The sequence below is a fragment of the Andrographis paniculata genome, unplaced genomic scaffold (genome assembly GCF_009805555.1).
Source record: "Andrographis paniculata isolate CXL003 unplaced genomic scaffold, ASM980555v1 Contig51END, whole genome shotgun sequence".
Lineage (NCBI taxonomy): Eukaryota > Viridiplantae > Streptophyta > Magnoliopsida > Lamiales > Acanthaceae > Andrographis > Andrographis paniculata.
In genome coordinates, this window is record NW_026137586.1 from 894,553 (window position 1) to 966,641 (window position 72,089).

Genomic DNA, 72,089 nt, shown 5'->3' on the forward strand with positions numbered 1-72,089 from the left:
AGCCGCGAACGACGACCTTATCCACCATTCACGGACCCATCGTCCAGCTGTATATTGCGAACGAGAATTCGCGCAAGGGCGCCGACGAACCCGCGTCAACGCGAGAAGTCCAGCAAGACTTATCATTTAGAGAAAAAAGAACACGTAACATGGATTCTATAGGCGAACCTGCGAAAGGATCATTGTCGATGTCTGTCTTGGCAGACAACAGCGAATTCGTGACCCGACGAACGAATGCCGGTCAGGCTGTCCATCGAGACAGACTGGGCGCCCCAAAAAACTCCTGCGCGGATTTTTGTGAATATGTAGGCCGCAAAAATGGATTTCCTGCGATGCACGTCGCGCCCAAGAGTCGCGAACGACGACCTTGTCCGCCGTTCATGGACCCCTCGTCCAGCTGTATATTGCGAACGAGGATTCGGGCACGGGCGCCGACGAACCCGTGTCAACGCGAGAAGTCCAGTAAGACTTATCATTTAGAGAAAAGAGAACACGTAACAAGATTTCTATAGGTGAACCTGCGAAATGATCATTGTCGATGTCTGTCCCGGCAGACAACAACGAATTCGTGACCCGACGTACGAATGCCGGTCAGGCCTTCCATCGAGACAGAGTGCGCGCCCCAAAAAACTCATGCGCAGATTTTCGCGAATATGTAAGCAGAAAAAATGGATTTCCTGCGATGCACGTCGCAACCAAAAGTCGCGAACGACGACTTTGTCCGCGGTTCACGGACCCTTCGTCCAGCCGTATATTGCGAACAAGGATTCGCGCACGGGCGCCGACGAACCCGCGTCAACGCGAGAAGTCCAGTAAGACTTATCGTTTAGAGAAAAGAGAACACGTAACAAGGATTCTATAGGCGAACCTGCGAAAGGATCATTGTCGATGTCTGTCCCGGCAAACAACAACGAATTCGTGGTCCGACGTTCGAATGCCGGTCAGGCCGTCCATCGAGACAAAATGGGCGCCCCAAAAAACTCATGCGGGAATTTTCGTGAATATGTAGGCAACAAAAATGGATTTCCTGCGATGCACATAGCGGCCAAAAGTCGCGAACGACGACCTTGTCCGCCGTTCACAAACCCGAATTTAAAAATAAAAATTTTAAAAAAAGTAATTTATTATTATTGTTGAATTTCTTTATTCAATTTATTTTTATGGTACAATTTTTTTCTTTTATAAATATTATAAAAATATAATATATTATATAAATATTATATTTTATATTATTAATTGGTATGATTATCAATATCTAATATAAAAAATATAAGATTATTTTAATTTTTTTTTACTTTATTTATATTATATTTTAATAAAATATTAATATTTTTAAATTTTTATTTTTATTTTTTTAACTTTATTTATATTTACATTTCGATGTAATAATAATTTTTTTTTTATTTTTTTTAAAAAAAAAACGGATAGATATAATAGAGAACGGAAGAAATTGTTATAAAGAAAAATAGTTTAGCAGAGTCAAACAAACAAATTCAGAATATATACGTAGTCCTCCGCCCACTGTGCGTTTCCCAACGCAATGAAATGAAAGTAACTTCCGTTGGTTCTATCTGATCTGATCTAGCCGCAGACTCTCCAACATTTCTTATTAGGTATCAATATATATAAATAAAATCCACAAAAATATCTGCGCAGGGTCACGGATACGGATTTGGATACGGAAACGGATGCAGATGTGATTGATGCTCCTTCATGTTCATGCCCACGATAGATGGTGAAAGCCTTCTTGACAACGAAACAAAACTGTTTTTTTCTGCCCTAACCCCTCAATTCTCTCCGCCTTCGCATCTAACCCACCCAACCCCCACTCACCCCCCTTTCCTCACCAGAATTTCAATTTCAATTTCAATTTTGCAGATAGATTAATACCCCCAAATCGCTCAACCTCTTCAATCAATCCGTATATATACATATATGTATGTATGTATATAGGCGAGTGTAAGTGTTCGAATTCTCGAGCATTGGAAACCTATTAATTCGGAATTAATTTTGTTGTTCTTCGATTTTTGAAATTGATTCCATCCCAATTCTATATACGCCCTCTTCCTATCCAAGCCTTTGATTTCTCTGCATACACTGGAATTGAATTGAGCCTGAGAAATTCGGGATTGGAATCGACACGCCCAAAATTAATTGTTTTTGTTCTTGCGCACCACCTGTTTGTTGATTTACCTGATGGGTAGATGAGTGTCCGATGGTTTGTTGATTTATGAGACAGGACTTCGATTCTGTTCCCGCACGCAGGTAAAGCTTGGGAAAGTTCTTCCCATTTCTGGTTATGAAGATTGAGTTGCTATCGTTTATAATTTGCTTGAAAGCTTTTTTGGGCTTTGATTATATGATGATGATTTTCTGGACTTAATACTGAGTATTTAATAATTTGTCACTCTGATTTTTCTATAATTTTGTAGGGCACTGTTGTGAGTTAAAAATAGCAGCAACTGAATTGGAGACTTAGCTATGTTAGCTTTGAACAGAAACTGTATCTGTTTGATCAATTGTTTCTTCCATTTTTCCGAATGGCATCCCCTGGAATAGTGTGTTCGATTGGTAGTTCAAAGCCCACTTTGGCAATTCCTTCGAACAAAGGAACAAGGTTTTTAACTTGTGATTGCTTGTTTTAATTAGGAAACATTGAAGTTTATGCTTTAAGGTGATAATTTAAGGTTCTAAAGTTTGATTTTGATTGTTACAGGTTTGCCTGATGCGTGGCTTTGCTTTTTGATCGTTTGCTTTAGGTTTTATGTTCAAGCTTGTTAGTTTTGTCGTGTAGCTTATTGACAGTTGAAGAAGTGTTTTGATTGAGAAAGTGAAGAAATGGGCTGTTGTGAATGTTTTGGTTTCTTGTTTACGAGGAAGCTGAAGAAGGCACCGACTGTTGGTAGGGGCATGTGCACAAGTGCTTCTCAGGAGTGTTTGTTGGATGATGAAGACGACGAGGATATGGAAGAAGGAGATGAGGACGATAGGTTTTCTAATGGTGATATGACAAGTACTGGAAATGGTGAAGAGTCTGATTTTCACACCTCATCGAAAAAATCTGAGGAGATTCTAATGCATCGAATAGACCAAGGATTGATATGCAGGGAATTTCTTGTTAAGGAAACGAGTACTCTTGTACGCTCCGAGGTGAGGTTTTGGGGACGATCCTTTTGATTTTTTTATTTTTTTTCAATTTTTGCTGCATTGAGTATAATTGCTGATTTCCCAGGACGAATATGGAAATAAAACTGTTAATGAATATGTCCGTGAACGAAAGGTTGGTGCAGGCAGCTATGGAAAAGTGGTGAGCATATTGCTGATAATATCGTCTTCTGAATTTTGCCAATGATATTAGCATTTAACCTCAAGTCATTGAAATGTTCAGGTTCTCTATCGAAGTCGCATTGATGGAAAACATTATGCAATAAAAGTATACCTTCTGCGGTGCCTACTCAAGCATTCTTGTGTTATTACTGTACAGAAATGTTATTTTATGTTTGATGCAAAATGCTTATATTATGAAGAGTGGAGGCTTCTTTTATTAAAGTTGTGTTGTGGTCATACTGATCGAGGCATAATGACCGAACATGTGAAATATTTTAAAAAGGGAAATGCTTATTGAAAATGATAACTTGGCATTATAACCTCTTATAGTGTTTGGACAGGCGTTTCACAAGTCTCATTTGTTGAAGTTACGGGTGGCTCCTTCGGAAACTGCAATGACTGATGTTTTGCGTGAGGTAATTTATAATTACTCTTTTATTTTATGCTTTTTGTGCTCATAAAATTTGTCAGGTTGTGGTTGCTTGGAACAAGGCCTAATAATCTGTGTGCGTGTGTGTGAGATACAAAATTATGAGATATGGTGTATTTATGTTTTGTTTTATTACATATCTTCTTGCAAATAAAATAAGATAAAGAACACACAATTTCATGTATATACGATGGTAAACATTAGTACATAATTCTTATGGTGTGTTTGTTTGAGGGTTTGAAGTTTTGAATAGTAAAATTTTAAATTTAAATATTTGCTTGATATGATATAAATATTTGCTGATATAATGTTTTGAATTAATTTTTGATGTAATATAAAAAATAAAAAATAAGTGTTTGATTCGATAATTTTTGAAAAAAATTAATTGAATAGTAAAAAATCTGTAAAAATCCACAGAAGAACATAACCTACGAGAAGTCCATTGCTATTGTCTCCTCCCTAATATGGCTTTATAGATGATAGATAATGATGTCAGCTTATTCGATCATGCTCTAGCCCCAGTGGCAAGTTCGTTTCTGATATAGTTGTTTTAGATCATTTTAGCTCTATATTAATCATCCTGTTTATTCACTCGGAGGCCAATGCTTTGTTTGCGTTATCTGAGCTTCATATATGCCATTGCAGGTTTTAATCATGAAAGTGTTGAGCCATCCCAATATAGTCAACCTAATCGAGGTTATTGATGACCCCTCTACCGATCACTTCTATATGGGTATTATTTGTTATTTCACTCCTGCATTGATTCTTTCTGAAAACATAGGTTGTTTTACTCTCATTCTGATCTCAAAGTTACATGTTCAGTTCTTGAATATGTCGAAGACAAGTGGGTTTGTGATGGCGCCGGTCCTCCAGGCGGTCTAGGAGAAAATACTGCCCGGAAGTATTTACGGGATGTCGTCGCTGGTTTGATGTATCTTCACGCCCATGTATGGTGCTAAGGCCATTTCTTTTCAGTTTCACTAGTCATTTTGGTATCACTTTCCTACCTATATAATCCGTCATTTTCGTCGTGGTCCTTTCTATAATGGAATAAGCTGAACGTATGTTTTATGCTTACGATCTTGAGGAGTATATTAGAACGTACATTAAGAATTAATATAGATTAACTGTAGAAGTTTGTAATTTCAAAAGAACTATTGTGAAAAATATATGTTAAATCACTTTGTGTTCTTTTTAATGCTATTTGCATTTCGATGCACGGCGTATTTGCACATTATTTTTCCCAAGGTTTTATATTTGGCTAATTTTACGGAGCCCTAACTTACTGGTAACCCATACACTAAATTTGAGTTTAACATTCCTCAGGTGGTGTTATTTAGTAGCAATGTCATAATTCGTATGCCGAACTTTTGTGGAGAAATTTATATATTATAAACCTATGTAGTCCTGAAAATTTTTCTCACTTTTTCCCCATTAACCTTAGTTTCATGGTTTCCGTCAAATATAGTGCATGAAGATATTAAATTGTTCTTACCGTTGCTTCTGTAAACCTTATTATCTACTTACAAATCCGTATTTGTTATGCAACTGACAGAATATAGTGCACGGAGATATTAAACCCGACAATTTATTAGTTACTGGTTCCGGCACAGTCAAGATTGCTGATTTCAGTGTCAGTCAAGTTTTCGAGGTATATTACTTTTCTCAGTTAAATTGCGCAGCTCTCAAATTTACATCAGTGTGTGATTTAAGTCTTTGTGGGAGAGGGAAACTCGTTGAAATCGTGATGTTGGACTTTGAAAGATTAAATGAATTTAATATGCATATATTGCCTGTAATATTGTGAAATATAAGTCCCTTCATATCATATCATCGTATACAAATATTCTAATCTTATGTTTATGGTAGTGTATAGGCCATTATGCATTCTATTTTCAGCCTATAATTTTAGTTCCATTCATTCTTTTAAAGATCAATTTATTGAGCTGTTGTTTCCCATGGAAAGAAGTATTCGATCTTTTTGAAGTAATTTAGCATAAAAATTTACTATCTTAGATCTGCTGTATACGAAAAAAAAAAACAAACAAATAAAATCAGATGGACAAACTACTTGCGGATTATTCAGGTAAACTGTACTCAATTCTTATTAATATGATTTGATTTTTCCAAATCTAAGCGAATATAAATTTACATCTCTTGTACTATGTTCTTCCTGTTCCTTGTCACTTCTACTTTCAACACTTGAAAATGAACTCCCCACTCGTCTCAGCAACTTTTTCCGAGCTACCTTTACCTGTACATAAGTCCAACTATGGCTACGAAAAGTTGTTTTTTTTCATTCCTTGATTGTTTCTAAACTTCTAACAACTGTTTGATTATTCTTAAGTTCCACTTTTATGTGTAGGATGATAATGACGTGCTACGCCGTTCTCCCGGCACTCCCGTGTTTACTGCACCCGAATGCTGTTCAGGTCAGTGCTTTTGATTATTTATTGAGAGGCTCTACGCCGCCTACAAGTTATAAATAATCCATCTTCCCCACAGGCATAACATACCGCGGAAAAGCTGCTGACACTTGGGCAGTTGGAGTCACGCTGTACTGTTTGGTTCTAGGAACGTACCCCTTCCTCGGAGAGACGTTACAGGATACCTATGACAAGGTTGATTCTTATTTCTTGGGTTAAAATTCACATATACTGTTGCGGTAAAACTGTTAAACGAGCCGAGCGAGCTCGAGTATTTGTTGTTCGAGCTTGACTTGAACATACTATCAGTACATATTTGGTTGGCTCGTTTTAAGATTGGAGCTAAAATGGTAACTCGAGCTCGGCTCGCTAGTTGGTCTTGAGCTTGAGTTTGGCTGACAAAGCTCGAACTTGGGTTCAACTCAAATTTCATACATATTATATATAATTTTAATATGAAAATTAACTAAATATAATTATATTTGCAATTTATTATAATAAAATATTTAAATTTCATTGATAGATGTAACTTTTGACATACAATATATATATAAAAAATAATATAAATATAGCATTTTTAACGAGTTCAATCGAGTTATCCACGAATAAACCTCGAGCTTGGCTCATTTACGGAAATAATAATTCTCAAGCTCGAATTTGGCTCGATTATCTCTATAAAAGAGGTGAGATGAGCCGAGTCGAGCTTGTCTGGTGAGCTACTCGATTTGTTTAACCGTTCTAGTTGCGGCGTACTTTTGTTGTAATTACTAACAATTCTTTTTGTTTCGTCCCTCAGATAGTCAACAACTCATTGTTGCTCCCAGATGAGATGAACCCTCTCTTGAAGGATCTGCTCGAGGGCCTCCTCTGCAAAGGTGCGTTTGCCCGTCTTTTTTTTTTAGTAAGTTTTGATTTTCTTGGGCAGTTTGATTATCGATTTTCTTGTTCCCAGATCCACTGCAACGAATGACACTGGACAATGTTTCCGAGCATGCCTGGGTCGTCGGTGAAGAAGGGCCGATCCCTCAGTACTCGTGCTGGTGCAAGCGCAACTGGCAACCGATAGTTCTGAACGCTGAGGCGTACTCTGATTAGGTATCTCGATTTTCATATTCGCGGTCGTTTGTGCATTGTTCTGATTAGAAAATGAAGCCGTTACTCGAGGGCGAGGTTATTTGGTTTTTCAGGATGTCAGGCACACATAGATCTCATAGACTTTGCTTTGATATTTTTCGAGTTTTTGTTTTTGTTTTTTTTGTTTTAGCCACTCGAAGTTTAGATTGGAGTAGATTTTCGTTCACGATATCGACAATCTTAACCTTGTCCCGGAGTGAAAATTTATACAATGTTCTCATGTTGTTGTGGATTACTTTGTTAGCCGTTAGAATTTAAATCCGCTTGTTATATTAATACAAATTGTATGTTGTTTGTACTTATAGTTATATAAAAAATATACGATAGTGCTGTCAATATTGTGCTAAATTATAAAATTAGTATTGTCATGTTAGAATGATAGGAGAATTTTGCATCGACTATGGATGCTTATAGTGATAGTAATCATGTGGAATTGCAATATTGAGGCTATGTTTATATAAAAAAATTTAAGTTTTGATAGCATTCATTTATCTAAAGTGGCCTTAAGAATTTGTAGAAGTTTAACATACAATTTTTCAGTCTCTATGAACATTGAATAAAATAAAATAAAATTCTATAGTACAGTACACAAAGTAGATGTTGTGTGCCTGTAAAAAAAAATAAAAATAATAATGATATATTTGTAATTTAGATAAAAGTTAAAAAATATTTTATTATTAATGTATAATTATATATTTTTTTTTAAAAAAAGTACATTGACGTTTTATTATTGATGTATGATTATTTTAAGGAAATACTATATATTTATATTTATAACAATAGGGGTTTAAATAATGGTAATTTTAATTACAAATAAAACCAAACTGATTTATTTTTTTATATATATTTTTTTCATTCTTTATTTACATAGCTACAATTTTTTAAATATGTACTAAATTGGTATAAAAAATAAATGACTTTTAGAATCAGGTCAAAAATATATATTAATATCATATTCATATTGACCGAGAAAAAAAAATATATACTATTTTATAACATTTAATTTAAAATATTATTACATGAAACCAAACAAATTAAACATACAAACCCATATTATTTTGTTATATAAAGTATTTGAGAGTTTAATTTACAGTTAAAAATAATTATTTTATACCATATAAATACATATTAATATTACTATAAATTAATTTCTAATATAATATAATATAAAATAAATATAAATATTTTATTTTTAATATAATTTTATTTGAATACTAAAACTCACATAAATATTTGAATATTTTTAAATATAAGACCAGAGCCTCCCCTGAACACACGTGCGACAGAGTCGAGTATCTGACAATTGCACGTCCATGGAACTCACTCTCACCAAAACCCTAACTCCGCCTGCAATGGAAGAAACCGCCAATTCCTCCGACCAATCATCGATTCCAATGGAAAACACCTCTCCTTCTTCCCCCGCCGATCCCAATCCCAATCCGTCGGAGAAGCGAAAGCGAGAGTCAGAACCAGAACCGGAGCCGGAAACCACCTGCGACCCGCCGCCGCCGCCGCAGCAGCACTATCTGTGGAAAACTACTCTCTGCTCATACTTTAGAAGAACTGGCGGTACGTGCAGCCACGGCGAATCCTGCAGGTACGCCCACGGAGAGGCGGAGCTGCGGCCGCGCCCCGACAACACCTGGGACCCTACTTCCGATAGGGCGAAGAAGATGGCAAGGACCGACGAGAAGGAGCCGGCGGAGGAGAAGCCGGCGGATGTCGGCGTAATGATGACGGATGCATTGGAGGCTGAGGGAGAAGAGTCCTCTTCGGGATTGTCTAAATGCTTCGTAAATTTGCCGATGAAGTGGGGTGCCGATAATCTGAGGAGCTTTCTCGGCCAACAGGTTTGAAATCTATTGGCTCATTTGATTTGTTCGATTCAGTAATTGCAAATTTGGAGCAGTCAAAAGTTCAAAACACATTTTTAGATTTGCATATCTCTGCAAAACAGCATTTTTGGTCTTACAATAGGTCATTTCGGGGTTGTTTGGTTATGATGTAAGTTCGGATATTTTATTTGATTTTTGATATAAATAGTATTTTGATATTAATATTATGTGATAGTAAAAAATGCATTTTTATTTTTAGCGGTACCGGCTGAATGTAAAATTGATTTGAAATTGTAATCAAACACACCTTTCCCGAGGTTTGAAGTTTGCGGGCTAAAAAACTTTGAAGCAAACAACTATTTTTACATTTGAAACATCATATTATATAATTAATTTAAAATTTTAGTATTCAAAACCAAAACTAAGAACCCAAACCCCACAAACAAACACAAAGCTAAACATATGTCTGGAGTTTCTATGGGTAATTCTGGGCAATGAATTTATTTTTATAGGAATAGTGAGGATTGCATTGTAATTAAATGAAAAAAAATCTCAAGAACTTAAAGAACATAGCTATATTTATGGCTAATTTCTTGGTAATGTGGCAATAATAAGAATTGTGGTGGACTGCTGTTGATGATCAATGGATTTTGGGACTTAATTTAAAATGTAACTGACAAGAAATATTTTTATGAATGCGTGTTATGTATTTTGTGTTTAAACAGTGGTTTCACAAGATGTTTTGCGGTAGAAAATAGTGTATTCTTTTTTATAGAAATCGTGGGGACTGAATGTAAACCGAAAAAAATCTCAAAAAGAATGCAGCCTATGAGTTTGTCTTTTTCTTTTTTCTTTTTTGTTTCGATGTTTTTTTAAGTGAAATAATTGTTGGGTATGATGGTTCGAATGAAAAATGGGTGTTGGGTATAATTATTTTTGGAGGGAAATTAGTAGATTCAGTAGTAAAAATTAGGTATATAAAAGATTGAATAGTAAAAATAGGGATAAAATACAGTAGATTCGAGTAGTTGTTGAGTTGGCATAATATATATATATATATATCTATATATATAAATATATTTCTCTAATGTGAAATAAAATTTGTCACTTCAGGGCATTCTGTTTAAATCAGCTAAGAAGAAGAAAGGCATGATTGTTGGATTTGTTACTTTCGAAAATGCAGCACAAGTCAAAAAAGCTGTGGAGGTAAGTGTAGGAATTTTAACACTTTTATGAAGCCTGAAATTTCTTCTAATAGTCGATGTGTTACAGGAGCTTGATGGGAAGACAGTTGGCAACAACAGAACTTTAAAGGTTTCAGATGTAATCCCTCGTGCGTTTGAGCAAAATAACAAAGCTGCATTGTCTAGCCGTTCCACCAGCGAAACTGAAAAGTTATCTGGAGACGGTGAGGTAACCGAGTCTACCAACAATGATGAGGTTGATGATGATGGAAATTTAGTCAGTGGTTCGGTTGCTAAGGGTAGAAGTGCCCGTGATGTAGTGACTCCTCTTGCTCACATGTCCTATTCGGATCAGCTAGAGCACAAGAAGAACTCTCTGGCGCAAATTCTCAAACGATTAGTTAGTAAACTGATTCCTCATTTTCCCTTGTTGTCGAAAAGAATCTTAAATATTTTTATCTGATTTGTTTCGATTATTAGTTTGAGCTTGGGGTCATGAATTTGTGATTGCAGACTCGTAATGCGCGCAAGGCTTGTCCACAAGGTGTTTCGCTTCCTGGATGGATTCTTAAAGCGAGGGAAATAGGTTATGCTCTGCTGTATCTAAGAAGTTGATTGAAATGGTTATTCATTTTGCTGATTAACTATGACGTTGATATGCCATGTTAATTGTATTTATTCATCTACCGGTTGTCGCACCTTTAAGCTCTTACAGTGATGGCTTACTCAAATGTTTGTTTTAACTTTTGACGTTCAGGTGGCCTTCCTTGCAAGTTGGAGGGTATAATCGAATCACCTATTGTTAATGGATATCGGAACAAATGTGAATTCTCTGTTGGGTGTTCCTTGCAGGGAAAACGTACAGTTGGATTTTTACTTGGGAATTTCAGGTGGCCTGAGATTAACAAGCAAAATTATTTCAGTTTCGCTTTTAGTCTTTTACACTTAATAAGAGTTAGAGTATTCATGTAGGGAAGGCATAACTGCTGTTGAGGAACCGGTCGACTGTCCGAATGTTTCCAGAATTGCTTGCAAATATGCTGGTATCTTCCAGGAGTTTTTGCAGCAGTCAAAATTGCCTGTATGGAACAGATTGAACAATACTGGATTCTGGCGTCAACTCACGGTACATGGATTCTATACATGAGACAATTTTACATTTGGATGCATTTTCGAGTGCTTTTGTGTGAAATGATGAGTGTTTGTAGTTTTGAATAGTAATGTTCTTTTTTCTTAATAATATATTTGATTTGAATTAAAATATGATCGAGTACAATGATATGATTGGGTAAGATTGATGGTTAGTTATAAGGTGTGGGGTAAAGGATTTGTGAGTGTAAAAAGTTTACAATTTTAATTTGAAAAAGTGAATAATGATTAATGATTTTTTAAGTATTAATTTTTATGTTTTATTTGTTAATTTGAAGTGAGGGGAATTTGTAATTTTGTGAAAGTTATGTTTGGTGGATTAGTTGTTTTCAATTTCTCTTGTTTGAACAATGTAAATCTAAACATGGAATTCGAATGTTGAGCGAAGTCCTCTTGTAGATAATTAAATGGAAACTGAATATATGTGACCCGATATTAAAGAGGGGGAAAAAGAGTAATCCTTGCATTGCATTCTATTCACTTATGAACTAGAAAATAAACAATACCTCCTTAAGTGACCGTTGACAATGTTTCTAAATAGGTTCGTGAAGGCAGGGGACCTTGTGCAGTGGCTGAGGTCGGCGATCCCGAGTCTGGTATTTCAGAGGTTATGCTGGTTGTTCAGGTTCATATTATATAGCCTCTTTTGAATTTCATACTTTCAACACGATCACTTTGAACGGTATCTTCCAAGTCATCTGTTATTAGCACACAAGTAGGACAAATATTTCAAGAAGTTTATTTCCAGTGTCCTCGATACAAAGTTTGGGGCTGTTGATAATCAGTCAAAAAACATTCATTGTTTTTTTAATTTTATAATGCAGGTTTGTACAGTAAGTTTTGAAGATGGAGAGGTTAATGATGAACTTCAACGATTGGCACAAGCATTTTCTGTGGGATCTAGTTCGGAATCTCCTTCTTTGCCTCTAACAGCACTTGTAATTCAGGTAAGAATCATAAGCAAATGTTACATTTGTTTTGTAGCATCTGCTTATAATTTTGTTTTGTATTGGGGATTTTATGTTTCTCCCTAGAGTTGACTTTTTAAGTTGGATTAGATATAATTGTTGTACCAATTGCTTGCGAAATTTGATAAACATAGCTCGATCAAATCCATTAGTTCCTAGTTTGCGTGAACAAAATGATATATATATATATATATTGTAATATGTTGGGTATGCTTTTTAGCTTCAAGGAGATAATTGGAAGGATGTTAAATGCATCTACCTTGAAACTTTAACTTCGAATAATGTTGTGTAATGTTTTACAATATCAAATATCCCCTCTACAAAAATCGTACCAATATTCCTATGTGCTACATGCAGGATCATACAGGAATATCAAATGCTGCACCATCTGATGTCCCTTTGAAAGCTGTGTATATTCGTAACGAAAGTAACTCCGGGCTTGATGTGGTTGATGAACTTGTAGAACCAAGAGTCCATGATCACCTGAGTAATCTTCGGTTTTCCATTTCTCCATCAGCCTTCTTCCAGGTTTAACCTGATGATTTTCCAATTTGATGTGTATAGTTATATTCAACACCCTTTCTTATTACCAATGAATGAAAAAAAACATAATAATAACAATAATAAAAGTGGCGTGAAAAAATTTGTTATACCATCTAAATCTGTATTTCTTTGATCAGGTTAACACCCTTGCAGCTGATAAATTGTATTCACTTGCTGGGGACTGGGCTGGACTTAATTCCGACACCTTACTCTTTGATATATGCTGTGGGACGGGGACAATTGGCCTGACTTTAGCCCATCGTGTTGGTATGGTAATGGCATAACCCATTCTAAGCATATTTTTCATTCTTTGTGTAGCCTAAATGGACTGGTTGTGTACGAATTAGATTAAATTATTTTAGTATAAAATATTTAGATGATTATTGAAGCCTCGCATTGTATTTGATTGGTATATACTTGTGTCATTTGGAAATTCGAAATTGGAATGTTATTGAACTTGAAGAGAAAATACCAACAAGATTTCTTCTCACGAAATTTAAGAATCCTCTATTGCTTTTAGAGATTTCTGAAGTACACACTTTGAGCCATAGTTTAATAATGTTATTGGTGGTCGGATTGAGCCAAGTTCAACAATATTTGCTCGGTGATCTCAGTCGATATTGGATTTTGTTGTATATAATATATATATATTGAATTTGAAATGGGAGTCTTCAATCTCAGAAATACTCAAAGCTGTGTTTGTATTGATTTCGATGAAAAATTCCATTCCAAGTATGAAGTTTTCAAAATTTGGATTTTATTTTGTAATTGATTGGTAACTCGGGTTCTTTGAAAGGGTCCTGTCAGTTGAATCATGTTAAACATTCTCTCCCTTCATGTATGCTCTGTTACAGAAAATAATTCCAGCTTCCGATTTCTTCAGGTTGTAGGTGTTGAAATGAATGCTTCCGCCGTTGCAGATGCCCAAAGAAATGCAGAAATTAACAGCATAAAAAATTGTCGATTTGTCTGTGGAAAGGTCAGAATTTACTCTTTGGTTAAAACCAAGCAAATAATACCTCACTATGTTACCATTTTCTTGAAAAAGAATTTTCCATTTCATTTTCTTTGGATCGGATAATGATTATTGATAATATATTTGTTGATCAACTCTGTTTCTGTATTATTAGGCTGAAAATGTTATCGGGTCGCTGATGAAAGAATACCTATCTTTACCTCAAAAACAAGACGATATCAGCGATACAACTCAGATTGCAGAAACTGAAGCTGTTTCTGCCGAAGAAAATGTCGACTCTGCTGAAAAAGTGCTCGAAAAAGGATCTGACCCGACTGTTGACTGCAGTACGAAAGATGACAGCCATTTGGACGAGCACAACACTTCCACTACCAGTAATGTTCGCCAATTCAAGAATGTTGTTGCTATTGTGGATCCCCCACGAGTCGGGCTTCATCCCACTGTAAGTCATATAACTGTATATATTTTCACTGAGGCGGTCGTCTCTCTCTTTTCTTTTTGTTTTATATAATGCACTCATTGTGACGGCCATCGGGTTATTCTAAATCTTTTGTGGTTAAATGGACGCATGAAATTAAATCCTGAGTTTTTTTCCTAAACAAATCTTTGCTCATCTAGCTCTAGATTCATATCTTGAATTTATACTGTTGGCTAGAAGGCCCTGGGGTTTATTTATGCTCACTTTTCTTATTTGTCCGTGGTAAAAAAAAAAAAAAAATTCTTTTTTAGTAAAGAATCATACGTTATTAAAATCTATGCCCAACTCAAATGAACATATTTTTAGATGACGAAGTAGTTGTACTTTCGTATGGTGACCGTTATTTTTGTGCTGATGCATGCTTTTTGTATCCATCTATCTTTCTACCTATATATATATATAAATAATTTTGCAGTGATATCTTGTTCGATTCTAGCTAGATTTCTCGATTATTGATTGATTTATTTATTTCTTTATTCGGTGTGAATTCAGGTAATCAAAGTTCTTCGAACTCAAACTCGGCTGAGGAGGCTTGTGTAGGTCACGTTGTACTTTCTCTTGTTCTCAATATTACTATAAGCGCGCCAAATGTAATTTCTCCCTTCTTGCACAGTTACATTTCCTGTAACCCGGAAAGTCTAGTGGCAAATGCCATCGAGCTCTGCACGCCGTCATTGGTGGAGAAAGGTGAGAAGGGGAACAACAAGAACAACCGGGGATGGAAGAGTATGAGCAGCGCGGGGCTGGCTAGACAGAGAGTGAAGTCGATGCCTGTATCTGAGCCGTTTGTTCCCATCAAAGCCATGGCAGTCGACTTGTTTCCCCATACGCTGCACTGCGAATTAGTGATGCTCCTCGAGAGGTAAATATACCATTACTCGATGATACATTTTCGCCTAAATTAATTAGCGATGAATGACTCTGGAGTCGCTCCACATTTTTGTTGTTGCTCGTCGCATCGCATTCGACTTACGATTGTTTTTATTTATGCTACTATGTTCGAGATGTTAAACCTTTTTCTTCAGTGTAATTTTTAAAGGCATTGTTTACATAACAAATTATGGAATTTTGGCGCTATATTATTAAATATCAAATCAAATATATACGTATAGTTTTTAAAATGTCACATCAAAATAGTTCGAATTGAATTCAAAAATATTTATTTTGGTTTTGGTATTTTATTTTATTTTATTTTTTATAATATGAGAATTCGAAGCCGCTACTCGAAAATAATACGTATTAGATAAATCTCTGGTCGAAACTAATAATCATATATTTTGTTTGGATGTGATTCGCAGTAAAGCAGGTGAAATGTATATTTGGATAAATGTATTTTTATGTTTGGTACGAAAAAACAATATGTTTTGTGGTAAATATAATATATGGCCGTAGCTACAATAGTATTATGTTGAACAACACCCAATAAATTTATAAAAAAATACATGACATTATTATTGATAGACATATATTGTGATTATTTTTATACTGTATTAAAAAATAAAACACGGTGACGAAACTAAAAATAGATTTGAGTGAATAAATTGTCTACCATACTATTTTTTATTTTTTTATTTTAGGCTACAGAGAAGGTGTTGATAGAATGCATTTTTTATTACTATTATTATTAAATGTGAGTTTTATATTCAATGGAATTGTAGGTTTTATGTAAAAAGTGTAATTTTTATAAGGGTAAATTATATAATAGGGAAAAAAATCAATTCCAAATTGATAATTTTGGTCATAATATAATTTTTTTTTCAATTTTAGTGTTTATTATAAAAAATTAACGAAAATTACTCGTGTGGACGTAACAGAATTTGCCTTGACAGCTGACTTGGAAAGATTGGAACCGGGAAGATACTGTTGGAATTGGGCAAAATTTCCGCCCGAACCTAATATCCAACAAATTAGATCCGATAAAGCAAATCACACTGGGGGAATCATATGTGACAGATGGACTTGGAGCCACCCCATGCAGCAACACTATTCTATTTTATTGTTTGATCCTTCAAGAAGTAACTATTTTATTATTTGTCAATATCTCAAAATACATATGTCCAACTCAAATGATGAATATTCATTGATACCGCAAAGAATGAAGCAAATCAAAGAAGCAACAATGAATCAACCAAATGTGAGAAACTAATCTCTAGAAATTTCCTAATCCAATCTGCTGTGCGTCAAAATGCTACCGCTCCACAAAATATGAAACTCTATAAGATACATTCACACACACACATATATATATATATATAAAAAGATATTTACTTAGTATGTATGTGAATCATGCGTGCGTACTGCGTGCGATCTACAGATCTTCTCTCCGCGCGGAGTATCCGTACTGCGACCGCCGAATGTTACGCTGCCTCTTCCTGTACACCATCGCTCCGAGCATCAAAACGCCGGCCGCCGCAATGACGCCGATCGCCACGCCGGCCTTCTTTCCACCGTTCATTCCTCCGGATGACTCATCCGCTGTCAGATCTGCAGCACCGGACTCATGACGAACGTCTCCAGCCACAACCGGCGCCGGAGCCGGCGATCTCGAATCCTCCTCCTCTCCGCCTTCCGGAGACGGCGCAGGAGAACTCGAATTAAGCGATGGATCTGACGGAGCCGGCGCCGGCGCAGGCGCAGGCGGAGATTCAATTTGCGGCGACGGCGACGGAGCCTCCGGCGAAAAAAGCGCTGGTGCAGGCGAAGGCGAGGAAGAAGGGGAATATTCCGGCGAATGTAGGGAGAATGCGGAATGCGTGAAGAGGAGAGAAATGGCGGTTACGAGAGCAAAGGAAATATGAATAAGGGAAGAATTAGGTGCGGCCATTTTGTGCAAAGTGCAAACTGAAGTGCCCAAAAAGTAGTGTTTATATACTGACTTCAGAGTCAATACTGGCTCAAATTAATAAATTATTTATTTTATTGCTTGTAAATTAATTAATTAATTAAATTAGTATATATATATATATATATATATATATATACTCGGCCTGATTTGTCACTTTTTTGAATTATAAAGCAAAGGAAAGTATGCGTAAGGTTGAAGATGGAGTAACGAAAGCCTCAAACTTAGCTGACTTTGTTAAAGAAAAATTGTTTAAAAAAAAGTTATTCAAGGGAAAATTAATTATGTAATTTTGTGCCACGTAAACTAAAAAATACTCCCTCATTTCCCCCAAACACTCTGCAATATTTCCAAAATAAAAAATAATTAATTATAGTTAATCTCTACCCCACACTTTATCCGCTCACATCATCCAAATAAAAAAATAAAATATATATTTCTCTCTCCATTATATCACCTCATTTATAAATTATCCTACTTAAAACTACCCACCTAAAAACCCGTGCCAAAACCAAATATTTCACCATATTTGGGATGGAAGGAGTAATATTTTATCTATTTCATATATTTTATACCTGACATAACAAATATTAACACAATATATAGCATAACACATAATATAATTCCATGTGCCACAATATATGGTGTCCACACAACCGATATTTTTATATAACATATAATATGTTATTTGTCTTGTAACAAAATACTAATGGCTTCATATTAATGTGCTAATTTTGCCGTATGTTATTTATCTTGAATGCTAATTGTTTGGAGTGAGTATGCAAATTTGGTCAAAAAAAATACAGTCTTGATTTGACTAATCAGTACCCTAATCGCGATCATTAATCCATATTTTATATGTTATCAATTAAAAAATAAAACATGAATAATAATAATAATAATAACGACGACGACGACGACGATGACGAGGGAGGTGAGATGTTTGAGGGCCATCTTGGTTTGTTCTATTTGTGACTGTCTAACCGAACTACAGCTGATTTTTTACCTAATTCTTTTATATTTATTAGAATGTGTTATACTAATTATTTTTATTTATATCATCATTATAGGGTCTATTTAATTGTTTAATTCTTCTATATTTCTAAAATATCATTACATATGTAATCGACAAAAATTAACTTTCACATGATCGGTGTGTTTTAAGTCAATCGAAAAGTTAATGACAATGATTCTACGACTGACTTAAAAAATCTTTGGACTAGTCTCATAACAAAAGAAAATAACATAAAGAGAAGATTGGAATTCAATAAAATGCTGAATTTAGATATCGAGATGTATAAAATGAAGGTAACGATAGAAAGGCTAAAAAGTAAATATTCTAAAAAAAACTAAAGGTATAATAAAGAGGGGGAGCTACGGAGTTGATTTGAAAAAATCAGCAATGTATTGATTTTTCAAATCAGCACATGTAAAATATAAAAATAGCTTATACCTTTACTACAAACAAAATAACAAATAAATATGTTGTTTGTTTATAATTACAGCGTATATTGTATAAAAGTATGTCATATGCTAAAATCAACTGTTGTATGTGATGCGTGAGACTGTATCATATGTTGTTAGTTCATGTGTTTATTTGTATTAAATTAATATAAATATTGTGCTACCAATAGTAATATTATGTATTGTTTGTTCGCAGCACATTGAGTGTTGGTCAAACACAATACTGAATTTTAAGTTCAACATGGTAACCTAATTATAATAAAGATATAAATACTGAATTTTTGGGGTGTGGGTTGTCTTCTTCCCCATAATTTTATACCTTTTAACTTCATAAGTCTCATAAATATTACATTAAGTTACCCTAAATCGGCATCATCAACACATTTAAACAATTCAGACAACACTTGATAATATATTAAATATATGTTCTTACAATATATAATAGAATTTTACATAACGTAGTATATTATTAATTTCAGCATAATAAATATATTTATACAACACAATATATAAGTTGCATAACACATATTCTTGGGCATGGATCACCTGCTCAACATATGTTATACATGTAATTAACATATATTTATACATATCTCATCATATCTATAACACAACGTATGATATATTATATGTATGACATATATTGATTCGATTAAATAAGTACAATGTTGATTTGGCCGGATCACCGCAGAATCCACAGTCTAAATTTTTATACAACACAATATTATGCTGCAATATCAACAATAAATAGTATTTTTCATAACCTTATTTTTATTTAAATTGTTGATTGAAATTCAATTAGTACCGTAACCATTCCAACAAACCTCGATGAAACAATTCGATTTTCTAGTGACAACAATAAATAGTATTTTCATAACCTTATTTTTATCCAAAAAATTCTATACATATAATGTTCCTTCAAAAGAACATAAACTCTCAAGCTAATATATGTAAATATTTAAAATACGGGATAAGTTTCTCAACCCCAAATTATATTACTAATTTTCGGCATAAGAGCATATTAAAATTCCAAGTTGAGAAAACTAGGACACTCAATCGAGTATGTGAATGCAAACTAATATCGAATTTGGGACAACCTTGGCTATTGTCTTACAACATTAATCTTCGACATAAAACACGGCACATTGACGGCGAATTGTTGTAAGAAGCTGCTACAAGTCAAGAAAGAGATCAATGAAGGAACCAAGCTCATATCTCGATCTTGATCTTGATCTTGGTCGTGGCAATCCTCGACTTCCTCTTCCTTGATCGTCTCGAGTGTAAGAGAAGCCCGCGACGAATACGACGAGGGCTTTCGAGGGATCAAAATTGGGGCAGGAGCTCTCTCTATGTAGCCATAAAAATTACACATTTTCTTGTTCTTGTACATTATAGTAATCTATTGTTAGCTTTTCTTACATAAATTGGAGTTGTTCTTGCAAATATCACTCACTATATATAGAAAGGGGTGGGTGGGAAAATATCTGCCTGAAATCTTATTAGTTTCCTGAAATTAAGGTAAGAAGTTGTGGACGGTGGAGAGAGGTGCCACGTGTCCTGATATGATATTTAGATTCCTACGACAGAGGGACAAAATAGGGGTTTTGGTTTTTGGCTTTTTGTGTGACTAATTTTGTTTAGAAACTTCTATTTGGGGACACGTGTCTTGTTGTGGTAACGTGTGTTGGAATGGATGTTTTGAAAGTATCTTTTATTGGTTGGTGACCTAATAAATTATTGTGAGAATTGATGAGAGTTTATAGGTTTTTTTTTTTTTTTTTTTTTTTTTTTATGTTAGATGTGAAACGTTGCATTAATAATATAAAAATAATATTTTGTATTCGATTTTTTATAAACAAATAAATTATATATTTTTATTTTAATTAAAAGTATATTTTTTGCTATTTTTTATAACGCTAAACCAGTTAAAACTTATGTTGAAAAATATGAGATATAATTGGACGGAAAGGGACTATATGTTGTATGAGCGATGTATTGTCAATTTATTCATTATATGTGTATTGTTTTGAATTTATATTATGGATCCATGGGTTGTATCGAACAAATTTTATAAACAAAAATGCAAATTATTAGCATAAATGAATTAGTTCAAATAAACTCAAATTAATAATACCAAAATCGAAAAAAGAAAATTTAACACTAAGAATAATCAAGGTGTTAAAAATTTTGGGGGAAAATAATGAGATTGTGTTATTGACAATACAAAACAGACTCATAAACTCAAATCTAAGTAATCATCAAATCTAGATATAAATCTACTAAATCTAAAATTGAATATTTAGAATATCCCAACACAAGGCAAAAACTGAAATTCGAAAAATTGAAGAAACCAAAATAAACACACAGCAGGCTAAATTTTAATTAAGCAATTAGGCACTCCCAGTGTCTTCGAATTTGCACGCCCACAAACACATTCCATTTCTTGACACGAGTCTTTTATCATTTTAATTTTTTCATTATTTTTTTTTTTTTTTTACAACATGTGAATCCGTATCCGCTATTTCACGAGTATGTTATGGGTAAACTTTCGATCAAATCTAACGTCTCAATATTTATAAGAGATTAAAATAGAATATTATAAAAAAAATTATAAAAAAAAAAAGTGAAAAATATATATTTCATCGATCTTCTCACATTTTCTATTTCTCTATCTATATTCCACTTTGATCCGTCATACATCTTATATATATCATTGTTTTTTGGAAAAATAATAATTATTATATACTTTAATTATATTTTATATTTTGTCATTTATTTTTCATTTTGTTAAATAATTACCTTAATTTTAATGTATAATTATTTATATTATACTGTAATTAGTTTTGTTGATATATTTTTTAAATTTACAAATAAATATTTGTACACTAGTTTTTTTAAATGAACCGATCCATATAAATATTATTAAAAATAAAATATACATGCACGTCAACAGAATATATATACACTTATTCATTAGCAAAAGATTAATCTTTCAATATAAAATATTATTTTTTATATTATCAACATAATTTTTTATATTTAAACATATAAATTAAATTTATACATTAAAAAAAAAAAAAACACACAAACACAAACAATTGAATCTTTCCTAAATTCAATCATGTCTAAGGTGTACATGACACAAAGCATAGTACCATCAAATTTATATATAATTTATTTATAAGAAAAAAAAATTTATAACTCAAAATTGGAGTACCATCAAATTTATATATTTCCTCTGTCCCAATACAATATTCTTATTTATCATTTTTGTTCGTCTCAAAACAATAGTCTCATTTCTATAAGTAATCATATCACTATAAAACTACCCTTACTTTTTCATTATTATTACACAATTGTCACTACTTTTTACACTAATACACTCATAAGGACAAAAAAGTCTTTTACTCGTACTTTTTACCCACTACCAATATAATATCAATATTCCTTAAATCTCGTGTCAAACACAACCCAAACTATAGTTTTGAGACAGAGGGAGTATAATTTATTCATAATAAAAAAAAAAAAAATATATCAAATCAAAATTTTAGTACTTATTAGGCAACAAATAATAATCAATTTCTATTACTTTTGCTACTACATTTTTATTATTTTTTTAACAACTTTTTTATACTATATACTCTATTTTTTATTTACTTTATTTTTATATTAAAATACTACTCCATTCGTCCCACATAATTTGTTTCTATTTTTTATTTTCGTTCGTCTCACTTTCATTTTATTTTTTGAAAATATAATTATACACTTTAATCTCATTTTAAATTTTAAATTTTAAATTCTATAATTTTTTTAATCTTAATTAAACTATTTAATTATATTAATTTTAATCTACAATTATTTTTACTATATATTTTTTAATTACTTACTAATTATACTTTACCTAAATTCCGATATCTTACAGTAACATGACCATATTTCATAAGAACGAGGGAGTATTATTTTTTAATTTTTTTGTCTCCCATGGGAACGAGGGAGTATTATTTTTTAATTTTGTTGTCTCCCATCAAAATGGGATAAAACATCACAAACCAATAGCTCTAAAATGTCTCGCTTTACAGCATCCAAATCAACTTCTATATTCTCGATCACTTCTTGAAATTTCTTTCAAACTCTCGTCTCGTCGTTGTCGTCGTGGTCGTCTTCTTCTACTTCTTCGCAACATGAGCAATAAAAAACCTTCTTCAAAAACCCCGCGATCAAAACCTTCCAACGATCGCGAAAACATCCCTCCGGCGCCAGAGCCAAACAATCCGTCCAACAATAAGAAGCAAATCTTGTCGCAGTCTCCGAAGGCGGCGCAAAACAAAACTGGCTATAAACGCTATGTATTCGGCGGCCACCTCGATGGCGGTCCAATGCATAGATCCAGTTTGGAATTCAGAAAGATTCCGTACGCTCGGCTCGGGGGTTTCAGATGCAATGCTTGTGATCGAACTTTCAGGTCGTGCCAAGATCTCTACAATCATCACTTCGTATATGGCGGCTGCTGGTAATCAGCCGCCGCCCGTAATGGCTGGGAATGAAATATTAATTGTCGCAACTTTCTTGCAAGATTGAAACGATTTGTTTGTTTCTTTCTTCCTTGATGTCGTCGTCTTTTTTTTTTTTTTTTTGTTTTCTTTAATTTCTTGTTTTTGTTTGGGGAAGACATTTCTTGTTCATAAGGAAGGTTATTCAATTTTTTTTTTTGAGTGCGATATGATACACTTAATTATGATGCAATTTAAAGAAAATTAACATGTTTTGGCTATGTTTGTTTGGAGATATTTTTGAAAACTTTTACTACTTCTATCCGGTTCTAAAGATCTTATTTACTTTTTGCGTATTGATCTTTGAATATTAATTATTATATCAAAACGTAATACAAATTAAAAAAAAATTGCAAAAATACTTTCATTAGTGTCTTATAATACTAATAGAAGGACATTTGTACAAAAACAATTATGCAAATATAAAGATATTTTTAATGTTAACTACAATGACGCAAAAGGTAAATATGACTCTTAGAGACGTACGAAGGGAGTATTATTCTTTTTTTTATTATGTTGAAAATATATACTCCGTCCGTTCCAAAAGATTTGTCTTGTTTTTCCATTTTCATCCGTCCCAAAACAATTGTCTTGTTTCCTTATTTAGTAGCCGTGATCTACACTTTATAACAAAATTATTCCTACTTTTACATACTACCCCTAATTATTACTCTAATATACTTTTTAAAATCCTTCAAAAAGCAAGGACATTTTAGTTATTTACATTCTACTTTATACCCACTTTCAATTCCGTGCCAACTCTCAATAAGACACTTCTTTTGGGATGGAGGGAGTATTAGATTGATTTTATTTTAATTTTTTTATATTATATTAAGAATTAATTTTGAATTTTAAATATTATATTCATACTTATTTATATCATCGCATCAAACAACTATTTTAATTTATACTTTAAAATTAAAATAAGATGTTGATTTACGTTTTTGTTTAAATAATATTTTGATATGGTATTTTAAAAAAAAATACTCCATCCGTCCACACACAAAGTAAACATTTAGTTTTAGCGCGGTGTTTAAAAAATAATAGTATTTTAATTATAATAGTGGGTAGTTAAAAGTAGTAAAAATGACATTTTTGCCCTTGCTTTTTGGCGTAAAAATAATGATGTGATGTAAAGTAAGGGTATTTGTAGAAAAAAATGAGGTATTTAATGAAATGTTTACTTTGTAATTGGACGTCCCAAAATAGAAATATGTAAACTTTCTAACTGGACGGAGAAAGTAGTATTTTTTCCAAATATATTATATTTATATTTATTTATATCATCGCATCGAACAATCATAATTTGGTATCAGTTGAAGTAAATGAACAACGATAACACACAAATATAATCTATCAACACATTAGAATAGTTTACAAACACCTGTAAAATATAAATTAACATTATATATTATAACTAGGGGTGGCAATTCGGATTGGTCCGATTTTTTTGTATCAGCCACGTCCGATCCGATTTTGAACCGTGCTACTGGGTCTGAAAAGCTAGGCCCGATCACAACCCGGTTTTTAATCGTATTGTGCGGGGTCGGCCTATTTTAATTTTTTTAAATTTCAACCCACAACTAAGTGTGAAAAAAAGATCACACTTTTACCGTCAAGTCTCAATTTTTGCTATTACTTTATTAATTAATATACGTTTAAATATATTAATTTTTAAATATTAATTTTACTAAATCGGACCAGGCCAGACACGAGCCAGTTCATTAGCGTATCAAACCTATTTTTGGAGGTCCAAACACGATCTTTTCGTTCGAAATCAAAATAAAATTTTTAGACCGTACCTATTTTTTAGGCCTGTAATTATAACAATTTTTGTAACACATTCTATGTTAATTCAAACCCTATATTGACAAACTATGTTTCATTTGCATGAGTAAAGCACTACTTGAATCATTCCCACCAAAAATCCAACTAAACAATTCGATTTTGCAATAACCACAATAAATATAATTTATTATAACCTTATATATTTTTATTAAAAACTTCTATACATATATATATACATAAAAATTTAAAATACGGGATAAGATCCTCAGCCTTAAATTACATGACTTTCCGCATTGGAGCCGATTAAGATTCTAAGTCGAGAAAACTAGGACACTCGATCAAGTACGCGAATGCAAACTACATCGAATTGGGGACAAACTCGGATCCTGCGGCTATTGTCTTACAAGATTAATCTTCGACATAAAACGCGGCACATTGACGACGAATTGTTGCAAGAAGCTGCTACAAGTCAAGAAAGCGATCAATGAAGAAACCAATCTAATATCTCGATCTCGATTTTGATCTTGATCTTGATCTTGGTCGTGGCAATCCTCGACTTTCTCTTCCTCAATCGTCTCGAGTGTAAGAGAAGCCCGCGACGAATTCGATGACGACGGCTTTCGAGGGATCAAAATTGGGGCAGGAGCTCTCTCTATGAAGCCATAAAAATTACACATTTTCTTGTTCTTGTACATATCACTAATCTATTTTTAGCTCTTGTTACATAAATTGGATTTTTTTCTTGCGAGTATCACAGGCTATTTATAGAAATGGTTGGGTGGGTGGGTGGTGGGTAGGAAAATATCTGTCGAAAATCTTATTAGTTTCCTGAAATTAAGGTAAAAAGTTGTGGACGGTGGAGAGAGGTGCCACGTGTCCTGATATGATATTTAGATTCCTACGACAGAGGGACAAAATAGGGGTTCTTGTTCTCGTTTTTTGCCCCTTTGTGTGACTAATTAATTTTGTCTAGAAGCTTCTGTTTGTGGACACGTGTACTGTTGCGGTAATACGAATTGGAATGGATGTTTTGAAAGTATCGATTATCTATTGGTTGGTGACCTAATAAATTATTATGGGAATTGATGAAACTTGATATGGTTTTCAATTGAGTATTGATTTAAATTAATGACTACTTTATTGATAGCAAATATTTTACTTCCTTCCTCCTCAAATTGTGTGTTTATTTTATCGGACATGAATTTAAAAAAAAAAAAGATAAAAATAAAAATTGTTACGTTTTTTTTTTTAGGTAAAGAAAAGGTAAAAAAAAAATAGTATTTTTTTTACTAAAAAATGAAATAAGAATAAATTTAAATGACAAAAAAAAATGAATAGATTTAAATAACAGAAAGTTAGTTATGTCATATGGTTTGAATACCGGGATAAAAAATAATAATATTTTTATATAAAAAATAAAATAAATAAAAAATTAAATAGATGTATTATAAAAATTTAATAAAAATAAATTACAAAATTAATTAATATTTGCTACTGTATAAATAATAGAATTGTTTATTATAAATAAATTTTACATAATATTAAATTAATATTGTTGTTTTGAATTCATTTACAAAATATATGTTGTATAAATTATTGTTATATATTATCAGTTGATATGTTTCATTTGAATTATATTAATATTTTATAACACGGGAACAACAATATATATATATGTCAAATAAGCACGTTGTTAGCGTGTATTTGTTTATGCACCAAAATTGCACCGTTCATATATATATATATGCATGCATTTTTAAAATAAGTTAAATTCAATATGGTAAATAATTGGAGGTCGCCTACTTTTGTCGTTTTGCAATAACAAATGGCACGTGCTCATCACATGCATGACTCGGTGACACATGTCAAGTTATGATGTTAAATGGTCAAAATAACAAATTTGGTTTCTTTAAGCTTCGGTCATGGTCTAGATTTTTTATTTTTTTTACATATCTAATTAAAAAAAAAAAAAAAAATCGTCTCAACTTAATTTATTATTTACTTTTTTTTAATATATTAAAAATAATATTATTTTACTACGAAATGTGATGAAGATGTTATTTTAAAAGATGATGTAAATTCTAATGAACTATGCTAATTATAGAAATAGTAGAAAATCTACTATTTTTTATACACTCCCTCCCGTCCCGGTGCAAGATTGTCGTTTACTTTTTGCACGTAAATTTTAAATATTAGTATTAGAATAGATTGTAGTGAAAAAGACAAAAATACCCCTATTAGTATTGTGTAATATAAAAGTAATGACATTTGTGTAATATAGTGTAAGTTAGAATGATATTTATTATATTAGGTAGGTAGTACAATTACTAAATTAGGAAATGGTAACCTTGTTTTGGGACAGACAAAAATAGAAAATGACAATATTTCAATTGGACGGAGAGAGTATATACTCTGTGGGGTTCTTGTGTGTTAATTGGAAGTCACAGTTACAATACATTATTGCGTTGTCGACAATCGAATTTGAATATATTATTGTTACAGAGACAATTAAAAAAGTCTTACGGCTTAAGGCTTGCCGAAGAAAATTGAGTATTTGAAATGTGAGGTTCAGATTTTTTAAAATAATCAATAAGGTATTTAGTTGTGTAGAAATCCAGTCTTTCACGATATAACCAAATATATTAATATTAGATTTCATTTCATACGTGACATAGTTGCTAAAAGGCTTTATAAAACTTGAAAAAAAAAAAAAAAATTCTTCTCAATTCAATTCGGATGATATGGATATTAAGTCATTACCTATTTCGAAATTTGAGTCTCTGTTTAAGTATCTTGAATTTTGATACTTTTGATTAGTTCGTCATATATTTTTAAATTTTTTTTTATTCTTTGCATTTACTTACTAGTGTGGTTGAGTGTAGATGTGACTATGATGTTCGTTGTGTCTGTCCGCATGAATCTCGACCAAAAAGGTGGATAAATATTGAGTTTTGGCTCAACATCCGCCTTTATCTATCCAACCCGGTTTGAACCCAACCCATCTAGGTGACCGGTTTCTCCTCCTAGTCAAATCTCATCCGTCGGTTTTAGGGCAAATATCATAGCCGTCGATCTTGATATATATAATGTTGCCCTTCACCCTATCTTAGGTAAGTCGGTGTTGTGTGTTTCTTTCTCTCATAACAAAATTTTCCCCACCACTCGTGATATTTTTCTCCTTCAGTCGTTGTGTGCTCGACATTAAGATTTTTCGGCCGATTTAGCGTAGAATCGATGGGCGAGTCTTCAGTGTGCCTTGGGAAGTATTTGGTGAGGTTTTCTATAGTTTGATTCTCCCTAAATCGAACTGGTTCTAGTGTTGGTATTTTCAATTTGGATTGTAGATTAGGTCATCGGTGGGTGTCTGTGGGCCGTCAAATGTCGTGTTATTGTTTTCGAGTTACTCTTCGTCTGTAGAAGTATATATATTTTTGAATAATTGGAATCACAATAAGCATGTGTTCGTTAGTTCTTGTTTACGATTTTGCATTTTGTTTCAAATTCTAATAAAAATGCATATTTTAGTTATATGCTTGGTTTTTCGATTTCGATCCTTTAAAATCTTACAATATCGTTATTAAATATTAATATAAATACATTATATATATTGTATTATAAATTTTTTTATTTCAATTAAAAATATTATTTTTATTCTATTATAACAAAAATAGTTATATATTAATACTAAAATATTATTAACTTTTACATATATTAAAAATATATAATTACATATACAATTAATTTATACATAAATTATAAAAGATAAAAATATCAAAATCATCTTCCATATTTCTAGTGGTCAATAATGTTCTATTATCTTAATCCAAAGACCAAAGTTTTTTGTTTTGCATTATGTCGACACACCCATATTTACATATTAGCACATAATGTACACCGGTTTTGCACATTAATCCTACGATGTCAGCACGTTCAATTGTAAGGACACATATAGTTGCATATAGCATATTATGTATAAGTAATTAGCAGCCTTTTTTTTTCATAATGTTAGCACAGAAATAGACACGAGTATACTTTAAAATTAAGAGCAAAAAACGGTGAGAAAGAATAAGCAATAAAACATAGCCGGGCGATGTGAGGGCGAATTCGTAATCCGACGCCTCCAGATCTTGTCCGCCACATATGCACTTGAAAAATAACAATAGTAGATTTCCACGTCATTAAAAAAATAAAATAAACGGCAAAAGTAAATATTATATAATTAATATAAATAAATTTATTTAAAATAAATAAAAATAGAAAATTATAAACACATTCATTATTAAGAAATTTTAAAATATTTAATATGAGAAAAAAAAAAAAGTAGTTGAGCTTGATATACAAATAGATCCTAGGTGTGTTTGTCTGTGTGTGCTTGGAATTTTGGATTCTATGAAGAGTAAAAATTTGAAGTTCAATAATGGTTTGATGTAATATAAATAGACGTTGATTTGATATTTTTAATATAAAATATATTTTAATTATAATAAAAAATAATAATTGTTTGATTTGATATTTTTGAAAGAAAAAAAAATTGATTAATAAAATTTTTGTGACGGATTTTGATTAATGATATAATAACAAACAGAAACGTAAAGAAGACACGGATTTACGTGGTTTACCAACAACGTGTTAGCTACGTCCACGGGTAGAAACGGAGAACAGATTTATTCACGGCTGCAATGTTACGTATTACAGATTTGATATCTCTAAGTCTATTAATGAATCAGGCCGACTCAACTCGTGAAAACTCAGCGAAGTGACAAACTAAATTCAAACTATGTAAAAGTATATCGTTAAAATATTTTTGGTAAAATCCACAGAAAAACACACCCTATTGTCACACTTAACATCATCCAAATCAATCTCTATTCTCCATCATTTCTTGATAATTCATACAAACTCTCGTCCGTCGAAGTTGCCGTCTTCTTCCCAAAATGCCCAATCAAGAACCTTCTAATTCCGAATCCAATCCATCAAATCCGCCGTTTGAAACTAATTACGGCGTCGAAGAAACTTCCGGCAATCCTCAAAACATCCCTCCGCCGCCGAAGTTTAACAATCCATCCAACAATCAGAAGCAAATCTCGCAGCGTCGAACGAAGCCAGACTGCGCATTTTCGAGTCGGCGGCCACTACGACAGCCCATTTGCACTACCCAGCCGGGGATTCAAGAAGATAGTACACGGTCGGCCCAGGTTGTTCAAATGCAATGCTTGTGATCGATTGGGCCTTTACAATCATCACTTTGTAGATGGCGGTTGCTGGTAATGCGCCGCCACCGGACGGCCGCCGGAAGTGCCCGCCGGTTGCCGGAATAAAAATGCAAATTGGTGTAACTCTCTCTTAAATGATTGAAATAGTAATGCATATGTATTCCTTGATTTCTTGTTTTTAACTTGTTTGTTGACGATTAAAAAACAAAAAAAAACAGTTATTTCGAAATTCAAATTTGTTTGATGCCCATTCGTCTCAAGTCAATATATCAATTTTTTATTAGTGAGTGAAAGTATGCGAGATAATATTTATAATTTTGTTTTTAAAAGTATAAAAAAAAAATGATTTTTATTTTAAAAAAATAAAATTAAGTGTTTGTTCACATTGTATTTCAACCAACACAATTATTTATAAATATTATAAAAAAAAAAATTATACACATATATATGAATAAAATATAGGAGTATATAATATATATACATTTTATCTGCTCAAAAAAATCAATAATTTAATAAAAATATATTTTTTATATTACCAATACAATTCTTTTTATTTTAACTTGAAAAACAAATTCATCCAAATATATTATGCAAACAAACACATAATTACTTCTATTATAATTGAAAATATATATATTTTTTCTATCCTTTAACAATTTATTTATTTTTTCATTTTAGTATGTTTCGTAACAAAGTATTTATTTCTCTTTTTAAGTAATTGTATTGTATATCTAGCATTACAAATATCCTTACAATTTACAATATATTACACAAATGTCATTATCTTTATATCATCCAATACTAATAAAGTTAATTTAATCTTTTTACTTTTATTTCTACTATATCTCATATAATACTAATATGTCTAAAATTTTGTGCAAAAAACAAATAAATAAATAAATATGGAACGAAGAGAATATTTTTTAGTAACATAGACGAAAATAATAAAAATATAAAAACGATAAATAAACTAACATTCATATAAAATAAAATAAATATTATACGAATATTGTATTAATTTAAATTATATAGTAATATTCTATATTTCATGTGCTAATTAGAATTAATCTTTTTCACCCTTACCGAAATTTTTATTAATTTTTTTTATTTATTTTAAAGGTGCATTTCTTTAACTAAAATTCTTTAAATTTTAATATTTAAATTATATATTTCGTGAATATATATATTATAAAATATTTTATTAAATATTATCTTAATATTAAACTTCAACTAAATTTTTTTGTCAAGCCAAAAAAACACAAAAGTTTTAAATTATTTGCGAGGTTGGCCCACAGGGCTTCCTTATTTATACACTTAATTAATTAATTAATTATTTTAAAAAAAATGAGCATTAATTTAAAAATTTATTTAAAATATGATATCAAAGATTATTTTAATTTAAATTTTTAATTATTTTTAAAATATTAAATTTAAATCAAAATTTAAAAGGAACACAGTTTTTTATTTGAGAGTTTTGAGTAATTAATTCTTATTCTTCTCTATTTTATATAACTAAGGGAATACTCGTGCTACGCACGGTAAAATCAACGAAAAAAATTATAATAATATTTTTTTGTTTAATAATAATTTCTTTATATATTATATATATTTATAATCAATATAAAAAAATAAAATAATATCAATGAATTATATAAATATATATTTTGTATGATTATTACTAAATTTTAGAAAGAAACACTAATTAATTAAAAAATATATTAGTAAAACTAATTATTTTACAATACAAATAATTATTGATTAAAATTAATATAATCAATTATAAATTATAAATTAAAATATAATTAAAGTGAATAATTATTTTTTAAAAAATAAAATAATAAAATATGTTGGACAAACTGAAATAATATTAAAAAATAAAATTAGACAAATGATACAAGGTGGATAGACTATTATTTATTGTATATATTTTCAAAATACATTTTGTTTTAAAAAAAGAAGAACAATAAAGTATGTGATTGATTAGCATTTATTTATTTTGTCCACTAAAGAGAAACCACACCAATAAAGTAAAACAAGATTATATATATATATATATATAAATATATTCATGTAAGGGATGACCAGGTTGATTAATTTGTCTCTATTTTCTATTTTCGTCCGTCCCATATAACTTGTCCTTTTTATTTTTGGAAATATAATTATGCACGTTAATCGCATTTTAAATTTTAAATTTTATAATTTTCTTAATTTTAATTAAACTATTTACTTATCTTAATCTTAATCTATAATTATTTTTACTAATACACTTTTTAATTACTTACTAATTATATTTTATATAAATTTCCGTGTCTACAGTAATACACTCATATTACATGGGAGAGAGGAAGTATATATATTTATTTAAGGGATGACCGGGTAATGTAGAGGTTGGACATGTGACCGTTAGGTTATGGGTTTAAACCTCCGATGCCTCAAATTCGGCCGGGAATTTACCCAGTGCTTTATTCATAATTACAACGTATGTTGTATGAGTATGTTTTGTGCTAAAATAAATTTTTACATATGTTGTGTCGATATCATATAATGTTAATTAATGTGTTATATTTGTATTATATTTGTAAAAATGATGTGTTGTCAATAGTCATATTGTGTATTGTTTGTTAGCACCTCGAATATTGTTCGACACAGTGTTGAATTATAAATGCAGAGAATTTCCAATAGCTACTTTTTTAGTTTACATTATTACATAAAATTCTTAATCGTTCAAGTAATATTAAAGTTGTTCGATTCTACGTAAATATTATTTTAAAAAGAATATAATCCGCATACATATTAAAATAATATAATATATATATTTATTTACTTTGTTAGAGTGGAGAAAGAAAATACTATTCTTTTTTTTCATATAATTTGTTCATATTTTTTATTTTCATCTGTTTTACATAATTTGGTTTTTTTTTAAATATAATTATACATTGTAATCATATTTTTAAAATTTTTTAATTTTAATTAAATTATTTAATTATTTTAAACTTAATCTATAATTATTTTTACTATACAATAATGATTTTTAATAATATAATTTTTAATTATTTACTAATAATATTTTACCTAAATTCTAATATTTACAGTAATACATCCAAATTACATGGATGAGACGGAGGGAATACATCCTTGCTTTGTTTACTTTTGATGTGGCTTTTTAGTGGATATAATTTTTTTACCTTCTTACCCTTCCTTTTTATATAAAATAGTTTTTAAATTTGTATTTAAAAAAAATATATAAATAGATAATAAAATATTATAAGAATTTTTAAATATCCTAAATTAAATATTATTACAAAAATTTTGAGATGGAAATAGTATTTTGCTGTAAATTGGATTTGTTCTTCCAACTATTTTTTTTTTATACGACTCTTAATATATACTTCATCCGTCTTATATCTATATATTCATTTACTTTTTGCACGGAGTTTTAGAAATATTAGTATTATATTAGTATAAAGTAGAAATAAAGATAAAAAGACTAAATTAACCCTATTAGTATTGTATGATATAAAGGCAATGACTTTGTGTAATATATTGTAAATTGGAATGGTATTTATAATGTTAGGTAGATAGTACAATTGCTAAAAAGTGAAATAGATACTTTGTTATGAGACGGACCAAAATGAAAAAATAAATAGATTAGTAAGAGACGGATGAAGTATAATATATTATATTTTATCATTTCAAAAAAATATTATTCAATATAAAAATATATTTTTTTATACTATTTATATAATTTTTTATACTTCAAATATAAAAAATATATAATTCAAACCAAAACGCTAAACAGACAAATTCATAATTTTAATTTGGAAATACAAACAAACAGAAACTAGTCATTGTCCTCACATTAATTATTTAATTTATCAAAGAATAAGAAAAATAATAAATTATCAAAGGAATAAGATGCAATTACTCAAGTTGATAAACTTATTATTGTTTTTGTTAATTGGTTGCATAAGATAATTTAAAGTATTTTATATTAACTTAAATAATAACTAGAGGTGGATTTCGGGCCGAACCGGTTTTTTTTGTGACGGGTTGGCATGGTCCGGTTTTAAATTGGATCCGGAAGCTTAGGTCCGAGCATGATCCAATTTAAATCGTGACGGCCTGTCTGATTGAATTTAAATTTTTTTTTTTTTTTATGACAATTCAAAAATATATATATATATAAATTTGAATGATATATACAAGAACCTATATTGAGTGTGTTCAATTAATGTTTTAAACATATAATACTATAATTTTTTAAAATACCATTAAAAAAATATACTACTTTCGTCCGATTACAAAGTAAACATTTAGTTTTGGCACAAAATTTAAGAAATAATCGTATTTTAATTGCAGTGAGTTGTTAAAAGTAATGTAATAATATTTTTGCCATTATTTTTTAATATAAAAGTAATAATGTGATGTAAAATATAAATATTTGTGAAAAAAATTCAGTATTTAATAAAATAATTACTTTTTAATTAGACGTTCCAAAATATAGATACGTATATTTTTTAACTAGACGAACGGAGTAATATATATAATATATACACATGATAATAAGAAGAAAAAATATATATATATTCATTTTTTATAATTTTTTTATAATTTCTCATACTTCGGTTGAAAAACAACTAGAACGATACTCCCTCCGTCCCCAACACCCTGCAATATTTTCTTTTTTTATGTTTCAAACACTCTGCAACATTTTCAAAATAGGAAATAATTAATTATATTTAATCTCTACCCCATATTTTATCACTTCATATCATCCAAATAAAAAAATAAAATATACATTTAACTCTCCATCACATCACCTAATTTCTAAATTATCATACTTAATATTACCCACCTAAAAAACCGTACAAAAAACAAATGTTGCACCTTATCTGAGACAGAGAGAGTACTTTTTTCGTTCTAAAATATTACATAGAGTTGTTAGGTGCGTAAAATAAAAAATAATTATATTATAAATAAGAAACATAATACTCCCTCCGTCCCATAACAAAGTATCCATTTTTCCATTTTAGTCCGTCCCATAACAAAGTATTCATTTCCTTTTTTTTAGTAACTGTACTATATACCTAACATTATAAATACCCTTACAACTTACAATATATTACTCAAATGTCATTACCTTTATATCACACATACTAATAAGGTTATTTTGGTCATTTCTACTTTATTCCTATTATATCCCAATATAATATTAATATTTCTAAAACTACGTACCAAAAATAAATGAATATTTATTTTTTGGGACGGAAAGAGTAATAATCATGAACATTTTTAATGGATATATATAAATAGTTGTTCTATCTTTAAATTAACTTTTATTAGTTTATAGGGATTTATTAAGTTGAATATATAAACTTTAAAAAAAGTGTAATCATCTTCAATTTAATTAATTATGAACTGAAATGAAAATATCTACATATCAAAATAAATAAATAAAAAGTTCACATTAATAATAATGAAGTATATTTAGCAAGTTGAGCAGCTGGTAACATTAATCATAAAAATTTAATTTTGGTACAAAGTAGTGATTAAAATAAATAAAAGGCTATATAGTGGAATAATCAATCATCCAATTCCAATCTTGCCTGCATTTAATATTTTAATTACATATATTCTGTATTTTTTTTGTTACAACTTCATTTGCCAAATTTTTTAATAATAATAATGCCAACTGGTAATTTGTAATAATACCATACCCTACTGGCTATTTATTTAGTATTCATTCGTAGTTCAAATATATACTCATTTTTTTTTTGGATTGTCATTCAAAAAATATTTTTGTTTCTTTTTTAATTAAAAAATTATTACATTTTTGTACTTTTTTTACTATAAAAGGAAAAATTAACAATTATTACTCAATTTTATTAAAACTCATGTCCGATTAAATGAGCACATATTTGCATGACGGAGGAATATTAAGGTACTTCACAAATAAAAGTATCAACAAAGTACGGTGATTATTAAATAGAATTCTCTATTATTAATTATTATTTTACTTTTTAAATGAATTGTACAAAAATATCACATCAAAATATTAATATTTAAACAAAAATATAATAAATATTTTATTTTAAATTAAATTTAAATTACAATAAAACAAACAAAGAGTGTTTTTGTTTGGTATTTTGATTTAATTTTTTTTTATGTAAAATAGAATTGTGTAGGTAATATAAAAATAATGAAAATATATAATATATTAATTTTTAGGAGAAAAAATGTGTTGGGTAATATACATGATTCTTCATAAATATTACTGAAAAAATACAATATCAAATATATTAACACAATATATATATATATATATATATATTATATCCACTCATGAAAAAACACCAATTCATACAAAATATTCTCTCTGTCTCATATAATATGGATGTATTCCTGTAAATGCGGGAATTTAGATAAAATATAATTAATGGATGTGTTCGTTTGATGGATTTTTCTTTCCAAAAATATCAAATCAAATATTTATTTTTTATTTTTTATATTATACTAAAAATTAATTTTACATTCAAAATATCACATCAATTCTTATTTATATCACATCATATAATTATTCAAATTCAAAATTTTTACTATTCAAATCTCAATCCAAAATCCAATCCCTCGAACAAACACACCTAATAAGTATTTAACAAGTGTATTACTATAAATAATTATTGTACAGTAAAAATAATTATAAATTAAGATTAAGATAACTAAATAATTTAATTAAAATTAAAAAATTTAAAATGTAAAATATAATTAAAGTGTATAATTATATTTGTAAAAAAAAAGAAAAAAAAATATGCAGAACAAATGAAAATAAAAAAATAGAGACAAATTATATTGAATAAAAAAAATTATTTTTTATATTATCAACACAATTTCTCATGTGTAACCGGTTAACCTAGAAAACACATTCATCACAAAGTATAAAAGTAAATAAACTCTCTATTTTTATAACAAAACTGCATATATTGTGCACTTAAATGGCACTTGAAATAAAATGATTCTCATAGTCTTATTACAATTTATTTTTTGTAAATAGTTCACAAGTATGCTCATAAAAATTGTTTTGTTTTCTATAAAATGTAAAAATATTGACCCGATTCTTTATATTTTATATAAAAAAAAATATAAATTAAAACAAAGCAATTAACAAAAATCCTATTTATATTTTTCAATAAAACTAATGAAGTAGCAATTGCAAACAAAAATAATTTTGTGTAGACTTTAATATTATAATAATTTTTTAATATTTATGTCCAACCAAAATTACATAACTTTTCCGAACGGAAAGTATATGTTTTTGTTTAAAACTATAAAAATTGATTAAAAACAAAAAAACAAAAAAACTCAAATGTATTTATCTTTTTCATAAAATAATGGATGCTTTTATTATTATTATTATTATTATTATTATTATTATTATTATTATTATTATTATTATTATTATTATTATATCATATGTCTAAGGTTTTTATTTTTTATATTTTTTTTTATGAAAAAATACGTTAGTAATATAAAATAATAAGGGGTGTCAAAATTAAACTCAATTCGAAAAATCGAACTTGTTCAATTCAAAATTTTTCAAGTTCAAATTTGAGTGTTTCGGATTTGCAAAATCTCGAACTCTTTCCGTTTGAAAGAGTTATGTAATTTTGCTACTTCAGCTAGTCTTATTGAAAAATATAAATTGGGTTTTATATCTTATCACATACAAAAGAAAACAAACTATCTAACTCACTAAGAAAAGAAAAACACAAGGGTTTGTCTATATAGTTAAATTGTTTGAAATTTTTTTTTTTTTTTTTACGTGAAATATAAATAATATAAAAATAATGAATGATTATTATGTTAATCTTTTTAAAAAATGTATTCTGAGGAATTGTAATTTTCACTAGGCTAAAGTGCACAAAACTCATGTGTGCACAAAACTCATGTGTAATTTTATGAAATTGCACAAAAATTTTTTATACTTTAATTTTGTTTTATTTGCATGCACTCAAAATGTAAATAATTTTTAAAATTTTCATTTATAAACCTTTTAACTTACAAATATATACTCATTATTTTGATTATTTAACTTAAAAAATAGTAAATAAAAATAGTTGTTTTTTTCTAGTTTTTTTTTTTTAAATATTAATGTTTTTTAGCTTGAATATAAAAGAATATATTTATAATTTTAGGAGTTTAGAAATTAGTATTATGAAATTCATTCGTAATTTGAGAACGTGTAAATCAAGGATGGTCGAGGGGATTAGACACAAAACTTATAAAATCATAAGAGAGTTTGTCACAGTTTTAAAAATATGAGAGTTTCGTGCAATTTTGTAAAATTACATGTAAATTTTATGCAATTTAGCATTTTTCACTAAAAGAACACGCACAAGTAAATAACAAACACAACTTTAGTAATTGAAATAAATAATTTTTCCTTTTCAATTGAAAATAAGCTTTTATTATTTTTGTTTATTTTACTCAATTTTTAACTTTTTATACCAATACCAAAATACCTATTAATTTTTATATAAATTACAAATATATAACTCTCTCCGTCTCATATCTATGTATCTATTTATTTTTTGCACGGAGTTTTAGAAATATTAGTATTATACTAAAATATAGTAAGAATAAAGTAGACATGACTAAAATAACCTTATCAGTACTGTGTGATATAAAAGGTAGTGACATTTACGTAAGATATTGTACGTTCAAAGGGTATTTGTAATGCTACATATATATAGTAAAATTACTAAAAATAAAAATAATACTTTGTTATGAAACGGATCAAAATAATAATAAAAAAAATTTATCAAGGGACAAATGAAGTATTATATATACAAAAGATATGACAAAAATGATAAAATTATCTATATACTTTAATCAATAAATAAATTATTATAATTTTTAATCTATTATATAAATGCAAAAATATACTCCATCCGTCCAATTACAAAGTATAAAGTAATTATTTTATTAAATATCCTATTTTTTCTACAAAGACCCCTACTTTACATCACATAATTACTTTTATACCAAAAAAGTAAGGGCAAAAATATTATTTTACTATTTTTACCTACCCACTATAATTAAAATACTATTATTTCTTAATTTCTGCGCTACTTTTAGCTTGGAGGGAGGGAGTATTCGTTTGGAAAGGACTGAATATTAAATTATAAAAATAAAAAAATTGTGTACAATGATTGACGTTTTCATATGTGTTACAAGCACAACCAAACACGACTTTCGTGTTTACTTGGTAAACGAAAAGCGTGATTGTCTTCCCAATCTTCACTCACACCAATCACCCAATTACATTTATTCCCATTTTCATACTATTTATTTAATCATTTATTATTGTTATTTTCAGGAAAACGACAAAGTAAGGAAACAAACAATAAATACGATCGATAGATATCTGACCGTTGGATCAGCAGTGACGCCAGCTGGCAGAGATCCGTTCCGCCACCACCCTAGGCGGGGCCACTTCACGTGCTACCATGCTCCCATCCAGGTGGCATCTCCTGATTAGCTATCCGCCACGCGTCGCCTTTCCTTGGGTGGCGCAACTGTGGACCTGTACAGGTGAATTGCATCCCACACCAAAATTTTTAATGCCTCTGGTAAAGAGACAAGCTGTGAATTTACGTAATTACCCCTCCGAGGTCTCTCGCTTGTCGCTAGTCAGTCACTCTTCCTCGTGATATTACGCTCACCACTCGTCCGACACGTGTCGTGACATGATTGGCGGGTCCATTGATCTCGAAGTTTGTGGTTACAGTTACTTTATTGAGATCATTACTGAAATACACGGGGTTGTGTTTGTGTGGGATTAAGGATTCGGACTTTGAATTTAAATAATAAAAATTTTAAATTAGAATAATAATATGATATGATATAAATAAATATTGATATAATATTTTGAATATAAAATTAATTTTTAATATTTTTTTCATCTCACTTAATTTGTTCATTACTTTTATTTTCATGGACTCACAAAATTTGTTATTTTATTTTTAAAAAATATAATTATATACTTTAATCATATTTTATAATTTATAATTTTTTTATTTAAATCATATTATTTATTTATCTTAATTTTAATTTATAATAATTATATTATTAAATTTTAATTATTTTCATTAATATATTTTTTAATTACTTATTAATTTCACGGTACCTAAAATTTTGACACAGAGAGAGTATTATTTTCTACATTCGCGGATCACATTTACATTTTGAGTTGTTATAATTAGCATAAAAAATATTATTATATTTGTATAATTTTTTTTGTATGAATGTTCTTGTATTAGTATTATAAAATATTAATTAAAGTATTTTTTTAATTTTTTTATAATTTATATTTATATTTATATTTTGATATAATAATTAATATTTAAAAATTAATTCAGAGACATTTAAAATCGAATAAAAATAATATTAAAAATAAATTTTTTATTTGATATTTTTAAAATAAAAAATTTGATAAATAATAAAATTTTGGAAGATTCTCTCGAACAAACGCACCCAGAAACGAAATTGGAGTTTTGGGATTTCTTTTGGGATTTCCCGGAAGGGTAAAATGGTAATTTCACAAAGTAAATAAGAGGGGCGGATTACAGCAATACAGCTAACGTTTATGGTGACTCTCGAGGGGTTTTCTTGGATCTTTACGCGTGATAGATCTGTGCCGTTGTAAGAGTGGGGACTGGAAATATGGACGGTTCAGATTGATGTGGAGTTTGAGGTCCTGGGAGCTGTGGAATTCGAAAGAGCCAGACCTTATCCATTGCCTGCAAGTGACTTTATAAAAAGCAGATCCAAAAACCTCTTTATAAGAACAAAAATAAACCAACAAATTCTTCAGCTTTCGCTCATAACTTCTTCGTTTCCCAACAAACCGACAAATAAATTCGCGCAGGAGAACGGCGATCCAGCGGAGCATCTGAGTAGAAATCGCTGCAACGATCGTGGTTATGGCGGCGTCGAAGAGCTACTACGCTCGAACGAGCAACAGATTCCTTCCGACGGAGCAGTCCTTGCTAAACGAGTCGATGATCTTCGAGCTCGACGAATCGGAGGTTTGGAACTCCACCGCCGTCGCGCAGTCGCCGGAAGTGCGCAAATCGAGCTCCAGAGTCTCCAGGAAGGCGTCGGCGAGAGGAGTACGCGCCGCTCCTTCTTCGCTACCGGTGAACGTACCTGACTGGTCGAAAATACTGAAGAACGAGTACCGAGAGAATCGCCACGGCGGTTGGTACGAGGAGGAGGAGGAGGAGGAGGAGGAGGATTTGGCGGTGGTTGGGAATCGGATTCCGCCGCACGAGTTCCTGGCGAGGCAGATGGCGGCGACGCGGATCGCGTCGGCGTCGGTGCACGAAGGAATCGGTAGGACTCTGAAAGGTAGGGATCTGAGTAGAGTTAGAAACGCGATTTGGCAGAAAACTGGATTTGAGGATTGATTGATTGATTGATTTTGGTGAATCGATTTGAGTTTCTCCTTCGGCTTCAGGTTGTGATTTCGAATTTCTGCTGTTTTGACCTAATTAAGCATCTTTTTGGTTATGAATATGAATGGTATGGTGATAATTTGGGGGTACTGTAGTTTAATTAATTAGTGTAGTGCAGGAAGAACAAAAGCCTCAGTTTTTTGAATTTTGTGTGTAGTGTTGTGATCGATCGAATTGGAGCAATAATGAAGAAATCATTTCATGAGATTGGATTGAATTTTTGCAGATGATGTGGAATTTTCTTGACATTTCTGTTGCTACTACTTGAAAATTCTATTGAGTTATATTGATTTTTATATATATATATATATATTTTGTAAGAATAAAGAATGTATTTTTATTTGACAATGGCAATGGTTTTGTGGATTTAGTGTTGTTTTTTTTGGTATTGGTTTCTATGGTAATTAAAGTCTACTTCTATTTTGTTTCCTAATTTTCTTTTTGTCGGCATTTTTAATACTACCTCCGTTGGCATTATTATTTTTAATATTAAAAATATTTTTATATTTGTATAATTTTTTTTACAAATATTATTACAATAATATTATAAGTCATCAATAAAAGTATTTTTAATTTTTTTTTTCTTAATTTGTACTACGATGCTAAAATGGTAAATGGATAGATTGACTATTGACGAAGATAGCAATTTAATTTTGATAGTTTTTTTCTATTTTATCTTTTTTCTTTAAAAAAAGAAAATTTTATAAATTAAATTTGAAACAATAATTAAAAATATAAAATAGAATTAAAATATGTAATTTTTAAAAAAATAGTCTGTCCCACGTCAAATATTCCTTTTTTATTTAAAAAAATAATTATACACAAGTAAAAAAATATATTTAATTTTTATTTAAATTATAAATATATTATTAAACATACAATTATTTTGTACGAAAAAAATATTAAAAACTTTTATATAGTTTCACTAAGTAATAAAAATATTATTTCATTCGTCCCATATCTATATATTTATTTGTTTTTTTCACAAAATTTTAAAAAATATTAGTATTATATTGGGATAATATAAAAATAAAGGTAAAAAATAAATTAATCCTATTAGTATTGTATGATACAAAGGTAATTATATTTGTATAATATATTGTAAATTTGAAGGATATTTATAATGTTAAGTAAATATCACAATTACTAAAAAAAAAAAAAAGTTAATATTTTGTTATGAAATAGACCAAAATAGAAAAAGAAATAGATTGTCAAGAGACGAAAAAAATATTATTTTTTAATCTACTAAAAAAATCAATTTAAATTAATTATTAGTATAAAAATTTTAGAAGTGTCAGTTGCCTAAAACTTAAGTGACACGTTTACTTTAGATTAAGGAGAAATTAATTGGAACCATTCATTTCATTCAACTCACATAAATTTAAATTATCATGTGGTCCCTACACTTGACCTAAATCAAATTTCTATTGATTGATTAACAATATAATTATAATTGGAAAAATGGCCACCACCCGAAAATATGTTTCGGACATTAAAAAAAATAAATAAATAAAAAATTGTTTAATTGTGATTTGAATTTTAAATTATTACTTCTTCCGTCCAGAAATAAGTATCTAATTACTTTTTGTAGGTAGTTTTAGAAATATTAATATTATATTGGGATATAGTAAGAATAAAGTAGAAATTACTAAAATAACCTTATTAGTATGTGTGATATAAAGGTAATGATATTTGTGTAATATATTGTAAGTTGTAAGGATATTTGTAATGTTAGGTAGATAGTACAGTTACAAAAAGAGAAAATGAATACTTTGTTACGAGACAGACTAAAATGGAAAAATAGATACTTTGTTATGGGACGGAGAAAGTATTATTATTTATTTTGTACAATTTTTAGTGTATGTTTCTTTTGATAGGTTTGCAAAAAAAAAAAAAAAAGTTTGAATTTGATATTAAAATAATATATGATGAAATATTTTGTAAGATGAAAAATTGTAATTTTTTTTTTTAAAAATACATAATTCAAATAGTAAAAATCTGCGATTTTGATGCCAAAAAAACATATCCTTAATAAAATATATACTCCATTTTTTTAATAAAATATTACATTAATTTATTATTTAGATAAAAACTCAAATAACACATTGTATATCCTCTATTGTAATTTTTAAAATAAGAAATAGTCATTTTGATGTGCTTTTTTACTCGAAGCAAATCAACACATCTTGCACGTATTTATTATTTTTATATTACTTACATAATTTTTTATATTTTATATAATTTTCTTTTCAAATCAAAACGCAAACAAACATACAAAATATTTTTATATTTATATCAATTTCGGACAAAAAAAAGTATTTTTATACATATTTTATTTTATACAACATGAATAAAATACGAAATATTTTGTATATATATATTAAAGTATAGGAGTTATTATGCAATTTATCATAAAAAAAATTATTTTATTTTTTAAAATAAAAAATACTACTAGTATATTTTTATATATTTAATATAAAATATTATAGAAATATTTAAAAATTAGAAAATTACCAAAGCTCCAATGGATCGGACGCAGATAGGCTGATTGATCCAGGCCTGGGCCTGTCCGGCCCACTAGCCGGCCAGAAAGTGCGTTTACCTTTAATACCAAAATTTAAATAAAAAAAAATAATAAAAATCATATTTTAAATATATTTTAATTGGGATTACAAATTCCGTTTCTATAAATTGGGGAAAATTGATAGAATTGGGGATTTTGATTCTTTCTAGGGTTTGCGCCGTTGCTGTGGAAAATGATCGAGGTAGTGCTGAACGATCGTCTTGGGAAGAAGGTGCGCGTCAAATGCAACGACGACGACACCATCGGAGACCTGAAGAAGCTCGTCGCCGCGCAGACGGGCACTCGTGCTGACAAGATCAGGATCCAGAAGTGGTACAACATCTACAAGGACCACATCACCCTCAAGGACTACGAGATCCACGACGGAATGGGCCTCGAGCTCTATTACAACTAATTCCTCATCGTCGAGGTGAAGCTTCTAACGCCTTTTCGCTCTCTATCCCGTGCTTGTCTTTCACCGTTGTTCGATTTTCTGTTTTATCTGCGCGAACGGTCTTTGATTGTTCCTTTATCTGTTAAATTTAGAGCTACGTTTGTTGAAGACGACTCGATTGAGGTTTTCGTTTCTGCAATTAAATAGTGGTTTTTCTTTTTTCTTTTTTTTTTTTTTTTAATTATTTTTAAAATGAATTTGGACGAATATTCGTTTGGTTTTTGTTCTCAATAGTTACCGATTGGACTTAGTTTTTCTTTTTTTTAGTTGAAGTTTTATTTACAGTATAAATAGATTTAATGTGATTTATGATTATCCATTGTCATCTAGCTATGAACTATATATTAGGGTTATGAGCCGCAGTCTGTGATGGTGATTTAAATATTTGGTTGCAATAGTTATGGAGGAGAAAAGGAATGGTGAAATTTAGGACAGAGTTCGGCTTTGGAATCTCTTGTATTCTACCCTTAGACTATTTCTAAGGCTGTATTATTGTTGATTTAGACCTTTCAATAACTCAACTATACTAGGACCGGTTAGAATCCGCAGCCGATAGTTCTTTTTGTTTCGAATAATACAAAAACTATTATAGGAATAAAAAATCTTTATACAAAAAAATGTAATTACATGGTTGATAATGGCGAATGATGTGGAATGGTGAATTATGGAGAAGGGTTCAGCTTTGGAACCTCTTCTATTTAAAGCCTCAACTATCTCTAAGGCTTTATTATTGCTGATGGAGAGCTTTCAAGAAAAACTAGGATGGGTTAGAATCCACAATTGATAGTTCTTTTTGTCAAGAATAATGCAAAACTATTATAGGAATTAAAAACCTTTATGCAAAAAAATGTAATGGCGAATGATTTGGTGCAATGCGAACGCGTAATGGATCCTTGCACATGTTGTTACACATCGCCATATCAAAGCACAATACTCATAAAAAATTATACGTGTAAATGATAGGGTGACTAGTTTCTTCTATTCCGTATTGCCGTCATGAAACCCTAGATAAGATTCATGGGACCTCCTTAATCGAAGAAACACAAATTTTTGGTTTAGGGTTGGGATCTGCAGTATTACATTGAGAGGCAATATATATGATCACTATTGCATTAGTGAGAAGTAAGTTTGTTTGTTTTGATCAATTTATTACTTCCTCCGTCCACAAAAAGTGTGATAAAAGCTTATGGGCATGGTGATGAGAGAAATATTACTTCAATGCTGTTTTTATATTTCTTAGGGGTAAAATTGGAAGTTTATTGTCGGTAGTAATGTAACTTTTGGATTAAAACAGACTGAGGGTAAGAAATATGTGGGGTCTCTCGGTGGGTAGAAATTTAAAAAAGATTGATTTTTTTTTTTTTACTAAATACTCCTTCTGTTCAATTTCTATGTCCTAAAGTATTTGCACGGTTTTTTAGGTGATTGTCTTTTTGTTATGAATTGACAAATTTGCCCTTAATTGTATATAGTAGAGATAAAAAGTAATAAATGAATGAAGGGTAAAAATGTAAAATTTGTGTTATGATATGAGCACACTTTTTGGTGTACAAACTAAAATGGTGAAACAAGCACAGTTTTTGTTGACCATTATAGTTTTCGGCACTTTCTTAGGTCTTCTCTAATAAACTTGCACTACATGTTCATGTTATAACTTATTCGACATTGTATGTCAATGTGTGCCCACTACTTGGAATCAGCTTGCTCCCTTAAGGACCCTCTCGGTTTTTAAATAAACTTATTTTATTTTTTTCAACTGCTACGTGTAGGTTGATCGAGGATGCACGGGAGGGAATGCTGGAAATACTTATGTGTCAATACCTATATATAAGTCCATTCGTCTCTGTGAAACTATGTGGAGGTTTGTGAACTGAACTGTAAGACAGCTTTTCTTTACTCATCGCACAATCAGTGAAACTATGTCTCGTATGTATGGGTCTTATCTTAATTGTGATGCGGACATTGCACGTTACCTGATGTTTGCATAAGCATGGCGTTTCGATGAAATTTCTTGAGCGTCTTTATAAAGCATAGCTTTATACCTCAAAGCGAATATGTGCTGTCTATGATTAAATTACCGATGGCTTATTATACTCGTGTGTGCGCTATGAGTAAATCTATGATCGAATTTAATAGTTTGCAAATTAATTAAGGCAGTGCATTAGGCGAATTATATGTAACCGACCAAATAGTATTCTTTATGGGACTAATGAATAGTGTTTAAGAAACTTTTGAAATTATCAATGTTCAGCTGGCTAACAAACATTTAGAAATAGAATATACTTTGGAATCTTTTAATTTTATCTCTAATAAATAAATACTATATTTATATATTAAAATTTTTCTATTTTTATTCCTAGTATATATATTTTTATCTTCTACGAATTGAAATCCAAACGTATTCAGTCAAATATAAAATTATTTTAATTAAATATATTTATATATATGTATATATTACAGTAATTAATTAAATAACATCCCAAATTGGATCGAAACTAAAGAAACCCTAAATAAACATTAATTTTAAAATATTTTAAGTTAGGGAGGCACTACCGCGAAAGTGCCTTGTTTGTTTGGTGGTTAAAATTTTGAATTTGAATAATTGTATGATGTGATATAGACGTTTATGTGATGTTTTGAATGTAAAATTAATTTTTAGTATAATAAAATGAAAAATAGGTGTTTGATTTGATGTTTTTTGGGAAAAAAAAATTGGATGAATAGTAGAAATTAATCTAATTAACACATAATACTTAAATACATATTCCGTCTACAAACTAATGTCCTACTTTCCTATTTGGGACTGTCCTACTTTCCTATTTGGGACGTTCAACAACTATTGTCCTATTTTCGTTTTTAAACACAAATTTTATATTTTTACCCTTCATTAATTTATTACTTTTAATCTAATGGCAAATTTGTCAAAAATCGTGCAAATATACACACATGTATGTAAAAAAAAAATATATTTTCTTTCTCATAAAATATTCATTCAAATATTATTTTCACATCAAATTCAAATTAAAAATTTTTCAAACTTATCAAAAGAAAGTCGGTGTGTCCACTTTGTTTAGGGCAAAGAAAAAGGCTCGAAATTATTGAGCCATTAGGTTTTTTTTTTTGAAGTGCTCAAAATTTAAATTAATAAGTAATTAAAAAATATATTAATAAAAAAAATTATTATTTAATAAAAAATTATAAATTAAATTAAAATAAATAAATAGTTTAATTAAAATTAAAAAAAATTATAAAATCTAAAATTTTGATAATTATATTTAAAAAAAAATGACAAGTTACTTAAAAACGAAAGAAAATAAGAAATAAGATAAATTATGTGGAAAGAGAGAATGGGTATTATAGAAATATATATATTATATTTTTTAAACAATGTCTATTAAAAATTATGTAAGCAAATGTTTTATAAAAGAAATGGTTGCTTGAAATTATACCATAACAAAAATAAAATAAAAAAAAACTATCAAATTATACCATAACAAAAATAAAAAAAATAAAAAACCATCAAGTGTAAAAATTAAATATAATATAAAATAATTTCAAATAAAAAATTGATACCTATGTTTGAAATATTTACCCAAAAAAAATTAAAAATAAAAATAAAAATAAAACCCTTTTCTGTTTTTCTTAAACGGAGAAAAAGTAAAAGACGAGTGCCGACCGCCCAACACAGCAGTCTTTACTGGTCAAAGTAAGGTATATCTTTTGATGTAGAATGTACAATCATTCCAAGCATCCAATTCATCTGCTAACGTGCGCGTCATTGTGAGAACAAAGCAAAGCAGAGCAGCAATCCAATTCAATCCAATCCTCATTTTTATATGTGATAAACATTCTCATTCAAATCGAACAAAACATCGTCAATCTCTTTCCATTAAATTCCGGCACGAAATTTCTGCCTCCGTATCCACACACGTATGTATTTTGTACGTATGTGGCAATAATTGCGTGGGATTTTGGTAAATAGCCGTTGTAACAATTGCTTAGTGTTTAAGGAAAGTGAAAAAAAAAAGGCATACAGGCGACGGGGAAAGCGGCTGCTGAGGAAAGGAAAGGGAAGGGACACGAAAAGGGGAAGCTTTTCTTCATCGGAAAATGGTGGCGCCGCCGTGGAGGGTTGCGGTGGTGGTGGTGCCGCTAATTTTGGCGGTGGTTGGGGGAGAAGGGAAGAGTTTGGTACTGAGTCTGGACCGGGCGAGTCGGGCCGGGCTCGGAGTGACTCAACTCGGGCAGCTCGACCGAGTCAGGCACGGGAGGTTATTGCAGCAACAGCCTATGGGGGTTGTTGATTTCCCTGTCAAAGGCACATACGATCCTTTTCTTGTTGGGTATATGTTTCTGATTTTATTTTGAAATTTGTTTATGGAGATTTTACAAGGATATTATGCATAAGTATGGTGATTTTAATTTGTTTTTCTGGCTGGATTTGAATGAATGAATAATTTTCAAGTCAAAAAGCTTGATTCTATAATGGGTATGGAGTTATTCCCCCAAGAGAATTTGTTCCTTTGTGTGGGAGAGAATGGTGCAAAGAAATCTTGATTTTTAAAAGTATCTTATTCTTAATGAATCTCTTTTTACTTTTGAATTAATTTGGTAACTCTGTGGATGCCTTTGTTTAGATTAGGATTTGGGTGTGTGGAATCAAGTCTATTTTTGTTGGTTGGATTAGTGATGAGTAATTAAATTTGTTCGATTTGATGTAAAGTACTATAGAATAGTATGATTGTATGGTTTATCTCTTTTTTCTTTTGGTTATAAGATTGAGGTTGTAGTTTTGGGTGAAAGCTGCTTATGAGTAAAATTGGATTTGAAAACGACGAAATGATTGGATGTTGAGCTTCTTATGTTTTTTAAGAAATGAGAAAATAATTTTTGGAAATGGTTTCGAAGATTGAAAGGTAGATTGTAATTAGTATTCACTTCCTGAAATTTATTGAGGTGGTAAAATCTTATTTTTATAGGCTGTACTATACAAGAGTCAAATTGGGGAGTCCACCGAAAGAATTTTACGTGCAGATAGATACCGGGAGTGATGTCTTATGGGTCAGTTGTAATCCCTGCAACGGTTGCCCAACTTCAAGTGGACTTCAAGTATAACATCATCCTTGCAAATTTCTTTCTAGTTACTTTTCGTCTTCTATTTGGACATTTTCTAGATGATTTTTGCAGTACTGAATTGCTTCTTTTGACAGATAGATATGGAGTTTTTTGACCCTTCCAGTTCACAGACAGTCTCAGCTATTTCATGTTCTGACCAAAAATGTTCCCTAGGAACACAATCTTCCGATTCTGGTTGTAACGATCAAAATCAGTGTGGATACACATTCCAGTATGGTGATGGAAGTGGGACATCCGGATATTACGTATCCGACACCATTTACTTTGATTCTGTCGTAGGGAATTCATTGACAACAAATTCTTCAGCGAATGTTGTATTTGGGTAAGTTCTTTTTTTTCGTATTCAATACATCGTTGGTCATGAATTTCTATACCTTCATCTGATTAGTTTTCTTAACTATCCTCTGTGTTCTTTTTTTGATCTTTTGGACAGTTGTAGCACATCGCAGTCCGGGGGCCTTACCAAGCCGGACAGAGCAGTTGACGGCATCCTAGGTTTTGGACAGCAGGGATTGTCTGTGATTTCACAACTTTCTTCCCAAGGGATCGCCCCAAATGCCTTTTCTCATTGCTTGAGAGGAGAAAATGGTGGCGGTGGTATTTTGGTGCTCGGTGCCATAGTGGAGCCTAACATGGTTTACACTCCACTTGTTCCTTCTCAGTATGTATTTTACGTTTTCCAGCTTTTGTTGCTTGTTAATTTAGTTTTCTATGCGTTTTACATGTTTCTTCTAGATGCCACTTTACGAATGTAAGCTATGGTTTAGTTAGTTTGAATGACGTGCCGGTTGTGTTCCTTCTTTTATCATCCCGTCTTGACTTGGTTGAGGTTTTCTTGGTAGAATGGAAGTTTTTTCATTATTAATATTGCGGACTAAGAAATATTGTATCTCGAGATTCATTTTGGTCTAGTTGTATTCACGGAGGAAAGCTCTTTATACTTTAGGAGTGATTTTTTATGGATTTCTTTCCATTGGTGAGGATAAAATTTGGCCCATAGCAATAACTTGATGTAATTTTTCACTAAGGATTTGGGTGTCTTGAAACTCAAGGTTATAGCTTAATAGTTTTCCTTTCCGAGTTAGTGTTTTCTGGGATGGAGATGTATTGTTTATAAAGTGGCTTGTTAATCTTGGCTGCTTTGTTTCAGGATGCCTTTGAAAATGCTCATTGTAGAGGTCAATTTTTCTTTTCATTTCCTTGTGGAATTAAATTTTGGGATGTTCCCTTCATTTGGTTCATGTGCATTTTGTTATGCACTTTGTGTATTTTTCGAAAATGCTGTTACTCTATTTCAGTGCATTGAATATTTTGTAGATCCAGCTTAATGAATTCCATCTGTTTCTGAATTCGTAGGATGCACTACAATGTGAACCTACAAAGTATTTCTGTGAATGGGCAGACACTAAACATCGATTCATCAGTGTTTTCTACCTCAGAGAACCGAGGAACAATAATTGATTCTGGAACAACATTGGCATATCTTGCAGAAGAAGCCTATAATACTTTTGTCACTGCAGTAAGTTTTGGCAAAAAAAGTGTCGAATTTTCCATGAGTGCCTGCTGGGGACCATGCATGTTCTTTTGGAGTCGCTCATTTATTTATTTTTAAATCCGTGTTACTTACTTGGGTGCCTTACTCACACCATCATTTTCGCTTTGCAGATTACTCAATCTGTGTCCCAATATGCCCGCCCGATTCTCTCCAAGGGATACCAATGCTATCTAACTACCTCAAGGTTTTCACTTGGATGCAATCTTTGTTTATTCCTCTCATATTTCTGGCTTATTCATTTTATCATTCATCCTCTCCAGTATCTCGGAAATTTTCCCTCCAGTTAGTTTAAACTTTGCTGGTGGTGCATCGATGATATTAAGGCCTCAAGATTATCTTCTGCAGCAGAATTCCATTGTAAGTATTTTAAGTTTCCTCTTCCTATTCAGCTCACTTATTGTTGGGGAAATATGCAAGTTTCAATATAGTTACTGAATCCTTATATACAATGGTTGGTTTGCATAGGGTGGCACTGCAGAATGGTGCATTGGTATTCAGACAATTCACGGTCAACAGATAACAATTTTAGGAGGTATGAAATCGAGTTTATCCTTTTTACTTAGACCATTTACATGAGTTAACTGATACTTTGTGCTGTGTACATTAGTAATTTATGCATATATATGTATTGAGATAATTTCATTAACAGTTGATCATACCAATAGGTATCAGTTTGAACCTATTCAATTTGGAATTAGGGCAGGCTTAAACTTTTCTTCAAGATAGATTTAATCATCTTGGCTTTACCATGATATTGAGGAAAATAGACAGAGAAATGGTGTGTTCCTTTTGTGTTCTGTAGGTTTTGGTTTTTGTTAGTATTTTAGGTGAAATGCTATTTTAGTATAATATAGAAAATAAAAATAGATGTTTTATTTAATGTCTTTTGGGAAATTTTTTATTGGTAAATAATAGAAATATGGGAAAATTTGATAAAAGAACACACCTTACTCCATTCAAGAGTTGAAGGAAAATGATAATAATAATTAAAAGAATGTAACATAAATGCATGAAGGTGCTCTAAATTCTTTGAATACGTAAATTCCAACTAGTTTGGAAGGAATGGATGGTAAGGGTAGAAACTTATATTATGAAGAAATGATCCCATCATTTACTTAAATAAAAAACTGAGTCACGATAACTTGCAAAATTATATATATATTTTCTTCCATTTCTTTTGAACTCTCGTACGAGGAAAAAGTAATTTTATTTTTTTATTTTTGTTTCTCTAAATTCCTAAACATCTTATGTACATTTCTTTTTTTTCTTTTCTTTTCATTTTCCCTTCCAATTCTCTTCTGCATGTTCAAACTAAGCATTAGAGATTGGGTTTTGTTGTATCCGAAAATTCAGATATTTTTAATCTCCAGAAGGCTTGATGAAACTGGTCAGAGAATGGATATAGGTCCCCTAGGATACTATGATACCTCCAAGGTTAAATATAGGTTAAATGAATTGAATAGACTATTCATGTCAACAATGTGTACATTCTTTTTCGGGAGCCCTACTGAAAGAATTCTAAAGTTAAGCGTGCTTACTCTAAAGTAATTTGAGGATGGGTGATCCCTTGGAAAGTTTCCCAAAGTTGACCGAACTATTGATGGGCCTAGCAGTTAACAATCATTGGGGTGCAACGTGGGCGTTGTATTCTAAAGTGGAAGAGGATGTGATACCCCCGGAGTTAAGCCATTGCTTGGCCGACTCCTGTGTGTGAGGTGGTGCCAGGCCATCCGAGGTTGAAAGAACTCTAGAGTAAGTTGATGATGGGTGACCCTTGGGAAGTCTCTCAGTGTGCGCGTGAGTGAGGACAAAGCGCGTTGCAAAAGACTCGTGTTGACTTGTGGGGTCAGTCTAGAATCACGTCATGCTCGACGATTTTCTGCTGACTCCGCGATGCATAGTGTCCTTTGTTGAAGTGCATTTGGGCCGCCACTCCTGTCAGATTTGAGGGTGCCTTGGTGATTTCCATCTTTTCCTTCACGGTTTTGGCACACTGAGACCAGGTTTGTTTGGGCGAACCACCCACTACGTTGACTGGGCCGAGAATGGATCAATATCAATTTTCATATCTAGCTTATCTGCCAATTTGAGTCGCCCTTCTTTGATAGTTCGCTACACAACATTGCGGAAAACTATGCAATTTCCGACTTGATGGGCGTAAATATCATTCCATTTGTAGAACGTCTTGCCCTCTAATTTCTCATATGGTGGAAATTTTTGTCATCCCTTCAGCCTGATCTGATTGCCCCGCAACAAGTATTCGAAGATTTACTCAATTTTGGTGATGTCAAACGAGTAGTGCTGCTGTGGACCGAGACTTCTGTAAAACTGGACGAATGTAGGACTTCCCATGTATGATTTCCGCTAGGCAAGTTTCCTTATTGGTCTTCTAGGTCTGGGTACCCACACTGTATCTCTGATTCCGGATAGCCTATGTATCTTTGAGAATTTGCTCCGCTTTAATTGCCTAGATGTTAGCTACTTAGCTACTTTTGTAAGGTTAGCTTCTCAGGGAGAGTTGAATGCGTATTATCAATGACAATATTGACCACCTAATTATCAGGGATGCGGAACTGACATCTACCTTCCGCCCATCGGAATCGATCTAAGAACTGCTCCACTAATTTATCCGACTTCTGCCGCAAGCCGGTGAAGTCTATAACTGTCATCTCTGGCAGCAGTGGAGTGACCCTAGAGTAGAGGAAGCTCCCTTTGAGAAGAAACTCTCTTTCGAAAGTGAGATCACCACCGGAGCATTCTCTACCATAGAATTCGGCCTTTGGTGTCAACCAAGCGGCTTCTACGAGGAAGGCGGCCCAAAGGGACTGTAGAACCGCTCAAGGAATGTGCGTTCTAACTCCACCCAATTGTGCAACGAGTTGGGACGTAAGGAAGCGTATCAATTAAATGCCGGTCCCGTTAGTGACAAGGAAAATAGCTATAGCTTGAACTTTTCATTGTTGCCAAAATCTTCGTTGCATTGAGCTGTAAATCGGCTTACATGCTTAATGATGGATTTGGAGTACTCCTATAAAAATAGAGAAATATCCGGCATGCGGGCATTCATTGGTAGCGGAGTTTACTCAACAACTCGATCAGGGAATGGCCACTGATATTGCGGCCTGGCTGGCATCCGCAAAGGATCACCATACTCTTCACACTACTTCTTCCAAGGCTTCTAGATCCACTAGCAGATTTCGTTGGATATTCTCCTATTGCACCGGGTTCGGTAGAATTTGCTGAAGTGGATCTGCAATTGGGTGTTCCTCCCAGATGGATTGAAGGCCTTGAAACGCCTGTCCTCCGCCGGAGGCGGCAGGTTTTGCTGGACTGGCCTTCTCATGGGCGGCTTCTGTCGTGGCACTTCCTGGGTGGCAACTGGTGGTGCTCCGGTAAACCGAATGGTTGGAATCAGCCTCTTCATCTGAATCCATTGGGGGGAATTTGGGCTGATGTTCCCGGATGCATGTGGTGGCAATGCATAGGGTGGCTGATTCCAAGAATTCGAACTCCCTGCTAGTCCTCGCAGAACCGATGAGGTTGTGTTTCCCCCGTACTTGTAAAAATCCGCCTCTTGCTCAACAGCCTATCCTGCCCCCAAGCGGGTTGGCTGGACTGATGGGCAAAACCAACAGAAAATTCAACCCCCTAATGACGACATACTTGTGGAAATGCTCGCCGTATCCCTATCTTACGAAAGGATAGAGATATGGCCATATTGAAATTGAAGAGAAGATGGATTGGTTACCTGGTATGGTTGGTATAACAAGGAATCTCTTCTTCTCTTTGGGCTTTTCCTCTAATTTACATTTTTGGGCACAACAGGTTTGTTTGGACATTCCCATTCTCTAGAACCAATATCCTCCTTCACTAAGATAAATTGAAAATTTAGAATTACTAAGATAAACTGTTTTTTCTTCCACATGGAAGTGGGTGATGCTTTTCTTACATCTTGAATGTGTTGGTAATGGTTTCTCTTTTTGTTCTGGCTGCTCAGTTATGTTAATTATATTTTGTGTTGTAATACATTTTCGTTTTCATTGCTTTTGCAGACCTTGTTCTGAAAGATAAGATTGTGGTATATGATTTGGGTGCGCAAAGGATTGGATGGGTGAATTATGACTGTAAGTATCAATTTGGTGAATATAATGCAAATTTTTGTTGAGAAATAGGAATGCTAAGGTTACAATAAGAAAACTCCTTACCTATTACTTTTTTTTTTATTTTATATTATACTACAAATCTATTTACATTCACAACATCACATCAACATCTATTTATATCGCATCAACCAACTATTCAAAAATCAAAAATATTTTTTTTTCTTTTTCATGAAACCAACTAAACGTAAACACTTGGCTCTCATAAACATATTTTACCATTCTCTTTTCACACTTTCGCTTCTTACTCACAAATTGATAATTCTCTTTGATGTATTTACTTCATGAAAGACTTGATTGTAAGCATTATATAAGCATTATTTACTTCAATGAGAGATGAGCGCTGAAGATCAACTTCTCTAAGAAGATTCTTCAATGGTTCCATACTTAGATTCTGCCTTAGAACATATCACCATAATTTGTTTCTTGCTCTAAGATATATGCTATAACCTGAAGTTGGCTTCGACCATAAGTTCCTGACCAATTTGCATCTGCATGCACTTGAAGTTGAATATGATTGTGTCCTATATGACTTTATCACGAACCTCAATTTGATTTGAGAAATTAGATAATTTGATTTTTCAACAAATATTTGAGTCCTTCACAGAATTTTCAAGCTTAATGTCTTGTATAGATAGTCTCCTGTTTATTCACTGTAACGAAAAGTTATTTTTGTTTTAAGCTGAGGAAGATACAAGTTGTGAATTGCTACTAAGCAATAAACAGATAACTGGAAGTCATTTTTACAACAGAAGAAAAGGTTTTGATATAATTCATTACGTAGACTTGTTTAACTTTTAGCTACAACTCAAGCCTTCAAATGATCAAGTGTGCCATGATGATTAAATTTTACAGTAACTATACAGCAACATCTGATAATCAGATGATCAGGCAGAGGAGATACGAGATATCAATTATCATTGGCTTTTATAATAGACATTCTTTCCATAACGTAACACCGAGGTGATCCAAAGCTTCTAAGACCATGTTGGGAATATAGGAAAAGGAAGTCAAAGGACACACATGTAGTCGATCATAAGAGGCAAGATTTGAAATAGGATGAGAGGTGCATGACCTGCAGCCTTGCTAGTAGCAATGAACAAACCAAGTTCATTTCCTATTTGAGATGAGGACATTGAAGACAAGCCCTATGAGACTAAACTTGAGAATTATGATGAGATAATAGATAGATCAACGTTAGGACTAGGATAAATGCGGGGGACACTAGAGGTAGAGTGTGAGCACAAACTAAGAATTGGGTAAGTTATCAGAATTGAGTGTTGATGAAATTTTCCCCAAGGAGGTGAATTTGTGGAGATAGAAGTACCCAAGAAAAGACATTTCATTGTTTTGGATGTTTTGGGGTGTTTGAGATTTGATTTTCTTGAATGTAAAATAGATGTTAGATGTGTTGTAGGAAAGAAAAATGAGTTTTAGATGTGATGCTTTGAATGAAAGATAAATGTTCAATTTCATTTTTAGGGGAAAAAATATTGCACCGATACCAAGAGGACAAGAGGATTAATGCTGGATGCAATGTTGGTCAAGGTGATTCTATCTGATAAGCATTCTCTAGCATTGTGACTACAAAGTTTATGAATGCAGCAATCGAATTAATTGTGAGTGAATTGTAGCACAAAAAAAAAAAAAAAAAAAAAAAAAAGATCAAGAACTTTACTAGCAAAAAATTGGACAGATCAATCTTAGTTGACAGGTTAACTTACAAAACATAAGGATTGAAAGAAAATTTAGCATGAACAATGTTGGTTGAGTCAGTGAAGCAGCAGGGGGAGAATTACCAACATCTTGAGTGGTAGCAGCGGATCCATCCGAAATGTAAGGTTATTATAATGAGAGTGGTGCAAAGGAGAGATTTGAGTGAACAAGTCCTTATATGAAACATAATTGGTATTTCTAAAATTTAGGTTGTGTTTAGATATATTCCAGAAGTATTTTGGGAACAGTAAAATGTTAAATAACAATAGGTATTTGATGTGATGTAAATGTTTTGTATCGAAAATAGATTTTGATAGGTATTTGATGTTATGTATTTTGAAATTTTTTTGTTGATAAATAGTATCAAAAGTGATTTGAAAACATAAGCCTAATATCCAAGGGTAGTTAAAAATAGACGTGCAACAAGTTGGGGTTACTTTGATGGACTACTAACACGATAGAAGATTATTTTTGCTTAGGATACACAAATTCCGGAAACTTAAAAGTGTATTCTTCCAAAGAAAGGGTGATAGGCTGTTGTGGTTGTTGAGCTGATGGTTATGAGGAAGTAGCCGATGTGAGCCATCCAAAAGGTGAGAATACTTGTCGTGGCATGTCCTTTCCTCATGAATGTCCTTATTGCAATGAGTATAGTGAAGTCCTGTCCCCCTACCATGACCACATTGTCCATCAAATTTGTGAATTACATCACATTATGAGTGCAGACTTATCAAAACCTAATATACCTTCAACCAATGATGGCAGATCTGCATTGCCAAGGATTTTTGCATTTCCTTGACATCTGAAGAGATGGGAAAGCAGAAAAACATGTTCAACAGATGTCCCACATACACAACATGTTCTTGTAATAATGAAGTTTGGCATAATTCCAAGCCTGCTTGCGTGTATTGACATGAGAGAATAAGCGTTAAATATCAGGGTCCATACAACCGAGCAGGAGATGTAGTAATTGAACATCATAGGCTTGCTAATTTTAGAAGAACAATTCGATGTTCTTGAACCACAAATGAGTAGTTCTCATTCAAACAGTTTTCTGTAATCCTCTGATGTTAATCTAAGTTGAAGACACTGTAGGGGATGTGTTTTTCGTTCTCTGAAGTGGAGACAGAAACGCGATCGATTGAACGAAGTGGTAGAAAATTTGGTAGGTTCCAATCAATTTAAAAATGAAACGACACCATAATTGGAATCACCATGAAAAACCTAGGCTCCCTTACGCAACGTTTTTTGATGAAATGATTTTTAGTGTGATATGGAAAATTGTGTCAAAAATATAAAATATATTATTTTAGGTTGAATATTTGACTTTTTGACCTTTTATAATGAGTATTTTGACTTATGTAAAAATATTATACTACCTCCGTCCGGCTCTAAGGGTCCCATTTACTTTTTGCGTGTTCATCTTTGAATATTAATTATTATATCAAAACGTAGTACAAAGTAAGAAAAAATTTTAAAAAATACTTCCGTTAGTGTCTTATAATACTAATAGAATACAAAAAAATTATACAAATATAAAGATATTTTTAATGATAAGTACATTGACGCAAAATGTAAATGTGACCCTGTGACCCTTCGAGGCGGACGGTGAGGCGGACGGAGGGAGTATTTTATATTATTAAGTTTTTGAGAATCGCAATTGAAAAATAGTGTTGGGAAAACAGAGCGCTAGTATTTTGGCACTGATACATTGTAAATAGGAGTATAGGACCAACAGACTTGTAGAATAATGAGGATTAGTTATTCATAGCCTCCAAAATCCTCATCTATATATATATATATATATATTAGAATTTTCAAGTCACTACATTAAAATAGTAAAAAGTTCAAAGTCCATGTTTCCGACTATCATTCATCCCTAAATTTACAGTGCTTTTTGAATGAAAGTATCTCATATTACTCATAATACATGTGGAATGTATGACATTCAATGTTTGATATCTTTTTATGATTTATCTATGAACAAGAGTAGTTGTTAGATACCGATTGCATAATATTATGTTAGCAATTAGAATTAAAACTCCTTGTAAGAAATTCAGTACTAGAGGAATCATACTGGCTAATAACAAATGATCATCATTTCATTTTCAGATTACACATCGTTGCTTCTCATTGCAGGTTCCTTATCAGTGAATGTCTCGACCACAACTAATACGGGCAAGACTGAGTACTTCAATGCCGGACTAGTTGACAATAATGCAGATTATGAACTTTACAAGCTTATAATGCCAGGTGCCGTCACAGCCTTTTTACTGCATATCACATTCTTTCGCATCCTTCCATTCTTGTAACGACTGGCCTTCCTTTGATATTGTAGATTTCTATTCTTTTTGCTTATTCTTTTAGTGGTTTGGTTGTCGTCTAATTTGTATAATTTAAAGTTATTCTTGCTTCTTGGTCTAAAGCTTTTATGCGTCGACTATAGATTTACTTTAGAATGAATACGTAGCGTTGAATGTTGGGTATTTACTGTATTTGTTAACCACGACTTTGAACAGGAAATGTGATTTTCCGGTATAGATTGATGTTATATATTTGGCCGAATTGCATTATAATGAAACCTTGTAATGAATTCGATACGTACATTGGTGTTTCAAATAGCTGCATTGATAAGTTATGCATACTCATATATATGTTCTTATCTTTTGGACATTCGACTTTCCAATTGTCCATAGATGTCTTTAAATGGAACTTCGATTCCTATTGCTTTAAGACAATGAACTTTTTGCAGCTAAAATTGTGACGATGAACTATGAGTGAATGTTATATCCTAATTTTTTTGGTTTGAATAAGTGAAGGGGAATGCTATGTTTTAATTTAAATTCCTTGCTGGGATTTGTTTCTTGTTTCAAGTAGCTGTACAATGGATTCAATCGAAAAGAGTATTCTTTTTTTTTAAAAGAAATTTTTTTGCTCGAACAAGGTCATTCATCTTCTTAGTACTATTTTCGGCCAAACACACTTAATTTCGAAGTTACGATGGAATCAGATCCATTAGACTAATTATTAATATTGTATTATATATTATACTAATTTTTTTAAAATATAAATAGATATATTTACCAAGAACATATCGAATATATCGACAAACATTAATAAATGTATACGGTTAGAAATGAAGAATATTATCAATAAATGTATACGGTTAGAGTGGAAAATCATCGATAAAATCAACTACTATACCAAAAATTTCAATGTATATAAATGTATATGGTTATAAATTAAGATAATATGGATAAATATCGATAATTATATATAGTTAGAAACAGAAACTATCAATAGTAGTTATAAATGAAAAAAAATCAGTAAATATAAAGGATTAGGAGTGGAGAAATTTCAAATATCCTACTATTATTATTATTATTAATGTTATAAAACTATATATATTTTTTATATATAACTAAATTTTACCAACAACATTTTGAATATACCGACAACTATTAATAAATGCATACGGTTAGAATGAAAAATATTGAAAAAGCAACAACCATACCAAAAATGTTAATGTATATAAATGCATACAGTTAGGATGATAGATAATATCGATAGATACGGATAGGAACGAAGAAACTATCGATAAATGTTAGAGGATCGGAAGTTGACTGTTGTATGTTAGAAAGTGTTGGTTGACTCCCATGTATTAGAAAAAATAATTAATGATATTAATGATACGTATATCATCTGACATTGTATGCCCTAATAAATATATGCTATTAGGAGTGAAAATTATAAAATTTTCTATTATTATTATTATTATTAGTGTTGTTGTTGTTATTATTGTTGTATACATTGATATGATAGGTGTATTGTACTCCCTCCGCAAAGATGAACCATTTTGTTAGATACACGATATTTTAGGTAGCGTAGATTAGTAAGTTACTGAAATAATTATGATATTATTTTATTATATTTTATATGAGTAGTGTTGTTGGTATTTTAAATATTTTTAAGATTATATCACGATAAAATATATACAATATGATATTATTTTGTAGATAATAAACTTTTATATAATGCAAATAAATAAATAAAATAAAATATATATTTATTTATAATTAATTTGAAACTAATTTTATAAAATACTATAAGTTTTAAATATAAAATAAAAATATTTGTTTATCGAGGAAAGAGATAGAAATAAAAAGGGTTTTGAGTGGGCGGTATGAAATTAAAAATTTAATTAAATTGATTTATATTTGTTAAGTATATTTAAAATAAATAAATTTACTAAAAATGAAAATAGATCATCTTTTATGGAACGGATAAGAAAGGAAAAAAAGTCATTTTTGACGGGACTGATGAAATATTATATAGTATTACACTATTTTTATATATAAATCTATATTTACCAATACTGTACCGAATATATCAACAAATATACACACTTAGAAATAAAGAAAACTATCAATAAATGCATACGGTTAGAATGAAAAAGTATCGATAAGCCCAAACCCGGATGCTTAATAGAATTGTCTAGAACCATGTGGAAGACTTAAGAACACTTTGGATAAACTAGAATTTGAATATAGATTCTTGTAGAAGCTTGTAGATGGCCTAGAACATTCTAGTGGCCAATCCTAGCCGTTGAATCAAATCAATCATATGACTGTCCCTTGGGAGGCCTAGAACATTCTAATGGCCAATCCTAGCCATTAAATCAAATTAATCATGACCGTCCATTGGTAGGTGAACCTGTATAAATAGGTGCGAGTCATTCATCTATAAGTACACAAGCTAGAATCAATAAACATAATCTTTTTCTCACTACTTCCTCTCTCTAGAATTTGTCAAGCTTTCTTGATTTGTTCTTTAGGAGTTCGAGTCCAGGTTGTATTACCAACCTCTAAGTGGCTGAGAAGTTGCTAGGTTACACGGCAGTGTTCAAGGACCAGTCCGTATCGCCAAAAGATCACCTATCTTAGTACTACTTTCGCCCCAACACACTTAACTTCAAAGTTCTGTAGGTTCTAATCCATTAGACGGTTATGGGTTGTGCAAAAGAATCGAGCGAGTAGTCGCCAATAAGCAGTCAGTTCAAATGACAAAAGTAACCAAACACGTCGGGTCGGGTCATCCATCAACTTGTCTTGTGTGTGCCCCACTCGCACTCTCTTTTACACATCCATGGTCACATTGTCGGAATTTCGACCTGCTGAGAAGCAGCGATGAAAGCCACCGATCGAGCATCACCTATGCCACGGGTGCTTGTTTGCGTTCATCAATAGCTGCCATTAAATTAATTCATCTCCTCTCTACGAAGTCCTCAAGAGGACTGTATTTGACTGAGCAGTGCGCTACGAAGGAAGACAAAAGGGAGACCAATGAGAATTTCGGGTGACTCTGACGATGAGAAGAGGAAAAGGAAGAGGATGAGGAGACCAATGAGAATTTTGGGCTTGTACTGGCACCTGCCCAACTCGATTCAAACCGCCTTATAATTTCCTCCATCGGAACACCAACCGCTCTGAATTGTCTGCCTCCAGCTCTCGATTCTCTGGGTTTGCGGCCTTTCAGGAATAGGGATGGGAATGATAGGTTTGAGTTGAGTCTGACAGAACCCGAGATCTGACTCGAACACTTTAAAAATACTCGAACCCGAATTTTGTTGGACAGCCTGTGACTGGACACTACCCGATGGAAACCCGGCAAAAATCCGTAGATCCAAAGAAAAAAGAAAACTAGTGCTGCAGTCTCCCACAATACCGCAGCGATGGAGATGTCGACAGCGGTGGCGGAAGATAGGCAGCTGCAAAGGAGACTATACAAACAACAAAATGGAAAATAATACTGAAATATAGAAGAAAAAAAGAAAAGATGATGATGAGAAAAAAACAAATAATGAAAGGAAAAGAGGAGAAGAAGAACAAGAGGTTGAGAAGAATGGAGGGTGAGGGGTAGGTAGATGGGATGAAAAATTTAGTGTAATCAATGTTTGGATTAAGGTTAAAATGATAAATTGATATTGTTCAGTTTTTAAAGATCGACTTATAATTGACTCAAGTACGGAAAAGCTCTTCAAATATTTTTTATACTTACTCAGATCAACGTAAGGTTTATGTCAAATCTTCGATTCTTTTTGCTCAACGATTAACTTTTTGTAGGTGAAATTGCGACAATGAACTATGAGTGAATGTTATATCTTAAATTATTGGTTTGGGTTAAGCCAAGTGAAGGGGAATGTTATGTTTTAAATTCTTTTTTTGATATTTATTTCTTGTTTTCATTATCTGTGTGACATACTCAACCCAAAAAAACATCAAGGGGGATTCCGAACCCTTATTTTACGGGCATAAGTTCACCTACCCATTACATTACACTTTCCTATATTATTACTTTTAAAATTGATGGTTTTTTTTTTTTTTTTTTTTTTTTTGAGTTAGTATCTTACCATTGATGGTTTATTAGTTCAAAAAGCATATATTATGTCCATTGGACGAAAATTGGTCTTCCATAATTATAATAATCCTTATAGGTAAATGTTACTAATGCCATTTTTTTTTTCCATTTACGTGACTAGTTTGAGAAATACGAGATTAAAATGATAAAATAGTCAATTACGAAACTAAAAAAAAATCAGTTTATCTAAAAAAAAATATCAGTAAATATAAAGGATTAGGAGTGAAAAAATTTCAAATTTCCTATTATTATTATTATTATTATTATACTATTATTTTTTCTTATATAACTAAATTTTACCAACAACATTTCAAATATATCGACAACTATTAATAAATGGATACGGTTAGAAATGAAGAAAATCATTAATAAATACGTACGGTTGGAATGGAAAATATCGAAAAAGCAACAACAATACCAAAAACTTTAATGTATATAAATGCATACGGTTAGAATTATAGATAATATCGATAAACATTATCAATACGGATAGGAACGGCGAAACTATCGATAAATGTTAGAGGATCCGAATGACCGCTATCAGAGCCTAGGTCTCGAGTTCGAGTCTCACCATCTACATTTGACATTGGGTTTAGGGTTGACTGCCGTATGTTAGAAAGTGTCGATTGACTCCCGTATGTTAGAAAAAATAATTAATGATACGTAGTCCTAAGCTTTTAGGTGAAACAGTAATTCCAATCATCTACCATGATATGACCTAATAAACATATATGATTATGAGTGAAAAATATAAAATTTTATATTATTATTATTGTTGTTGTTGTTTTTGTTGTATAATAATTGATGTTTATTGTATTGTATATTACACTATATATATAAATCAATATTTACCAATACCGTACCAAATATATCAACCAATATACACGGTTAGAAATTTAAAAAATTATCAATTAATGCATACGATTAAAGTAAAAAAGAATCGATAAGCCAAAATCCGGATGCTTAGTAGAATTGTCCAGAACCATGTGGAAGACTCGAGAACACTTTGGATAAAACTAAAATTTATATATAGATTATTGTAGAATATTGTAGAAGCTTGTAAATGGCCTAGAACATTCTAGTGGCCAATCCTAGCCGTTAAATCAAATCAATCATGACCGTCCATTGGGAGGTAGTCTTGTATAAATAGGTGCGAGTCGTTCATTTTTAAATACACAAGTAAGAATCAATAAACACAATCTTTCTCTCACTACTTCCTCTCTCTACAATTTTTCGAGCGTTCTTGATTTGTTTTTGAAGTGTTCTTGAGGAGTTCGAGTATAGGTTGTACTCCATTAGATTGTTATGGGTTGTGCAAAAGAATCGAGCGAGTAGTCGCCAATAAGCAATAAGTTCAAATGACAAAAGTAACCAAACACGTCGGGTCGGGTCATCACTACAAGAAAATATCATTTTTGTAACGAGATTTTTTCGTCATTAAATTCACTTTTTCTGTTACTAATGATATTAGAGACGGAATTAATGATGAAATTACGTTAGCTACGTGATCTTTAGTGACAGAATTCCATTACAAATGTACTATTTTTTTTTTTTGTAGTGCATCCATAACTTGTCTTGTGTGTGCCCTTCTTTGTCTGTCTACTCCTTCACTCTCACTCTCTTTTACACCTCCATCACATCCATGGTCATATTGTCGAAATTTCGACCTGCTGAGAGGCAGCGACAAAAGCCACCGATCGAGCATCACCCATGCCATGGGTGCTCGTTTGTCTGCATCAATAGCTGCCATAAAATTAACTCATCCTCTCTCTATGAAGTCTTCTAGAAGATTGTATTCGACTGAGCAGTGCGCTCTGATTCTAACGCGACGAGGAAGACGAGGAGGAGGAGACACAGAGATAGTTTCGGGGTTGTTGCTTGCAACTGCCAACTAAATTCAAACCACCTTATAATTTCCTCCATCGGAATACTAACCGCAGCCCTCTGGATTGTCTGCCACCAACTCTCGATTCTCTGCACTTGCGGCCTCTCAAGAACAGGGATGGGGATGATAGGTTTGAGTTGGATCTGAATCCACACAAATAATTTTTGAATGCTCAAACCCGAATTTTGTTGGACAGCCTGTGACTGGACGCTACCCGATGGAAATCCGACAAAAATCTGTAGATCCAAAGAGAAAAAGAAAACTAGTGCTGCAGCCTCCCACAATACCGGTAGCGATGGAGATGTCGACAGCAGTGGCGAAAACAACACAGCAACAACCCAGATATGGCAATAACGGTGACGGAAGACAGACAGCTGCGAAGGAGATAATACAAAGAGCAAAATAGAAAATAATAGTGAAATATAGAATAACAAGAAGATGAGAAAACGAAATGAAAAGAAAAAAGAAGAAGAAGAGGAGGTTGAAAAGAATGAAGGGTGAGCGGCGGTGGGAAGGTAGATGGGATGAAAACCCAAGACCCGACCCATGGTCATCTATATTATTATATGTTAAATCTTTGATTCTTGTTGCTCTTTTAGATATTTAGTTTTAGATTTAGTAAATTTATATTTAGATTTGGTTTTATTCATAGATTAGATTATTAGATTTGAGTCTATCGAGTTCGTTTTGTATTGCCTAAATATAGCCCCTTATTTTGATGATTAGTAAGACAACTCATTATTTTTTCCCAAAATTTCTAACATGTACCAGAGCCTATTTTTCTCATGCAGTAGATATAGCCTACCAACCCGCGTGTTTCTCCGGATACATTCAACCTGGATTATACCCGGAGGTCTTGTAATTTTGAAATCATGTCTGTCTATTCCCGCGTGCAATCTGAAATTTGTTTGCGATCTGCATAGAAATCTATCTCCGATCTGTCTGCTATTTACCATATGTCCAGTGCCTGTTTGTTGCCAGCGTGCGATCTGCCATCTATCGTTGCCTGTTTGTTACATGCGTGCGATCTGCCATCTTTCGTTGCTTGTTTGTTGCCTGAAATCTGTCTACGCCATATGTTTGCTGCTTGTCTGTTGCCTGGGTGCGATCTGTTTGGTGTTGCGATCTATCGTTTTCGGCTCCGGTGGAGAGTCATCTCGTTTTTTGGCTCCGGTGTAGTCATTGCGTTTTCGGCTCCGGTGGAGTCATATCGTTTTCGGCTCCAGTGGAGTCATGCCGTTTTCGTCTCCGGTAGAGTCATCTCATTTTCGGTTCCGGTGGAGTCATGTCGTTTTTTTGCTCTGATGGAGTCATGTGGTTTTCGGCTGCGGTTGAGTCATCTCGTTTTCGGATCCGGTAGAGTCATGTGGTTTTCGGCTCCGGTGGAGTCCTTTCATTTTCGGCTCCGGTGGAGTCATGTTGTTTCCAACTCAAGTGGAGAGTCATCTCATTTTCGGCTCCGGTGGAGTCATCTCGTTTTCGGCTCCGGTGGAGTCATCTCATTTTTTGCTCCGAGGTAGAAAGTCATTTCGTTTCCGGCTCCGGTGGAGAGTCAACTATTATTTTTATTTCTGTTTTTTTTTTTTTTCGTTTATATTCCACTTTCTTATCAAATTCAAATTGGTTTCTATTGTACCACTTGAGTTTGAGGGGATGTTGAGATATTTTAGATATTTAGTTTTAGTCTTAGTAGATTTATATTTAGATTTGGTCTTATTCATAGATTAGATTATTTAGATTTGAGTCTATCGGGTCTATTTTGTATTGCCTATTATAGACCCCTTATTTCGATTATTAATAAGACAATCTCATTATTTTTTCCCAAAATTTCTAACACTCATTATAAGAACGATGAACTTTCTGTAGCTGAAATTGTGATAATGAACTAAGAGTGACTTTTACATCTTAGATTATTGGTTTGTATGTATATATATATACCAACATCGTGCCGAGTTGGGCTGGTTCTAGTCCAACTCCCGTACATGGATGAGCCGTTGCTACACCATATGAGATTGAAGAAAGATTAAATGTATTGAATAGGTTACTCATATCAACAATACACACATTCCATTTTGGAAGCTCTATTGAAAGATCTGAGTTAAGCGTGTTTGCCTATAGTAATTTGAGAATAGAGAGTAACGACAAAAGCACGCGGGAAGGACAACAACCAATCCCTACACGCTCGATCTTAGTGGCTTGTGGGCCGGGGTGTTACAATATCGGAAAATATGAATAAATCTACACGGTTATAAATTAAGAAAATTATCAATAAATGCATATGATTAGCGTGGATTTTTTTTTTTGATAAAATACGCTCAAAATTTGATGTTTATAAATATATACCATCACCCATTTGAAATATCGATAAATATATACAATTAGAAATAGAGATAATATCGATAAATATGAAAAACTGTATACTATTATTATACTACTATTTTTTTTATATATAAATAAATTTTACCAACAACGTATCGAATATATCGACGTCTATTATACTACTATTTTTTTATATAACTAAATTTTACCAACAACATTTCAAATATATCGACAACTATTAATAAATGCATACGGTTAAAAATGAAGAAAATCATTAATAAATGCATACAGTTAGAATGGAAAATATCGAAAAAGCAACAGCAATACCAAAGCTTTTAATGTATATAAATGCATACGGTTAGAATTATAGATAATATCGATAAATATTATCAATACGGATAGGAACAAAGAAACTATCGATAAATGTTAGAGGATCGGAATGACCGCTATCAGAGCCCTAGGTCTCGAGTTCGAGTCCCACCGTCCCCATCCGATATAGGATTTAGGGTTGATTGCCGTATGTTAAAAAGTGTCGGTTGACTCCCATATGTTAGAAAAATAATTAATGAGATGTATCCCTAATAATTTAAGCTTTTAAGTGAGACGGTCATTCCGATCATCTAATATGGTATGACCTAATAAATATATACGATTAGGAGTGAAAAACATAAAAAAATTTCTAATATTATTATTATTATTGTTGTTGTGTACATTGATATGTGTATTGTGTTATATATTACACTTTTTCTCTTTATATATATAAATCAATATTTAACAATACCGTACCCAATATATCAACAAATATACACGGTTAGAAATAATAATAAAAAAAACTATCAATAAATGCATACGGTTAGAGTGAAAAAATATCCACAAACTCTAAGATAATACTGAAAATTTGGGGTATATAAATGTATAACATCACTGTACTGTAATATCAAAAAAATGTATATGGTTAAAAATAAAGATAATATCGATAAATACGAAGAATTGTATACTGTTTGAAATAGATAAACTATCAATAAATATTATCAACATTTTTAGGAATGAAGAAACTATCTACGAATATTATCAATAAATCTACACGGTTAGAAATGAAAGAAAATTATCAATAAATATATACAATTAGGACTAAACAAAATATCAATTTCTCTACTATTGTTTTTATATTATTGTATACATAGGTATGTATATCTATGCTGTATATTATACTAGTATTTTCTTTATATGAATAATTTTACCAACAACGTATCGAATATATCAACAAATACAAATGCATGTACAAGGTTAGAGATGAAGAAAATTATCAATAAATGCATATAGTAAGTGGTAAAATTAAATTAACCATAGGTTAACAAATATTCCAAACTAATTTTATAAGAAAAGCTTAGTCTAAAATCAATGTTAGGATTAAGGCTGTTAAGAGTATTGAGTTTGAATGTTCAAAGTAATTTTGTTGCATTGATACATGAATTTTAGTAAAGAAAAGAGGGAAGCACTTATTAAGAGACAATTACAAGAATAGACAAATAAAAGAGTATAATTTTTTTTCTTTGTTTTTTTCTTTGTGCACAACTACTTCTCACTGTCCCGAACCGAGTTTTTGGCTGAGAAAATAAACCAAAACCCGGAGGCTTAATAGAATTGTCTAGAACCATGTGGAAGACTTGAGAACACTTCGGATAAAGCTAAATTTTGTATATAGATTCTCGTAGAATCTTGTAGAAGCTTGTAGATGGCCTAGAACATTCTAGTGGCCAATTCAAGCCGTTAGATCAAATCAATCATGACCGTCCATAGGGAGGCAGACTTGTATAAATAGGTGCGAGTCATTCAGTTGTAAATACACAAGCTAGAATCAGTAAACACAATCTTTCTCTCACTACTTCCTCTCTCTAGAATTTGTCAAGCTTTCTTAATTTGTTTTCGAGTTGTTCTTGAGGAGTTAGAGTAAAAGCTGTACTAGCAACCTCTAAGTGTCTAAGAAGTTACTAGGCTGCACGGAAGATGTTCGAAGAACAATCCGTAACACCAGGAGATCACCTATCTTAGTATTACTTTCGCCCAAACACGCTTAACTTCAAAGTTCCGTGGATTCCAATAATCCATTACATTGTTATGGGTTGTGAAAAGAATTGAGTGTGTAGTCGCCAATAAGCCGTCAGCTCAAATGACCAAAGTAGCCAAACACGTCGGGCCGGGTCAGGTCATCCATCAACATGTCTTGTGTCTTGTGTACACCTCCGTCACATCCATGGTTACAAAGTCGGAAATCTACCTGCCGAGAAGCAGCGATGAAAGCCACCTACGACTTTGATGATGACAAGAGGACGAGGAGGAGGAGACCGATCAGAATTCCGGGCTTGTGCTTGCACCTGCCAACTCAATTCAAACAATCTTATCGTTTCCTCCATTGGAATGCTAATTGCAGCCCTCTGGATCGTCTGCCTCCAGCTCTCGATTCTCCGAGCTTGCGGTCTCTTAGGAATAAGGATGTCAATGGGTTGGTTGAATCTGGTCTCACAAGACCCTAGACCCGACTCAAATATTTTTTGAATACTCAAATCTGAATTATGTTGGACGGACTCTACCTGGACCATACCCGATGAAAACCCGACAAAGGCCCGTAGATCCAAAAAAAAAAAAAAGTGCTTCAGTCCGCCACAATATCGGCAGCGATGGAGACGTCAGCAGCGGCGGCGGAAGATAGGCGGCTGCGGAGTGGCTGATTAGTATACACAAAGTGCCCATGGGGTCACAGGACTCCACTTGAATTTTATGGATATATATTAATTATTTAATTTACTTGTAATTCAAATACTCAAATAAAAAATCATATTTACGATTTTCTTTTTTATAAATTTTTAAAGGACGATCCTATTTATTTTTTTAAAAAAAAATACTAAAAACTTAACTAACCATATAATATATTACTCCAGTTTTCTTCCTATCGAAATTCTAATCTCTTCATTTTTATGTTACTCTATTAGAAGTCTTACAAACAATAATGTAATTAAACATTTTTCGATGTATAAAAATATGCAAGGGACAATTAATTATTATTTTTATATTGTAATAATAGTTTATTAAATTTTGCACCCACTTAATAAAAAGTTGAGAAGAATGGAGGGTGAGGGGTAGGTAGATGGGATGAAAGATTTAGGATTTTGAGTTTAAATACTATTTATAAAGTATTAATTCGTTAAAAATATCGTTCGGGAATATGATATAAACCAAGACCCGGCCCATGATCATCCCTATTTTTTTTTTATTGTGAAATTTCTATAGACTATAACATTAGTCAATTGCATATTTATATTTGATCCAGGTTATTAGAATGCTTAGTGTAATCAATGTTTGGATTAAGGTAAAATTGATATTTGATAGTGTAAAGAGCTCTTCAAATATTTTTGATAAGGTTTATGTTAAATCTTTGATTCTTGTTGCTCATAAATACGATGAACTTTCTCTAGCTGAAATTGCGACGATCAACTACGAGTGAATGTTATATCTTAAATTATTGATTTGGATTAAGCCAAGTGAAAGGTAATATTATGTTTCGATTTAATTTCTTTTATGAGATTTGTTTCTTGTTTTAATTATCTGCGTGCCAGTCTCGAACAAAAAGACATCGACGAGGGGTTTTGACCCCTTAGTTTTGCGGTCATAAGTCCACCTATTAATACTTATAAAATTGATGGTTTTTATGAGTTAGTATATAGTATGGTATCTTACTATTCATGGTTTATTATTTTAAGGCAAAATTGTTCATAATCTCCTATGGTTTCAAAATTTAGTGTAAATTCCTCATGTACCTTAAAAATTGCATGGCGGAAGTTTCATTCAATATTTTTGAAGAGACGCTATGCAATTTTAAAATACATGGGGGTATACGTTGAAGTTATGAACAATTTTGCTTTATTTCAAAAAGCATACGCCGATGTCCATTGGATGAAAATTAGTCTTCCATAATTAGATGATAATCCTTATAGATAAATGTTACCAATGCCAACTCCTTGAATCAACTTACAAGGCTGTTTGTGAAGGGTTTTGGTTATATT

The 72,089-nt window shown here is 31.6% G+C and overlaps 6 protein-coding genes across 14 annotated transcripts; 5 read left to right on the forward strand and 1 right to left on the reverse strand.

Annotated features, from left to right (window-relative positions):
• The first annotated feature begins 1,543 nt into the window (after positions 1-1,543).
• On the forward strand, positions 1,544-7,552 carry LOC127253713 (serine/threonine-protein kinase GRIK2-like). Of its 5 annotated transcripts, none has more exons than XM_051278433.1 (13): positions 1,544-2,265; positions 2,433-2,617; positions 2,717-3,150; positions 3,233-3,307; positions 3,389-3,433; positions 3,669-3,743; positions 4,403-4,490; positions 4,580-4,704; positions 5,313-5,408; positions 6,123-6,189; positions 6,263-6,378; positions 6,980-7,058; positions 7,136-7,552. In XM_051278433.1, exons 3-13 carry the CDS (start codon positions 2,839-2,841, stop codon positions 7,276-7,278), a joined length of 1,221 nt encoding a protein of 406 aa, XP_051134390.1. In that variant the 5' UTR covers positions 1,544-2,265; positions 2,433-2,617; positions 2,717-2,838; the 3' UTR covers positions 7,279-7,552. The 5 variants fall into 5 exon arrangements, with proteins under 5 accessions (XP_051134390.1, XP_051134391.1, XP_051134394.1 ...); XM_051278434.1 differs by having other exon boundaries at positions 2,795-3,150; XM_051278437.1 differs by having other exon boundaries at positions 2,881-3,150.
• Positions 7,553-8,576: 1,024 nt separating this feature from the next.
• Positions 8,577-16,447, forward strand: LOC127253739 (zinc finger CCCH domain-containing protein 24). Of its 3 annotated transcripts, none has more exons than XM_051278481.1 (15): positions 8,577-9,167; positions 10,266-10,358; positions 10,425-10,736; positions 10,850-10,922; positions 11,094-11,226; positions 11,309-11,462; positions 12,027-12,110; positions 12,310-12,432; positions 12,811-12,981; positions 13,134-13,268; positions 13,880-13,975; positions 14,127-14,414; positions 14,943-14,986; positions 15,064-15,312; positions 16,265-16,447. In XM_051278481.1, the coding sequence occupies exons 1-15, from the start codon at positions 8,631-8,633 to the stop codon at positions 16,281-16,283; spliced, it is 2,511 nt and encodes an 836-aa protein (XP_051134438.1). In that variant the 5' UTR covers positions 8,577-8,630; the 3' UTR covers positions 16,284-16,447. The 3 variants fall into 3 exon arrangements, with proteins under 3 accessions (XP_051134438.1, XP_051134440.1, XP_051134439.1); XM_051278483.1 differs by having other exon boundaries at positions 16,280-16,447; XM_051278482.1 differs by lacking the exon at positions 16,265-16,447 and having other exon boundaries at positions 15,064-15,516.
• A 37-nt stretch (positions 16,448-16,484) lies between these two features.
• Positions 16,485-17,306, reverse strand: LOC127253740 (uncharacterized). The gene has a single exon (XM_051278484.1). The coding sequence runs from the start codon at positions 17,272-17,274 to the stop codon at positions 16,759-16,761; it is 516 nt and encodes a 171-aa protein (XP_051134441.1). The 5' UTR covers positions 17,275-17,306; the 3' UTR covers positions 16,485-16,758.
• Positions 17,307-41,136: 23,830 nt separating this feature from the next.
• On the forward strand, positions 41,137-42,028 carry LOC127253906 (uncharacterized). Its single transcript, XM_051278711.1, has one exon. It carries the CDS (start codon positions 41,290-41,292, stop codon positions 41,773-41,775), a length of 486 nt encoding a protein of 161 aa, XP_051134668.1. The 5' UTR covers positions 41,137-41,289; the 3' UTR covers positions 41,776-42,028.
• Positions 42,029-44,523: 2,495 nt separating this feature from the next.
• On the forward strand, positions 44,524-46,847 carry LOC127253881 (ubiquitin-like protein 5). Its single transcript, XM_051278678.1, has 2 exons — positions 44,524-44,816; positions 46,610-46,847. The coding sequence occupies exon 1, from the start codon at positions 44,580-44,582 to the stop codon at positions 44,799-44,801; it is 222 nt and encodes a 73-aa protein (XP_051134635.1). The 5' UTR covers positions 44,524-44,579; the 3' UTR covers positions 44,802-44,816; positions 46,610-46,847.
• Positions 46,848-48,614: 1,767 nt separating this feature from the next.
• Positions 48,615-59,765, forward strand: LOC127253614 (aspartic proteinase 36-like). Of its 3 annotated transcripts, none has more exons than XM_051278270.1 (10): positions 48,615-49,183; positions 49,820-49,949; positions 50,051-50,298; positions 50,410-50,637; positions 51,333-51,495; positions 51,642-51,715; positions 51,792-51,888; positions 51,997-52,063; positions 55,584-55,655; positions 59,520-59,765. In XM_051278270.1, exons 1-10 carry the CDS (start codon positions 48,951-48,953, stop codon positions 59,717-59,719), a joined length of 1,512 nt encoding a protein of 503 aa, XP_051134227.1. In that variant the 5' UTR covers positions 48,615-48,950; the 3' UTR covers positions 59,720-59,765. The 3 variants fall into 3 exon arrangements, with proteins under 3 accessions (XP_051134227.1, XP_051134229.1, XP_051134228.1); XM_051278271.1 differs by having other exon boundaries at positions 48,620-49,183; positions 59,547-59,765; XM_051278272.1 differs by lacking the exons at positions 55,584-55,655; positions 59,520-59,765 and adding an exon at positions 53,145-53,850.
• Positions 59,766-72,089: the final 12,324 nt, after the last annotated feature.

Excerpts from the sequence above, each read along its gene's own strand:
- LOC127253740 (XM_051278484.1), bottom strand. The coding sequence starts at position 17,274 with ATGGCCGCACCTAATTCTTCCCTTATTCATATTTCCTTTGCTCTCGTA.
- LOC127253614 (XM_051278270.1), top strand. The coding sequence starts at position 48,951 with ATGGTGGCGCCGCCGTGGAGGGTTGCGGTGGTGGTGGTGCCGCTAATT. Across the intron at positions 50,638-51,332 it reads ACTCCACTTGTTCCTTCTCA|GATGCACTACAATGTGAACC; the intron begins GTATGTATTTTA and ends CTGAATTCGTAG. Across the intron at positions 55,656-59,519 it reads TGGATGGGTGAATTATGACT|ATTACACATCGTTGCTTCTC; the intron begins GTAAGTATCAAT and ends TTTCATTTTCAG.
- LOC127253713 (XM_051278433.1), top strand. The coding sequence starts at position 2,839 with ATGGGCTGTTGTGAATGTTTTGGTTTCTTGTTTACGAGGAAGCTGAAG. Across the intron at positions 3,308-3,388 it reads CAGGCAGCTATGGAAAAGTG|GTTCTCTATCGAAGTCGCAT; the intron begins GTGAGCATATTG and ends TGAAATGTTCAG. Across the intron at positions 3,744-4,402 it reads TGACTGATGTTTTGCGTGAG|GTTTTAATCATGAAAGTGTT; the intron begins GTAATTTATAAT and ends ATGCCATTGCAG.
- LOC127253881 (XM_051278678.1), top strand. The coding sequence starts at position 44,580 with ATGATCGAGGTAGTGCTGAACGATCGTCTTGGGAAGAAGGTGCGCGTC.
- LOC127253906 (XM_051278711.1), top strand. The coding sequence starts at position 41,290 with ATGGCGGCGTCGAAGAGCTACTACGCTCGAACGAGCAACAGATTCCTT.
- LOC127253739 (XM_051278481.1), top strand. The coding sequence starts at position 8,631 with ATGGAACTCACTCTCACCAAAACCCTAACTCCGCCTGCAATGGAAGAA. Across the intron at positions 10,923-11,093 it reads TCTTAAAGCGAGGGAAATAG|GTGGCCTTCCTTGCAAGTTG; the intron begins GTTATGCTCTGC and ends TTTGACGTTCAG. Across the intron at positions 11,463-12,026 it reads GATTCTGGCGTCAACTCACG|GTTCGTGAAGGCAGGGGACC; the intron begins GTACATGGATTC and ends GTTTCTAAATAG.